Raw genomic sequence first — 71,776 nt, 5'->3', positions numbered from 1 at the left:
TCGTGTGAATGTTCCGTGTAGAGGCTTAGATTCGCTAAATTGGTGCAACGTGGTCCAGTATGTACTGCAGAGTACATACGTGTTCTCGCCAATAAACTATAAGTGTTATCAAACGTGACGGAAACAAGTGTGTTATCTAAAGATGAAATTAACTGTTTTAGGCGGCAGAACAGGTCGAGCATTTTTGGCTCTACTAACTAAAAAGCTCAAAGTCTAATTAATCATAAGGTAATAAGTTTAATTGATACTTATAGTCACAACCTTCATAAATCAAGGCACCAGTCCCTTCATACCTAGTCCAGGAGGATATTGCGGAATCAGTTTAATGTTCTATTGTTGTTATTTTATTATTATTATAATTATTGGAAGTCAATAACACTTTGTAAGTAACAGAACATTGGATACTACGGTTTATTCGTGCTATTAAAACACGACATCAAGCGGCAGTCTTGTGCTATTGACATTTGTAGGTTATTCAAGTAACTTTTTGAATTACGAAATATGAGTTGATAGCGTTCATCTTCCTAGCAGACATTTTTTCAGCACTAAACAATACGATATCTGGCTTTTAAGCTTCAAAGAAACAGGACAGCCATTTTGTATATAATAAATATAATCATAGTTATTACGCATACTATATAGCACCTTATAGACTACAAACTAGGTAGCCCTTTGCAGCCACTTTTGTTTGTCGCCTTAAAAATTACCTTTTTGACAAATACCCGAAATGGAGTACTGTTAAAATAAATCATAACGTTGAGACAAACGCGATCAATCCTAAACTATAGATATCGATAAGGTGTTACCGGCCAGTTTCATAAAATCCTTCTACATCGCTATTCACAACAACCAGTGGATGCTTAGTAAATTCTACTACTCGTAGACTTCAAGGGTAAAAAAGAGTCAAGTACATTGTTAGTATCGACGAAGACTCTTCTATAAATAATAATAAACGCTGTATAATAATAATAATATATAAATAATAAAATAGCTGTTGTTAAAATATGAAATAATACGGGAATAAATATAAGGATTAACAGCCCTACGATTTGACATATAATAACAATCCTATGATTTAAGAGCCATAAGATCCGAGCAGACAGAATCTAATTAATGGCTTTTAACACTACTTTCGTAAGAAAAAGCACCACTGAAAACGCCTAAAAGTGAGATGAAGTCAACGGAATCATAAAAAAAGTACTAGAGGCCTATTCAAAAAATCGAATGTGTCGATACTAACGAAGCAAATATAAAAGGAATTTAAAACAGTCTTCATGGGTATGCTTCCAACTGTAAATCTGTTTAAAATAATTTAAAATGAGGAATTTACTAAGACAATATAATCGTTCAATTCACTGACCGTCTTGTGCGGCTATGAATAGCGGACTATTTTTGGAGAAACAAATGGACTGCTTTTCAAATGGCTCCGTTGGAGATGGCGCGACATGAAGGGCCAACTTACAAATGGCAATGTATCGTGTGGCTCCAGCCCTTTCTTTTTAACTAATATTATACGTTGGTGCGTGGGGACAAAATGTTTAGTCCATTACGTTTTATGTGACGTATTTCAAAGACCTTACACACGATAACGAGAAAGGAGGTGTATAATATTTGTATCACATAATCATCGAGAGAGCAGCGGAATCTTGTCCGACAAGAAGATGAAATCAGGTGATACAACCGCAGCGGTCAGGACTTTCATATACGATCTCACTTATTGTAACGGCTTGCCTATGCGTTGGCAAAAAATAACGTTGCCACCAAAAATTTCGATTGCTGCAGTAACAGCCGCTGTCAAGGAATCCCGGTTTTCTAACACTGATCAAACGAACGGCTACTGCAATTACATTGTTCAGATCGGACATGAAGAGAATCACAGCCATAAAGGCTGATAAATAAAGCCGAGGGCTGACGCTGCCGCTATACCGACGTACAGTTGACATGTATGATGTCTCTGGTGGTAGTATCAAGAGCAACTGTCCTCGATGGATGACTACGTTGATGATGATCTCAGACCAAGGTATCGTCGCTGGCAACAACGGCATCGCCAGCAGCAGCAGTAGGGCAACGACGGCCGTATGCGTCACCGGCTGGCGGTGCAAATAGCTGCGATACTATGTGTAGATACATAACGAGCCGAGTGTGATCGCCGTCAATGTCCTCTTTTTCCCCTTAACACAGCCCAACACCACAACAGCAGCGGCGTCAACAAAACGACCATCCGACAGACCACAGGCAGGCCGCAGCTGTAGTTGCGGTGTTACTACTATAATACCCTATTCGGTGAACAACCATCAACTATCGCCACCATTAGCAGCCTCGTCATCACAAGGATGATTATGACGGTAGAGGCAGCGCGGGCGGACAATGAACGAATGTCGTAGTCGCTGCTGCTGTCGGTCCCCAAACGACTTGCGTTTCAAGACACGATATCCGCCATTGGGTGAACCTTACAGCACCACAGGCAACAGCGGCATCGTCGATGTTCTCGTCATCGCCATTACGTTCCCAGAGTGTGAAGGACGCCACTACAAGAAAAATATAGCAGCAACAGCTGCACGAACAACAACAATGCAGAATTCCAAGCAAAATCACGCGACGATGGAGTCTGACCGAAGAGTGTATTTACTGTAATCAGGGTTGTGTCGCCGCAGCGGTGTTGGTTTTTGAGTAAAATATCGGCTATCCGTATTGTTTCAGCCATGTGCCCGCGTTGCAGGCGCACAACTTGATAATTATTCTCTCATTAAAACCGCTGCTATTATTATCAGTCGAGCAACAAATCGACACCTTAATAAACTCATCTGCTATGTTAAGTCACAATACGTATGCGTGTTTGATGACGATACGTTAACTCTTTTCTATGGGCTCTTCTCTTCTTTTTCTATATTTGTTTGTCTATGCCTGTATCTCCTGCGTTTGCTTGTATTTCAGCAACTGTAGCGGCAAAACGACAGCCATTGCCAACGATCGCTGCTGCTGCCATACCGAAACTATGTATATGCGCGTGTGTGTATTTTATTTTGTCGCTTACTTCTCATCCTCGAGGCCTGCCCTTATCGCTCCTTCCCGCTGGCGCCACCAGCCGCCGGAAAGTTACCACGATGGGTCAAGTAATGCTGGTGACACCGACCGCTACCCACCATCTATACATCTGGTCAGCGAGCCAATGCCAGCCAGAAAACCAGTAAGCATCTAATGAAACGGTCAAACAAACTAAGTAACAACGCAAGCAGAGGGAAACCACTATATCGACTACGGGGCGCGTTCAGAAACCCGTTTGCCGCTACTGCTGCTTGCCACTTGTCCGCAGACGCTCTCTGTGGCTCGACGAAAACGGCAGTGAACCTCAGCAAGCAGCAAGCAACACCAGCGGTGGCCAATGATAGAAGGACCGACGGACACGCGTCTGCACATTGAGTCAGACAGCAGCAGCAGCAGCAGCAGAAGGCTTCCTGGCAGTCATATGATGGCTGGCTGACTGTCAGCCACTGTCGCGGCCGCTGCTTACAACACGCTACACTACACCGACCTACAATGGCCAGGCCACTTATTGCGGCCAATAACAGCGGCCATTGTGGCCACTATTATGAATTAGCAACAACCAGCAATCGTATCAATATGGACGGCCGCTCCCGACGTAGCCGTGTCCACAACCAGTGCGACTACTTGATGTCGCTATACACTACGTAGCCGCCTACAGTCGTTACCACCGCCATTGTTTCATTGTGGATGACTTTGGTGGCAAATGATTGGTCTGTGTCTCCATCGCTGGCACAATAATCAACTGTCAGCGATAAATACCCCACCACAAGAGTTCTCTTCTCCTTTGGCCAATATGTATGTATATGCTTAGAAACATGTATGAGAGCTGCACAGCCAGCAATGGCAGCATCCTACCATAGTGTGGATATTAACATACGTAAATAGACAGTACCAAACGAGGCTGATGGGTACAAAGCGTCATCTTCTGGTTAGATGAGCAGAGACCTCACACACCACTTGACCAGGCACCAATCCGAATCATCTCAACCACGCCGATAGGCATATAAACAGATGGACAGATAAACGGACTGATGGACAGACACTGGTCCAAAGCAGACCACTCGCGGGCGCCTTCGGAATCACCATTAAAAGCACACAGTCACATGAAGACACGCACTCAGGCAGTAGACCCACACCCAGACACACGCCCAGAAAGACCCCTGGCCTCACACACATACACGTTTATACGTTTCTTTTTAGGGAGATGTGCACAATCTTGGTAGCTGTATACTTAAAACTACTCAGAACATTGCAACCTTTCACACGAACACCGATTTTTGACACGGTCATACTGGTTTCTCGCTACTGCGTCGATGCACAATGAGAACTTAATGCTGACAGAGCATCGGACAGCAACCGGTACAAACGTGAGACCAAGTGTAGAATCAAGGGACAAGTCCGTCTGGAAATGCTCCGGTAGCAACTGATCTATTTATTGTCATAATAATAATAACTATTGTTAATACTATTATTACCATCCGCTGTCACTGAATCACGTGACTCCGGAAAAATCAAATCGATATAAGGATGATAGTGCCACATTGCCAGACCACTCCCTTCGCACGAAACCTAGCCCGTTGTGACCGACACGGGTCCTTTGCACTATGAGAGATACATAGCTGTAGACGGAACAGTCTTTATTTCTACATAAGGGTGCACGCATGTAGTCAGAAAACATCACAGCATTCGCACAATCATTAAGATTCGACAAACACTGGACTACGAATGAAGGCCTTTTCACATTTACCACTTTTGTTACTGCCTTCACACTGGCTACGAGGTTGTTCTATGAATTGATACAAGCATTGATGTTCATCAAACGACTGTATGACGAACGCCGTATGAAAAACGCGAGCTGGGCGGCGGCTGGGACTGAAACAACACAACCGACGAGAGCGATTAAACCAGTAGGTAATAAACACAAGCAGATCTGAACACTCCAAGAAGACAATCAAGCGCGACCCTTTCCATCAACTCATCAACACACGACGCGGTCACACACAATTATTAAGATACTAACATCCACACAATGCCTGGTCTTATTATTTGCCAGAATAAAAACTATTTTCTCTATCTTGCGCTACTGCAACATATTCACGGAGCTAATCGTATTGTTGTCGAGGCGCGGCAGGGGGAATTACATGTATGTACATAAAGCAATGCTGTATTTGTTGTTGTTGTCACCCATATTGTAAAGTTGTTACATTAACAGGAGGAACGAACACCACTTAAATTGTGTCGTAATAGTTGAGTAGGCGAAACAATGGGCGGTGGCATGCTTTATTCTTACGGCCATGTACCTTGTCATGGGCTGCGGCGTCTCCATTGGGCTGGCCAGGGGGGGCGTGCTCTCCTCCGTGACTTCCACTGGCAGAAGCAGCAATAGCAGCAGCAGCAGCTGCTGCATTGTTGTTGCTGTTACCGCCGCCACCTGCATGACTTACACTACCACTATGAGCGTTGTTGTTGTTGCTGCTGTTGTTGTTACTGCTGTTGTTGTTGCTGCTGCTGTTGTTATTTCCATTGTTGCTATTACTATCCGACGGTTGCAATTGCTGTTGGCCTTGTTGCTGTTGTTGTTGACCTCCTGACGTCGCCGCATTGGCATTAGCAGCGACAGCCGCATCAGGCTCATCGCGCTGAATCTGTTGTGTTGCCGTCGCAGAAACAGCAGCACCAGCAGTAGCGCCAGGCTGCTGAGCTTCGTGTGTTCCACCATCGTGCACTTTAACCGAGGTGATTTGGAACGAGGTTTTCTTTCGGGCGCCTGCAGCTCCTCCCGTCCCAGCCCCACCACCTCCACCAGCACCTCCGGGCGTCAATAGCCCGGAGGGAGCCGCGGCGCCAGGGCCCACTGGCGTGCCGGGCGTTGCTGCTGTCGTTGTCGTCGTTGTTCCGGAGTTCGTATTCGCTGCTGCTCCCGCCCCTCCTCCGACTGATTGAGACGATGAGGACGACGTTATTGTCGCGGTGACTGTGCTTGCTGCCGCTGCTGCCCCTCCTCCAACTGTTAACACCGTTCCAGAAGCAGCAGTTGCAGTTGTTCCGGCAGCGACAACACCACCCACAGGACCGTTGTTGTTGTTGTTACTGCTGCTGCTGCTGCTGTGGCTGGTCGCCACCGCATTGGCCACTCCGATACCTTCGGTAGAACCCACACTGTTCGAGGCAAAAACAGTAGTGCTGTTGCTGCTTATGTTGTTGTAAACGTGATGTGGATGCTGGTTGCACTGCTGCTGCTGCTGTTGATTTTGTTGACCGTGTTGTTGCTGTTGGGGATGGTGTTGAGGAAGCTGCTGCTGTTGCAACGGATAATGGTTGTGCTGATGATGGTTATGACTCGCAGCGCTGCTGTTATTGTTGTTCTGCAGGCTTGCAGTGCTTACTGCTGTTCCTGTCGTCGTTGCTAGGCCTGTGTGCGATTCTATGGACGACGCTGATATCGCTGCCGCTGCTACTGCTGCGCCCGCTAGCGCTACTACTGTTGTTGATGTTGACGTCGCGTGCCCTGCTGCTAGTACAGCGGGGCTGCCGCCACTGGGGGTGGGCGGTGTCGGCGAAGTCTGGCGCGCTGCCGCTAGTGCCAAGGAGGCGGAAGGGGCAGGGGGAGGGGCTGTTTGGCTGCCGGTCGAAGCAGGGGGCATTACCATACTGCGACAACGGATGGCCCCGAATACGAAGCCAACCTCTGAGTCGCGGGCCTTCGCTCGGTGCCGCCTTTGCCGCGGCCTCAATCACGCAAACATCGAAAACGCTCAGGGCAGACCTGCGGCGAAACATCTGATCCAACTCGCACCCTGGACGCGTCGCCGACGGCGCCACCATCGAGATCCACCGAACGCTGGCGGAGTAATACCGATCGCCGCGCGGCAATTCGAATATATTTTTGCCTTCTTTTCATTCCTAATTATCTGGCAGGCTAAATGGACTAACGAATGGAGGTGACTGGCTGGCAGGGCAGACGATTTTTCTATTCTATTACCGCAAACCATACCATGCTGTTTATGATCAAATTTATTTCTCTGACAGCGTTTTCTAGACTTATCTCTGTGTAGATAGCTTTGTTGCAAGCTGAGCAGTAGCAACTGCGGCAGCAGCAAGAAGGCAATACATGATGATTGACATAGAGGATGTCTGCTGAGAGTATTATTCTGTTGGAGAGTGGATATGAGGGCCCCGAAGAACTGGTTGGTCGACCACACGCGCTGGGTGTTACACTTGCCTACTGGCTATGCCGCAGTCGATGAGACACGAGAGTGTGAGCAAGGCGTAAAATCCCGTTGAGGAGCATACAACGCATAACGATATAGAAGCTTGGCGTAGAAGCAGTAGTCGGCAAGTAGGCGTCTGTCGTACCTGCCCCTTTAGAATATGATGAGACAACAAGAGCGGGCGATAGGAAAAGCGAATAAAGTTGACATAGACAACGCCGTCCAGACAGAAGGACAGATGGCGAACGCGTGCAGAACAGAGCTTGCAGTATCAAATGATAGGCGGTATACAACAGCTGTACGCATTTTTCCGTGTATGGTGTTTAAAGTGTATGCGTGTGTACGTGAGAGGAAGAAAGGGAGAAAGCTAATAAATACGCAGCAGAATTAATAAAGAGGAATGAAGGAAAATAAAAAAGGCTCTATTTTAGATAAAAGGCGACAAATAAAAATAATAAAGCGCATGTAGCAATGGGGAAGAAAAAATCGAAATGGAGATCTTTTGTTCCGTGAACTAGCATAACAGTTATGCGAATATGGCAAGCGATAGCTAATCATTTATTCTGTGTGATCAGGTTTTTGAATTGCCGCCCAACAACACCGGTTGTTGGATGCCCTTAACTATGGATCCAGCCGCCGGCTCGGAGCGGCAATCCGTACTAGTGAATCGCCCGCCATGGGTTAGATTCAAGGATCGGTTGCACTTCCTAACACCCGGGCTAAAAGGGAAAGAGGCAGTATCCCCTTGCTTCCAAGTAGCTCCTTCAGAAGTGTTTGTGACGGTAGGGGTATAGCGAAACCGCAATCGGCATCAGGCTCAAGGCTCTAAGCGCTGCTTTTGCTTCAGTTATCGTGGGACAAGCTAATGATAGATTGCAATAAATAGTTCACACCTTCATTCAGGAAACTGAGCATTTCCAGCTAAATAACGTTCCCAAATCTATAGTTGTAGAAAGTATATGGTTGTTGATAGTATCATATTTTTTGAGAAGCATGATTTTATATGAGATAAATTGTGCACAGATCCGGAGATCTATTTACAATTCTTCTCATATAAAATAATGCTTTAAAAACAGCTAATTAGTAGAGGATATATAACATATATCTAAGCTGATGTTTTTTTACAGATTTCTTTTTGACAGAGTATGTTACTGTCTTTTTTAAAATTTTAATTGTATTAGAAGGATACTGGTCGAAGTTGCCAGATTAAGAACGTTGACATATTTGCGTTGATCTACTCGTATCATAAACATGTGTAAAGATTTCTCCTATTTTTAGCAGTTTATCAATAGAAAACTTTTATGAAGAAAAGGAAAATTACACAAGATTATTGTGCTATATTGCATGCATAGTTTTTTTGCTAATTAATTACAATATTGGTTTATGGTCTTGAATCATTTAAGCTAATTCTCTTGACAGATTCTTTCTTTGGGATGTGGGCATGTGTCGTTTCTTTATCTATCCATAGCTCTTTTTGGCGCTTTCTTATTATTTCTTATAGTTTCCTGTAATTAGAGGAGCACAAGTTTATCGCCGGTATAGTTTCACACCGTGAACAGGTGTGGCCGTTGGTTGCATGGTTGCGTCATTATCTCGAACATAAAATAGGAACCTTGGAAAAATGTATTCTTAGTCGTTTCCAAACATTACTTGGACCTATAACTCTGAAGAATATAGGAAGTTATGTGCTCACCAGTCTAAACGTGGTCAAACTATGAGTGCGAAACATCACGAATGTCAGCAAAGTTCAGTTGAATAGGCTGACAGTATAAATTCTCGAATATTGAATAATCCACTCATGTCATCAGGTCGGCAGAAGTGGGTCTAATATTGAGCTGTACTAAGACAGGGTGCTTTTCACTTAGCTGACTTAATAATATTAGATTATGTAAAAGGCTAGACTTGTTTTAGGTTTCTCGAAATGGATTCTCAGAATGGTTGCCCGCTTTCTTATGCAGCGTTATTCCCTGACGCTGTAGAGCTCTTTATCCTAAACAAAACATTGATCACGAGAAAAATGGTCTACACTTCAAACCATCCAATTCTGGAGCATGATATGGCTTAATTTATATTTCTGGATGAAAAATCACTCAAGCATCAGCTAAAGCCTTTGCCTATATTTGATCAAAGTTAATTGGCAAATAACGAGATAACATGAGGTATAATGTATCGAAACAATTATTATTATTACCTACCTAAAAAAAAGAGAGTATTTTCTTTAAACAAATTCTCATCGGTAATATTGCACGTAAATTCGAAACCTTTATTTACCTTTTCGTTTTGATAGTTCATCGGAATATGCAATTCTTATGATAACTCGTTCATAGATCTGTTTACATAGAAGGACCGTGCGAAATTGCCACGAGCTAGTGAACAAAGTTTTTTGTATAGTATTTCTTGCTACCGAAATACAAACGATATTTAATGATTTATATGAATTAATGCCAATTGCATTAATAGAGTAAATCGTACTGGGGTTTACGGATCACTCTCGCCTTTGGCGTCTTAGCTGACTAAATACAATTTTTTCGCGAATCTATTTCATCATATTTTCACATAACATTGAAACATAAGAAAAACGGCGGTATAGAATAATTTCAAAAGTAGATTGTTATAGTTATAATATAAAATCCGTACAGGTTTGGAAATGAAGCGTATTATGATATTATTGATATGACTGCTACAGATGCTTCTACGTGTTACTACAGAAAGGCTGTAAGACAAAGGACAGCCCTTTTGAGTGTATTGAAGAAATTGAGAATTATTAGTCCTCTTAGGATGAATTGGATTTTAAATTAAGACTTGCGTACTAGTCACATTTCGTTTCATTTCCTCGAATTAGAAAACTAGATATTACGTTATTGCAGAGTATTTATTTTTTACCAGCTAAAAATTAAAATGTACTTAACAGAACGACAAGTTGTACATTCTGCATGTGCGCGCTGCACGGGGTATATGTTGTAATCCTGATAATCCAAGCTCTAATCAACGGAACCACACAGCTGGCCAAGTTATGTGTGTCCTGTAAAGGCTAAGTACTGTGGCTAAGGCCACAATAATCAAAAGCACGTGGTCAAACAGAACTCACGCTATTAAAAAGGTTTATCAGTATGTATATAGACTAAACTGTGAGAAGTTAGTGTAGTATCCCATCGTGATTACTTGTGTTAGTTGTATGAAGAAGCCATTTTTACTACTGAAATCAAAATGACTGCTGTCGCCCGGGTTGATCAACCGAAAACCCGCAAAGGATCGAAAATTTTGAAAGCAAGAGAACCGCAGGTTATTGAGAACCCCAAGAAGACATCATTTGTCAAGGGAAATAATATTAACCAGCGAACAACTCAAATCCTTAAAGATATTTATGCTCTGAAGAAAAGCGAATCCGTATTTTACCAGCAGAGAAATGACATCAAGCCGTTCGAGGATCCATCACCGCTTGAGAAGTTGATGGGTAAAAAAGATACGTCTTTATTCGCCTTCGGTAGCCACAACAAAAAAAGGCCACAAAATATCGTGCTTGGACGCACCTTCGACAGAATGATCATCGATCAGTTTGAATTTGGTGTGGAAAATTTCAAATCATTGCAGGAGTTTAAAGTTCCCAAGATCGGAGTTATGCTGAAACCTATTCTTGTGTTTTCTGGTGAATCTTGGCAGCACAGCAACGAGATGAAACGATTGAAGAATTTCTTTATTGACTTCTTCAAGGGCGAACCCCGCGACTACATCGCGGTGACTGGACTCGAACACGTAATCTCGTTCACTATACTGGATACTATCTCGATTCTATTAAGAAGCTATAAGGTGAGGAAAACCTTTCGATTAATTTATGCTAAATTCTGCACACATTTTTTTACAACATAGAATATCTTCGATAATATTTAAATCCCATTTAGTATTCCATTTTATAAGCAGAATTTACGTTCTCTCTCTCTCTCTATATATATATATATATATACATATATATATATATATATAATGAAACGTTTCATGCACGTTACTTTACAGGTGCAGTTGAAGAAGAGTGGACAGAAGTCACCGCGAGTCGAAATTGAAGAAATCGGCCCTCGAATGGACTTAAAGATTCGCCGAAATAAAATAGCATCCGACGACCTCTTTAAACAGGTCGGTATTCACGTGCTATTCGCAAACTTGTTAGGATTACGGTGTACAGGGCGTTCTGAAAATTATCCAGCGCTAAAAATGGAACAAGCAAAAAATTTCTACGATTTACCTTTAACAACCTAAAATTCTCAGCATGATGTTGGTGGGTTGATGGAGTTTTCGCCTTTAACGGGAAAGCGTTGCCATTTTGTGTCGATATGTACTGCACATATTTACAAAAAAAAAAGAAATAAAGGACCATATTGCATAAAAGGTCATTTTTAAAACTGTTCGATATTAGTTATTTACACATTGGATTGGATAGTTTTCTGAACACCCTGTCTCTTTGAACCTGACCGAATTTTGGTTTGCTATCTGAAAACAAATATGGCAATAATGGCGTACGGATCAAGCTAGCGTTTATCTATCTATAACAAATGCATAGTGTAGAAGCAACAGTTCTGCATTTATTCAAAAAACGTGGGTACTTTCGAACTTCTAGCCGAATTGATCAGTTAAGCTGTTTTCACTTAAGTTCAAATGACTTACGACTGCACGATCAATATATCCACTTTTAGGCTTTGCGGAGACCACGAGAACTGAAGGTAAAAAGAAAGAAAAATATGGAGCAGAACGACCTGGGGACATCGTTGGGAAGGGTCCATATGGAGAGGCAAGACTTCCAGAAGCTACAGACACGTAAAATGAAAGGGCTTAAAAGCAAAAAGGGCCAAGCAGTAACTGATAATGCGGTCGGTATCGCCGAAGAGAAAATGGATGCTGAAGAATCTTAAGGAATCGATACTGTAGGTGGGCTCTAAGCTAGAGATCTTGCTAGATTATGGCCAATCCGTGCATTATAATTATACAATTATATAATTACATGCCATATAAATAAATTTCAAACTTTACATTGACACCAAGGTTTTTTTTGCTTATATTATAGCGAAAAGATACATTTTCTAACTAAAAATTAGACAGCTTTTGAAAGCCTTAACTTCTCAGCACGAGGGCACCCTAATCGGTTTATTTATCTCAACGGTTCCAACTTCTTACCAACGTATCGCTTTATGAATCCATATCGGGTTCAGGGCTATGAGATTGACAAGCTGGCAGAATTCAAAGATTTTTTTGCCATCTTCTATTTGCTGCAATATACCGAAGCGATCGGTGGTAGCATTCAATACGTATCCTTCTTCATGAAAAAAATCAAAAAGCTTTTTAATTTTTTCTCCGAGCAATTTTTTGGTTCTCGATAGAATAGTTTAACTTGTATTTAGTTTGGGCTGCATAATTTTTTGGAATTTTCAGAATAAATTTTTTGTAAAATTTAGTGATCTAAGTGTAAGCAGTTAACTCGTGAGGATCTTTCGGTTTTAATAATACGCAATATTGTGCAAAGTCACGTAAAGTGCACCACGGACACGTTAGTGTTGTATTATTTTTCAAAGGATACTTGTCACGGAACTGATGAAGGTTAACGCCCTAAGAAAACTATGACGGTTAATATATCGTTTGGCAGGCGGTTGCATCAGTTAGCAAAAATTGACACAAAATTCATGAAACACATAGGTACACGAATTTTTTCTAAGTTCTAGCAAACGCAACTACAGCTTCTACTACAACAGCAATATTTAAAGGATAGACGAACGCTAGAAGAATACGTTATGTAACAGGGAGAGAATATTTCTAGCTAATAATGAAAAACGGTCATTATTAACTAGTAATATTTTTCATGGAGAGCTCTGAATCAACACTAAAATGCGAAGATCGATGCATCGAGATGTTAAGCTAAGTATTCCTCATGTATGTTAGGAAAATTGCTGTTGCGTAATGTATACGTAGTACAGGTCTATCTATCAACAGATTTATATGAATTTTATGTTTGCCTTTTATGTCCCACTTTTTCCTAAAAATAGGTAGTTTAGAATGGTAACGCTGTCTTAGCGAACACATCACTATATGTAATTATGTTATTGTGATTTAAATCTCAGAAATAAAAAGGCATAAGGAGGAACTGACTCTTCTGTCAAACCCTGGTCTCACTTTAAATATACATCTGTGAAATAGCGAGAGCGACATTACTAATATTATTATTATTGTCGTTGTTGGTATTATTATTATTAATAAATACTTTATCTGAGACTCCTCTAGGTTTTATTACTAGAAAATTTCAATTCAATTTTCATTATTATTTCGTCTTCTTTATTAGACTTGGTTTTTTCGAATTGTCTTAGCTTGTTATATAGGTCAGTGCCCCTACGACAAGTGTATAGTGATTAAGAAAATTGAATAATGACATCCTAGATAGACAATAGTTTGTTAAAATTATTTTCAAGCATATCCGTATTCTGCCTTGGTGCTTGTTCTTTTTTGTAGTCTTACGCCAAATTTACGCCTAAGATCTCATAAAAATTTCACTGAGGCGCTTAATAAATATTGGAGACGTCGGTTAGTAAACTATCAGATTAAACGCATAACTTCTGTAACGTATTTTTTCATATGCTAATGCCTAGACAGCCGTTATCTTCAGCCTCCTTTTTTGGCAAAATCCATTTTTTTTAAATGCTGTCATCAAATGGAAATACATTACGGGGCTTTTTTGCAACAACTATTCAGAATATTGCTATTGATCGGGTGCGCTAACACCCAACTTGGAATGATCGATCTTAACGCCTATAATAGTTTTACAAATGGTTTCTCATAGACGGTTCGAATCTTACCGCAGTAAATATCCTGTGCCCCTCAGGTCAAACACAAAGGAACTACACCATTTTTTAGGTATGAGCTAGTGAATTTTATTGAGGTTGCTGTAGAATTTTTATATTGGCGCAATCGTCCGATCGATATGGATCTTCTCATCAGCGAACAACCACAGAATCAAAAGTGCTTTCTTTATTTTCTCTGACTCATATTTGCGCTACCTTTTGATAGAACACTGTCTTCTTTATTGTCTGAACGCCTTATTTTTGCTCTGCTTTTTCATTTTATCGTAAACTGCCTTAGCTTTCCGTCTAGTATTTTTGCGTGCTGCGTATAATAGGTACCTGTTTCGTTTTTTGTGTTATTCTCAATCTCATTATGTTGAATGTTTACAAAGTCTTTCTTCACATCTTCTCATCATAATCACACGTATGCATTTACGCGGACTTAGACACCAGCCACATCATATTAATCATGTAAGAGGTGATGGATTGTTATATGGCTTATATAGGATAATGCTTGTTTATGGACTACAGTTGCTGTGTCGATTTGGAATATTCTTATCTCTCAATGCAAAGCTTATTGTGATGTGTGCAGTATTCGTTACGTCTCTTTCCAGCCCGGGTTTGAGGCTGACGGCTGAGACGAACGTTGGAGACTTATCAGTCAATATGCTTACTACTCCACCAAAACGCTTGCTTGTAGATTAGAACACCTTACAAATTGCTAGGACACATTTAGTGCCTGCACACATCACCACATCACGGCCGATTATTTCATTTTCATTATTTCTTTGCGTCGATACAATTGATTTCTGTTAAGTAATCAAGGTAATCACTTGTACGAATGCGGTTATATTACTGACGCCAGTATTCGGCTAACCATCAACTAAATAAAATGACACAATTTTGCAAAGTCTGTTCCTCAAAATTTTAACTCTTTTTTCTATCACATTTTGTTTTATTCAGATTGATGAGTTTATATGCTTCATTATTAGTATCATCATAATATAATTTAAATTACTATTCAGTCTTATGTTTATTTCTACTATGACCATAATCCGGGCGGCATCACACCATTATGATAATGTGTACATGTATAATGATTAACTCTTAATCGTCACCATCCTCTTTCGTCGTCTTTTTCACATCTCATTTTGCTTTTTATCATTATTATTATGCCTCTTGCTTGACATATCGTTCGTCTAGCAATTATTTGTTTCAGGTCTTATCTTGGTTAGAACTGAGGATAGCTGTATACAGGTTGATTTTTTTGTTTAGATAGTTTTTTGGTGTTTTTGTTTTCTTTTTCAGCCCCCAACCGCCGCTTGCTGGCGTCCCCCGTGGCACGTCGTAAGCTGGTACGTATGAATTTTGCGCCCGTTTACATCACTCCCTCACAGCGAGCTGTACGCGCAAGGGCAGCACGTAACATCACATACGTTTCACGGAAGAACGATAAGCGAAGCTAAGCATGAGTGGGATGTTATGACGTCGGTCGTGTTCGTTATTAACTTTCGTACGAATCTCTGGCTCATTCATGTTCCGGTGGTATATAAAGGTTGGATTGCAGTTAATAATATTGTTGCTTTTGACTGTCGCTATTATGACATCCTTTCGGCGCCATTTTCATTCATCGTCATCATTCATCACTTCTCCGATGGTGCTCTTCCTTTTCATGTTTTTTCTTTTACCTCATTCAATCATTCCTCATTGACAGTTACTCTTCTGACAATGACAATGAACATAGGAACGACGGTGGCGACTGCTTAAGCACGCTCACCACGGATACGACGCGCGAGCTGGATATCTTTCGGCATGATGGTTACACGTTTGGCGTGGATAGCGCATAAGTTGGTATCCTCAAACAAACCAACGAGATAGGCCTCCGAAGCCTCCTGAAGAGCACCAATGGCAGCGGACTGGAAACGTAGATCGGTCTTGAAATCCTGCGCAATTTCACGAACCAGACGCTGGAACGGCAGCTTACGGATCAGCAGCTCAGTCGATTTTTGATAACGACGAATTTCTCGAAGGGCGACAGTACCTAAAAACGAAAAAAAATTAACGAAAGCGAATTGATGAGAACGCATGCATATAAGTTCATGGTGTCCTTATAACATGAATGTTTTTGGAGCTATATATACAGCTATATATTTAGAGGCGCAAAGAAGTTTAGTACTTGAATGGAAGACAAAAATAGGTGTAACTAAAGCGGCGCTTCAGTCTATGATAGTTATCCAAGTGCTTACAGACCAGAAGCGGAAGTCATGCTAGTAATAGATACCAATTAAAGTATACGTCGAAATAAAACTTCGTCAAGTTGTCGTGCTGACTAGTACAGAGTTATGTTCATGTCTACCATCACTTATGCTTTGTCTCTATTTTTAAGTCAAGCGCGCTTGTCTGTAGAATCAAGCAATTTTTAAAACATTTTTTCGACAAAAAGTTAATTATTCCTATAAAATCCAACCTATGGTCTATACGATTTGGCTAAAGTTTGGACTTCAGATGCTAAATGAGAGCTTTAGAGTGACTGTATGATCTATTGTAGAGGATTTCATATCTCCTTCGATTCGAAATTCAGTTGTTCAGTGTCGCATTGTCCTCAACAAGTTCTGTTCCTAAAATAACTACTTTCTCAATGAGAGTTGAATTGTTAAGTAGTTCTTTACTAGGCCATGGTCAAAGGAACTGTGGCGGCCGGAACGTCCAATCATGTATTTCTATTCAAAAAACTTCCACCAGAGCGGACGATGAAACAAGAACAGTTATTTACGAGTATAGCAGAACAGCTGTTATTGCAGGTTGTTTATGTCATATAGCATAAAAGCTATTATTACAGGTTGCTTATGTCATATAGCATCCGCTATGGGTTTTCGATTTAGATAGTTCCAGAGTGCAACGACCCCTCCAACTAAATGCGTACTGCGAAATAACGGCACCCAGTACGCTACGATATTGTCTACGATTTGAAGGAGCACGTATATGATGCGAACAGCGGTCGGAGCTACAATAACCAAAACAAAACATTCACAATGGCGCGGCGATAGATGCAACAAAATTGGGAGAAAAACGAAGATGATGTTGGGAAAGGTGAAAACTACCAGGCTGATTTACAGTTAGCTACGAACTAAACGCAGCGGCAGATTCTTTCGCACGGGATGACTCGTGTAGCTCGAATCATAAGACTCTTCTAACGCTACCATTCCCATAGCCAGCCGCTAAGGCTCGAAATCAAAAGACGAGACAAACTCCCGTTGGCTCCGCTAACACCGTCAATGTCGGTCAGCGGCGTAGCAGTCGCATCATGTCTTGTGTCAGCAAACAGTATATACGTATGTGGTTACATATGTATGAGGAACCAGCTAACACGTTGCGAGGTTGCTACAATTCTCGTTGTGTTCGTACTCACCTGGCCGATATCTGTGGGGCTTCTTCACTCCCCCCGTAGACGGCGCCGACTTTCGAGCAGCCTTGGTGGCCAGCTGCTTACGAGGCGCCTTGCCTCCAGTTGATTTACGCGCGGTCTGCTTCGTACGGGCCATTGGAACGAGTTGTTGTGGTCGTAGTGATACGAGTAGTTAGGAACAACGCTTGCTTCGGGTTTTCGCTGCAAATCACAAATCACAGTGCGAACACACACGCACAAAACACAAGGTGACTATCAATTGACGAATATATTGAAAATGACGAACCGCACTTGCACTTAGCAGATTAATTAACGACGTTGTTTACTAACTTTTTAGACAGTATAGCAACCTTTGCTTGATTATTTCTCCTCTTTGAACAATTACTCGATATCTGATTGCTCTGAGTCTTCTACAAGACAAAATGTCAGATAGGGCTCTTAGCTTAAATGGAGCGGACGCTTTTTGCTAGCAGGCGTTACCGGCTAGGAATAGTTGCCAACGAACAACCTACTCCAATCTTCCACCGATCGCGTTGCTATTTCGCTAGCAGAGACAAAGCTGCTAGTTCTCTCTGATCCGAACGGCCAACTCTCTTTAAGGGTGAAACAAGTCTTCCAACACGCAAACATAGAATCCGAATTGCAACCACTAACGCTGCCGCGGCTGTTATTATTGTCACTGCTGATGCTGCTGCTGCTGTTATCATCTGGTTCCCTAAGCCGGACGCGGCGCGGGCACCGCAGCTGCCGACATCTTGGATGCAGATTCACTCCGGCTCTCCCGCTCCGAAATCGTCTTATGGCTCCCTCATCAGCGTACTACTACACTGACTCGCATAATTAATCCGCAGGCACCTTGACACACAGACCACTGTAATAGCCATAACATAGATACAACGTCGTAGCGCGGTGGACCGTAGCAGCTCAGATAACTATACACACACGCACGCACGCACGCAGAATAAGACCAAGACCAGCGGCCAACACAGACATCATCGGTCCAGTTCCCGCGTACTTTACATACACGTACGATACGACTGTGCCAAGTTGCCCCGTCGCGAAACAAGAGACTACAGCCGTTTTGAGTCTGCAGCTCAGTCGAGGCTTTGGCCCTGTGGAGTGGCCAATACCGATCATATCCGTCGAAATTCGGTGAAGGCCTTGGCCGTTGCCGTTGGCCGCTATACTTAATCTGTTTGGGTTTGGCTGTCCACAAGAGCCAACCATTCGCGAGGGCCGTTCCATTGCACACAACAACAACAACTGTAGAATCAGTATTGGCACGATCGATGGTGCAGGTGGAAAAGACGTAGCAGCTGCAGCCATTTACAGGAGTTGTGGGTCAGCAAGCTGTCGCCGCCGTCATCACGATCAAGACCATCACCAGCAGCAGGAGCATCAGCAATACGGACAATTAACTGAATGGGGCCAACAAACAGCTAGCTAGACGGCGGTAGTGTAGAAACAAGCAGTAGCAGCGTTAGCCTTTAGGGGTCGCATTTGTTGGTAGCGATTTTTCGAGAAACACGCACATTTTTCACCGATATTCGCACGTGTAAACGTGCATCGCACCGACAGAAGCGTTTTGCCGTAAAATACTCCACGTATTTCTCCATATTTTGACAGATTCCGAGGCAAAATCCTGAGAGCCTTACCTTTCAGCCGCACACCAACTCTCTTCGTTGGGCAATGAAGCGCTGCGCGCGCATAGGCGAGAAGGGGCGCCATCACGAGCCGCCGCTGAGGACGAACTCCCGCTGCTGTCAGCTAACAGTTAACGGTAGCGCGGGCTTTTCAAACAGTTAATCGACACTTGCTCCCGCATTGGCTGAGTAGCGACTTGAAATTGAATCGGACTTGTACATTTGTACTATAGAAAACTATAGCAAAGAACACACTACAAAAATTATAGTATACAAATTTCGTTTCACGAGACCCTTAGCATTTGTCAGTGAACTCCGCTTTAGGATATATTGTCGAGTGATTTTAGAACAAATGTTTTCTGCCAGCCGCTGTTTCATTCAAATCAATGAACTCGTACAAGCAAAAAAATGGTTTTTCTTAGATGAGCTGGTTTACTAAATACGCACCTGGTAATTTTAACAGCGCTGCACCAGTGTCTTCCAGTGCACAGTAATCTTCTATCGTTTTGCTATGGACACACACATACACGCACACTAACGTTCATAATACACACAGATCAACAGAGACGATGCATACGTCCACGAGACGATATGCATTTATGCCTAGAGAATCTTAGAATTCCTCCTTTCTGCGAGCAGTCCCTATCGTTGTCTCGTGCTAATAGGAGTAGTGGTTATGACCGTCGCACTGGCAAACGTTTGTTAGTTGTGTGTAGTACATGAACTCACTAACCGCGTGTCCTCTTCCACATAAACTTGTTGTATGTTTTCATTATCATTGGTCGCTCGGCTACGACGATTTTGTATTAGCAGCGACGGCAACAGCGGTAGCAGCAGCAGCAGCAGCAGCAGCGGCCGCCGCCGCTGTGGTGTTTTCTTTGGCGTCAGCGTCGTCGAAGATGCATGCAGGCAGACGGTCCTCAACGCGAGATTTAAACGGGCCCGCTATACCGAATAGCTGAAGGTGGCATGCGTTCATCTGATGCTTGTAAGGAGCTCTTAGCGAGCTTGCCCGATCCCGCGGCACGTAGTAGAGTGCCTGGTCAAAAGAATTGTGAGGTGCGGTGAAGTGAGAGTGCGGTAGCTGAGTGCACGCTGAGGACTGCTGTGTGTAGTCAGCGAAGGTGTAGTGCGTGGTAAAAGGATTTACTATGGAGTGTCTTTGCCGGATATAGGGTAAGTGGCCGCGTGGAAAGATAGGGAATAAACCTTTTGCGACTATTACTAGGTCTGCTAAACAAGCGGCTGTTTGTTCTAGCTGTTCCGCGCACCCCGCTTACTCTGCCGACTCTGTCCATACATAGAGAGTGGATGGACGAAGTCCGCTTGAAAAATGACCGAGCCTGTGCTTCTACGATCCACATGCTCATCTTTGGCCCGTCTATGGCTGTTTTTTTACATGAAAGGACATTAAAATTGTCTGTTTAGAGACTGAGTGCTTCGTCTTTACGACAAATCATTCGTGGCAGCAACCTACGGTGCACGCGGTACAAACAAAGCACGTCGCCTGCGGCGCGAGATCCAGCTACGTGGTGTGTGCGTGAGCTGGATGCGTGCAGTGATAGTGAAGTGCGCTTCTGTGTGATTGAAGGTCGAAACAGGTTAGCCAAAATGTTTCTTCGAACCTGTATGGGATGGCCGAAATCTTACTGTAAAATAATAAAAGCACGCAAAAAAAGCAGATGCTATTATTTCAAGGCCCTGCAGGTTTCCGGCTGACAGAATTTTTAGGAGCCTCTATGAATCTCTGAACGGGGTCACGGTATCATTGACCGTCGACCCGCCCCTTACTATAGTGAGAGGCCGTATCTGTGAAAATGATCGAAACATCATGGTGTACTCGCATAACCATTAATAAGTTACTGAATTGACACTTACTATCGTCTAGAAGTCCTAGAAAAAATGATCAGGTCAAAATGTGTGCCATTACTTTTACCACCGCCTGGCTATAAATTGCTGGTGGTCCTATCGTTGGGCATCGTCCGTGGAGTGCTGGTTTGAGACTCGGGCTAAAAAAATGCACTAACAGCCATCCTCAGAATTTGATATTTTCGGTAGCGTCTATTATTACTTACTTTCATATACGATAACGTTTATTTTATTATATTTAAATGCGTCGCATACTACTAGTCTGACACTGAAGGCCATGGCCTTCAAAACTGAAGCTATAATCGGTGCTGTTCGCAAATAATTGTTTAGCTTTACTTGGAATACGAGCCTGTCCGGATACGAATCTAATAATTTCTTTATTTAATACTGATAGCCACATTGATGGTAAGATTGAAAATGACAGTGAGAATAAGGCTTGCTGCGGTTGGCCTATTGGAATGACTGCCTTCCTCTCATTATTCAGGAGGATGAGCGGGCTGTCTGCCTGCCTTAGTTACTTGGCTGTGATCAGTTGTGTGCTTGCCTCGTGCTAGTGGGTTTCAGCTCGTAGTGTCGGTTTGTTTGTTCTTTCCATTTGTCTGTCGCTGTCTCTATTTCCTTTATGTGCATAGTTCATGTGCTTTTTGGACCGGGAGCTGTGGTGCACAGTTTCTCTTCGAGCGTACGCTAAACAGCTGAGATCAAGTCCGCTTGAGATCTGGTCGCGCTGACCAAACTTGCTCTCTCATTGACCCGCCTAGCAGCTCTTTTTTCCTCTCATTCTTAGAAGCTAACTGCTCGTGTATCTCCTTTCTACTAGCTGCTACTGCAGCAGGTAAGACTATCTTTACGGCGATCGCCGCTGTCCTCACTGATCTGACTTCTGCCGCTGCTGCAGCCGCTGCCACCACGGCGCGATGTCTGTCTGGTCACGTAGGCCAAAGCAGGAGGGCCAGCACTGCGACCATCAGATCTCCTTGACGCGACAGGCGTCGGGTGCCGGGCGCGCGCGCGTTTACTGGCCCGTTCGGTTAGCTGTTAGTAGGTCGGCAGTCTGATTCGGTTAAGACTGCTGTAGCCGCTGTTGAATTTAGTTTCTGGTCAATTTTCGATGGCTCAAAATTGGATAGAGCGAACGGACCATGCGAGTGAATAAAAGCATACACGGCTAGCTCAGGCAGAACTTGGTTGTTGACGAATGGACGCAAGGACACACAGGCAGATAGACCAGTAAGAAATGGGCGACGACTTACAACGACAATGACGGCGTGAGCAATTTTTCTGTGCTCCTTCTTGGCAATCTTAACAAAAATACAAACAGATGCCACCAATTATATTTGCCTTTAGTATCGCCATTCGATAAGTCCAGCATTGTATACATATAAAGCACTGGCGGAAGATACGACTCATGCATACATTTAGCTGTTTGCAACGAACAATAAGGAATGACGGCGAAGAACAGAAGCTTGAAAAAGTGTTTGAAAAAAGCTCGTAATTAGAAGGCAAGTGAAAACTAATATTAGTGCTGCGCTGGTGAGTTTTGTATTTAGGAATGATAAATGTGTTTCGGCGGGTTTTTTGTAAGTTGATAAATGTAACTACAAACCTTTTTCTGCCGAGTGGGAAACATTCAATTTATTGCCTGCTGAGTTGACGAAGAGCCGATAGGATTCGAGTCGTACATGGAGTTGACTGGTAAGCCAATATAACAGTTGTTGATTAAAAAAAAGTCTTTATTAATTGCATTCTGTTGATAAACTGGATACACAAATAGAAAAAAATTAGCCTACAGAGTGTTACGGTGGTACGAAGCTCGTACGCTGGTTAAGCGTCTATAGGCTGCTTCGATCTACTACACTTTATTGTGTATAATTACTATTCGTATTAAAATTCTGGTTACAACAAATAGCTAGTCGAACGGCGAATAAATTCTTCGTGCGTGCTACTGTAATAGTTGACGACAAATTATGAAGTAGTGTGTCAGTTTAGTGCTAACCACCTTCACTAAAGCATCGATTATATACCACAGTTTACTTCGTCTACGCAGCTGTGTGGGGTGCGATCTTACATTAGGTACGTGTGTTTACATACACAAAACTATTGCGGGATAGATCAAGCGCCACTGAGTGAAGCCATCAATTACTTCGGTGTCTTCTTTCTTCTACTTAGCGGCCTTTAAATGCCTCAATCATAACGATCATATCCGGACGTATAGTTTAATGCTAAACGGACATTATTATTATTATCGGGTAATTATTTTTTTAACACTCATTTTAACAGACGAAATACTTAATGAAAATCAAGTCGTCTTTCTTATCGTCCATTGCGCGCATTAGTACGTTTGACTCAAGGTAGATGTCGCACTTACTAACTAATCTCTAACAACTCATTAAGTGTTTGCGTAAGATTAGCAAAAACGGCTTACGTAGGAATATATGGGTGAAGAAGCCTTTTAGGACACCTCATTCTCATCTAGTGTACGGCCCATGGGCAATCGCGGATTACGCTCAAGTTAAATCTATGGTCGAAATTGCTTTTGATATATGTGTAGGCATGCTTGTGGTGGCGGGACGATTTGTAAATCACGACACCACTTGATATTATTTCATACGCCCTAAATGATACGCTTATGTTATGATATCACAATTCTGCCAGTTGGTTTCAAAGCTGCTGTCTTTTCTGCGGTGATCATAATGACAATGTGATTCTCTTTCAAATGGTGACATATTAGAAAGGAGGTCGATATTGGAAGATGGTTCTTCATGTTTCTCCGTGTTTCCAGAGTGTGTACAAAGGAAAAACAACTGAACAGAAAGAAGAGTACACTCGGACTAGAAGGTATCGCCGTCATCCAAATGGTTTGGCCTTGTTATTGGGTGGAAATGGATAACCGAAGAAATAGTTTGAAACTTGGTAATTACATCATATTAGCGGCATTCATTTCGAGGACGTTACTCGTACTCGTACACGCATGGTCATTATGGTGAAAAACCTTACCAGCTAATCTATAAACATAGTAACCATTTGTATTGTATTACTCTGCATAGGCTCTCTCATTTTATTAATGAAAGTAATAACCTCACGCCTCGTATTTTTTTTTGAAGACTGAAAAAATAATGTGCATTTGTTTGCTTCTCGGTAGAATAAGGAGTTTGTGTGGCAACAACTGTGGCGCATTTAATCTGATTCGTTCGAAATAATCCCAGGCTATCTTAATTATTTGGACTTATAGAGCATGTAAATACGTGTTATTCTATCATATAAGTGACGTAAGAAATGAATTAGAAAAAGCTACATCGATATTATTGATTTTGAATGAAAATTTAATCTAAATACAATTATAACGAATTTCACGAATGAGAAATGCTGGAGAAAGAAGCTGCTGGCAAGAAAATGACAAAATAGGTGACAACAATCAACGTTGTCACTAATTATTTAGCTTGGTTGTTTCTATTAGCTCATCAATGACTTTGCGAGACTGTACAATAACGTGTTTGATCGCCTGGACGTGTTGCTTAGCTTGCAATTAACTTACTGCGTTGGGTCATTCTTCAGAGATCAAGCAAAATACGAAGAAAAAAACCTGTGTAAAAGCAGCTATTCTTTCTGGTCGGCTCGCGTATAGCTATGCTATAATTGTATTTATTTAGATGATGTCCAAAGATTAAATGCTTTCCGCGCACAGAGGCAGTTATCACACTGCACAGCTGTCAAAATGGATGAGAAAAATTGCTATCTAATTAATGGCGAAGGATCAGGCGTCGATCAACATTCGACTAGTATCTACTACGTTCACCACCGATATGAATGGTCGTATTTATTGCTAGGAGCCCTTGTGGACAACAAGAACAAGATTCGTAATGAATGGCGTGTGCCAGCTTCTCCGAGACCGGTTCGCGCTGACCGGTAGTCATCAGTATACTAAGGCGAAGCATTCCCGTAATCATTTTGATAGCCAAATATTTGCCAATGTGAGTCACGAAAGCACATGGTCATTTACGTAGGGATTTTGTTGCGTGTAATACTAGGCCTGAAATATTAATAAATATCTATTATTGCATAAAGCATGCGGTTAATTGAACTGTCATATTTAACTGGCTGTGGCATATTGTTTTTTTTTTAATATAAAAATATACTTCGGAGCACGTAGCCTTGAGATAGGCCAGTGTTAGAGCTTGTTGAGCGTAAGCTTGTTGAAGTTCATCTTAAAATGCAATAAAACCAAAATCAATTATTTGAAAATCCCTTCGATAACATTTTTTGAGTGCAGGCATAGCTTACACACATATATACAACGCCGAAATTTGCTGTGCATTTGGCAGCAGTATTTGATTAGTTGTCACAAATATGCTAACTCAACATAAATGTAGTTATTATTATATGTGCTACTTGTTCCAATTGTGTAGGTTCATTGTTGAGCATACCTTAAAAATCGTTTTTATATTTGCCAAAAAACACCTTCATTTTTTCCTGTCCACTTGAAATGGTATTACTAGCAACCGGTTTACTATATCGGGTTAATCAGGATAAATAGCTTAAGCAACCCCTGCTTTAGAGCTTCGGTTCTATACAGAGGCCAACCAAGAAAATGGATTTGGTATACGGCCTAACAGCGCACGAATTGTGCTGGATTCGCCCGAATTGATCATAATTAGTATGCAGATATCATACAGTAAGAGAGCAAAGAATATCTTAAACTTGGCCCTACCGCGTTCACTTTCGAATGATCGGAATTCAAACGTTGGCCTACGATAAGTTTCAGAACGAGCCAATGAATGTGTGAAATTATTATAGCAATGCACTATAATAGAACTGTTTCGGACAGCCTTAAGAGAGGATTGAATTTACTCAATCGCTAGAATTGGACACAAACATTATTAAAATTAAATTATGGGGACTAATGTTTTTTATTCCAAATAAGAGATCCAGATTATCCAATAAACGAATAAAATGCATATTACGTAATGTTATGAAGAAGCAAATGGAAAAATGCTTGCGGATACGACGTCATATATAAGAGTATCCGCGTTCCCAGCTGCTGCTTGGACGCTATCACACTGCTCCGGATTAAGTCATAAGTAAAGGTAAAGAACATCTGCTATCTTATCCAACAATAATGTGTAGCTAGAGAGAGAGCGCAAGCAGAATATGTCTGGTGTAGCCGCGCGTTGCAGGCTAACATGACCACGAACGCTAATTTCCAGTACACAATCGAGAAGATGAGAGCAAATGTCGCACTGTTTACTAGGGACTTTCTAAGGACGAAGTGCCCCTTGTTTAGAGCGAACGCGGGATTTAGTCGTTTCAAATCATGGTTCCCCCTGTAACAAAACGACGCATTTTCCTAACTCTGTCGAAGTTTATTCCATTGACTTCGGCTTCTCGTGCTAGGGTGTTTGGCCAATACATGAATACATGGAAATGTACGGTAAGATACTGAAGTAAGTCCGAGCTTGGTCGTAGAGACGTTTTCTCTAGATTTGAATATATGTTGTCATTTTTTGTTTGATTTCTCTTTTTTTACGGTTTGCTACGAACCCCGAAGTAGATATGTACCTTCGTCTCAAAATTACATTTGTTTATGTTTATTGATTAAGTTATTGTACCACTCGTGTCCGAGTCCCATATGAGGATGGGGTACAGTGGACGTATGGGCACCTTTTGCATTTGTATTTCATGGTTTTATGGGGCTAACGAGGAAAAACAATTTCAGTGTTTTGCGCTAAGTATTTCAGTCCGTGTAGCTCCGAAAACTTGGTCTCAAACGAGGCGGCGCCAGACTTTGATTCAATTGAATACTCATAAACCCTGAGCTTATGATATTGCTTTCGTTTCGCTCATTAAACTCATTTGATGCAGTTATCTATTGAACTTGTTTTATATTTAAGCTTAAAACCCTAAGAGATTCTCAATATTTTCTGAAGAGAAAGATAATTAAATGTCGACAGATGTTTCAACGGCCTGCTGCATCTGAGCCGACTCGCAGCGCGCTGATGGTCCAAGCCGAAAATCTCACCGTAATCACGTAATGCGGCCAAACTCCGGAGAGTCGTCTTATGTTCGCTCGACCGTTTTTCTCAAAGTCATGCGCGAATTAAGCAATTTCAGGTCGGCTACGCTAAGATGAGTTACGCAGAGGGTTGTTCCCTACATTAAAACATTGATATAAGCGGAAATCGCCAACTGTCCTGCTATATGCAATACGGTATTCCTTACGCCTTCACTGCGCGTAAAGTAGAGAAGAGGATGTGCACGTTCATTGAAGCAATATTTCAGCTGCTACGATCTTACCCAGCACGTTTTGTATGGTTACCTATGTCGACGAGTATGTGTAACCTCACGGACTATTCACAACTGAAACCTTGCTATTAAGCGAGTACACTACATAGTAAGAACGGTCACCGCACGCGAATGCATGCGGTCGCACAATTTCTGGTCATGCACGTGGAGACTGGCCCTGACCGGGTCTTCCAATCGAAATCGCTTTAGAGTTAAGTCCTTTATTCGTTTAACGTGTGGTGTGCATTTTTACATGTATGGTATTCATTATAGCATCCTATTTCTTGTCCTCATGGATAACTTGTGTTTGTCCTCGTGTGATGTTCTTTCAACTGAGCGCCGAAACGGATTAATCGATGTGTAATGTAAGCGACTACTACTACTATGATTGCTGTTACCTATTATTGTTGTTAGACGTTGGATTTTCATCATCCACTTTAAAAGATTTTCCTTTTACCCCTGATATTCATTCTTTTCTTTAGGCATTCTCATGCTACGGAGTGCCAGGACAAAGTAGGAAAAGCAAGGGCAAGAGAGGGATAGGCAAGCGCAAGGGTCATTAATTGTAATGAATTACTACTACAGTAGTTCTACGATTGGACGGAAAGCTTAAGGTAGCCTTTGTGCATCACTGGGGCTACCATGAATCACATTGGGCTGGCAACCGTGAAATTGCAACGAGACAGTTACTCTTTCGATACGATGATACGCAGTAGCGGTGGTCTTAACTTCTCGTCCTACTACTTCCCCTTTTTTGCGTACTCCTCTGCTCAGAGTACGTTTGGCGTGCTCAGTCACGCTTGACAGTGGTTAACGTAGGGAACGTTATACAATTCCTGCTCTTCTCTATATATAGGCGTCGACAGCTATGGAAAAATAGCATTGGCTCCTCATTGAAGCTCTTTGGTACTGCTTCGCTGCGATGTCTAAGTTAAGTGATTTGAGAAGAGGAAAGTACCGAGAGCACTGCGACAGGAGGATGGTGTGACTACGGTAAAACCGATGATAGCGGCGGTAGGGCGACGAGAGCGGCAGCAGAGACTCCGGCGCCGCCTAAAGGGAAACGCCTGTCTTGATCTCCAGCATTGGACACATTGAATGCATTCATTTCTGAATGCCAAAGCGGACTGTGAAGGAGTTTATGACAGCGTAAATTTGGAGGGTACATTTGGGGATAGCTATAGTGTGGGGTGGTTGTTTGCTGGAGTTTACCATGGATGCATGCAGTAACGCAGAAGCGACACGCAACATCAATCTTCTCTTGAGTCTCATTCCGCTTACCGGGTGCATTGTACATACCGTAGATAGTTAGGGATGAACAAAGCCCAATCAATTGGCCGGCTGATTCATATCGCCAGAGTTAGCTTTCCATTGCACAACTTCACAGTCAAAGAATGGGCCGATGTTGCAAATAGTACGATGTACATATTTCGGTTGGGTGCCACTACATGTGTATGTGAATACGCAAAGGTCAATCGAACGTAAGATGCTACCTGATTACGTGTTTGCTGGTGAAATATATCAACTTGCCGTCTCTGTGCACAAGTTAATAGAACAGGGTACAAAAATAGAAGTTGCTTTTGTCTTTACGGTATTTGCTTGTGTTCAATGTCTATGTGGCAATGGTTTCGGGTAGAGACACCGCCCAGATCTCTAGTTACCGCTCTTATTTTTATGGCTTTAGACACTCACCAGCTATTATGAACGCTGTCATTTGTAAATTTTTCAGCTAGCTTGCTATAGAATCATCTTTCTATTTGTTATCCACGTTCCCGTGGCGTGAGTCCTCTTCAGACCTGGTGGCCAACTGTATGGCCGATGTATTTCGCGAAAAGTAATGCCCTTTGCTCGTGGTTCTGTACCCGTCTGAAAAGATGTTCATTTGCTCGTATCTATGTAGAAGCCGTAGAAAAAGGCAAACTAGCTAAAAATGTTTCCTGTCATTTCCCTCGTCGCCTTCAGGGGGCTAACAGACATCTTCTCTCATCTTGCAGTGCTTGCTATATCTCGTGTTATTCGGTTTCCGTGTGCTGGATGCCGCATGTACCTCTTGCTAGGCTGTGACAGCGTCGAGGCGCTCCAGCAGTAACGTTAGCACCATTCTCTTTTGCCTAGTACTTTTTTTTGTTTGTGACGTTTTCCAACTGGCTTGCTGTATAGGTCTCTAAAGTCATGCAGCGATTTGGTCCTTTGTTGTATTAAGATTAAGGTACATCTAAACGGGTGCAGAGGTAGCGCGGTTCCTTCCAAGAGATGCATCGCATCATAGCAGCAGTATCAACGTCATCATAGTCATCATTACCATGTTCAATACTTCTTTTTTTAGGACAAAAGGTTTGATGTAATTGCTATTACTATTCCAGCTTCTAGCTGCAAAATATATCCTTATATCTAGCACAGCTGCCCTAACGGCGAGGATGCCATGCAATGACTTCCGTCACTGATCGTAAATTTCTGCAATCGATTGCGAGCGGCTTATCACCTAAAAGCGGAAATTCGAATATGCTAAATCATCTGCTTCACGCTAGTGAAGACAACTGGCGATGGAACGAGCTGAAAACCTTTGTCATGACATCCGTTGTATGCAGATACATGCACTTAATTGTTTCATTTTTTTTCGTTTCTTACCTTCTTTGCCTCCTTTCTTATCGCCTTAATCGCTCGTTGCTTTTTGGGGACAAAACTGCGTAACGGAGTACAGAAAAAACTAAGCACCGAGAAAAAATTAAATGAAGCTTGTTGGATTTACTGTGTAAGCTATAACAGACCTACGATACTGATGGTGACAGCAGATGCAGTCACATATACGGCTGTTCTAGACCTCAGCTTGCTTCAACCACTAATAGAGAACGACGCAAAGGATTCTTTTGTTTGTCTCGTATTTCGCCGACTTCCTCATCGTTTACTTCCAAGTAATTTGCTTTTGGAACCCCTAGCTCAACATTTTCGACAGCTGTACCCCTTCTTGATTTTGTTCGTTGTATCTTTCAGCCCTCGGTTTCGCGCAGCCTTTTTCTTTCTTTCCTCTGAGTTCTTCGATGCACGAAATTGTTATCAGATTGCTACCCTCTCTCGGCGTAGCGTTCTCTTTAGCTTTCATAACTTCTCTCAATCTGTCCCTCGTTTCACTCTCAGTGGCTGTCCTTTCCGTAGCCCCTACCATTGATTCGGATGGGAAAGATGCAGACAAAGCGAGTGGAGATGTGCGCAGCTACCCAAATACTCCTGCAAAAGCACTTTTTTTGTAGGACTGAATACTTTTAGCATTGTACACCCGACGAACAAGTGCGGTAAGGTATCGGAACATAGATGTCGCATTAGCATCAAAAAAGTTGCTCGATAGAAGTGGAAACATGCTTACTTGCCATTTACCTATTATGAGAAAAAATGTATTACTACATTGAGTTTCTCCGCCTTGGGTGGCCCTACATAATTAGTAGCATTAAACGTTGTCAAAAGGCGCCGGTCTTGTTAGTAAAGTAATTCATAATGTAAGTTCTGCAATGTTATTTATAGATGTTCACAGGACTTATGCAGTGTGTGAGCACGGATGGACTCTTATGTACTGTATAAAAAGAAGGTTAGTAAGTGTACGGACTAGTATCAGGGTCAGCTTAGCAACTTAGTCACATTCGCACATTATACATCTGGTCTTTATTTTTATTTTGAGCTATGTACTATCAGCACGAATGCCACGTATCTTCATGACGGTTACTTGAGAGTATTAAATCATAAAGTGATTTTCTTTCACCTTTGAACTGCTATAAAACACTTAACTTTCATCATCGAACTACTTCTCATCCTCACTCTGTGCGTAGCGGCATCTTTGCCGAAATCTTGTACACCATTGGCGCCGTCGACACTACCAACGTTATGACTACTATATCGAGCACCTGTCGCTTCCCTCGTAGCCTTCACCTCAACGAGTATTGTCAGTTGCCGGTGGTGTGCATTATGTACCGAAAGTAATTTGTTACGCCTTGAGTTCATGTTACCCCAAGAACATCTCTATAAGCTCTTACTTTGTGCTTTTTCCGTTGAGCCGCGGCGCTTCACTAAGTTGCGACTCCCTGATTCTCTGCTGAGTTGGTCCCTGTGTGCATCTCAAATCATTTCACGACTTTCTTGCCCTCCTCTGCTCTTTCGGTTTTTTTACCGCTGCTGTCTGCCGGTAGTACTACTGAAAATGACCTCGTCCGATACTGCTGCTTGCCAGCTTCTTGACAAATCTTAAGCTCTTAGGGTCTGGTCGGCGCGTCCCTCGGCTATACCATAACCCTCAACATAGGCAAGGAAGCCGGAAAAATGGCGTGGGAGACCGTCGATGACCTCAAGCTTAACATCTCGTTGACAAATCTTGCTCCTTGACCCGGCTCCCACCTCATTTCCGATGTCGTGTCATTGTGTCTTGTCATATTATTTCGCTTTGTCTTCTTTAGTCCCACGAGAAAGGCGGGCTGTGTCACCGACGTATTCGTTGTGTGCCTATATGATCCTGTGCTTACAAGTTCTGAGATAAACTTGCCGATTGTGCTCAACGGCGCCCCAGAAATGGTGGAGTGGACGGGGAGTTGGGTTTAGTTAACTTTGCTTTCCGATGGCCCTTCCCTTCGTCCTTCGCTGGGCGAGGCGATCGTAAGGGGGATGGCGATGGCCAGGCCGAAAACGAATTTCTCTAAGCGATCGAGTCAAAAATCCGAGGAACACGCTTTAGGAGGCTCTTCGTTGACGGCGCGTTTGAGAAAAAAACCTTCAAAAAAAACGAACGACTACATACAATGCAGTCATCACTGAGGAGGGTTTGCTTCTGCCGAAACTAGCCGCGGTGTGGGTTTGCAGTTCGGCTGGCACTTAACTGGAACATTCGATAAAAGATGAGGACAGCAGAAATTAAATGGTTTCTTCGATTTCTTTACCTATCGACGTCGATTACTCAAAGTAACAAAGCTAAAAAAACGACTCTGGTGTGAAATCGGGTCGTTATATGGAAACCGTATCCCTCGAAAATAATGAAGAAGCTCATACATGGGAACGAACAGTGAAACAGATTTAGGGAAACACAAATATATATATATATATATATATATATATATATATAACTCTTGTACGACCGTGCTTTGATGTTTTTCGATAATTAGTGATATACAAGAGCGGATTTTCAATTAAAACATAAACATGCAATAGGTAGCCAGACGTTCTTTTTTCAGACATCATCTACAGTCATTATATAAGTGCGTTCGAAATTTGCAAGTTTATTGCCGAGTTTCTGGTGATGTACTTGCCCCATATTTAAGAAAATTATTATCATTTATTGTACTGTGTACTGGCACACATTCAGATTTATGGGTTTAAACGTTATCAGTTATCAACATGCTTCGTCTCTTTCATACGTACGCCGGTTACTTCCTCCAGCCATTTGGCCCTTGGGTATCCACTATATCGTGGTGTTCCTTATTGTTTTGTGTGCCGATCACGCCCCCCATGTAATTACTAAGATTGCTTCCATCGGGACTAGACGAGAGCCAAAAAACATTTTTTTTTAAATAGAGAAAGAAGAGTGATCCTAAACGAATTACAGCTGAACGGAGTTACCATACAGTCGTACTTAATACATACAGGTGAATGTGAGTGTTCGATAAACACACGTATTTAAGGCAATCTGCTCAGCAGGGTCCTACGAACAACAATTGAACAGCGGGACCCCCCTAGTTGTTGGATGCGAGCAAGATTATTAGATTTGCTCCCATTCATCGCCGGAAATGAGGGTGGAACGGTAACTATGTGCGTGCGTCTAACAAAGAATCTAGCTCTGAAGGAACAATTTTCGGCTCAGTGAATCATAGAGCAGCGTAGTACGAGGCGGTTCTCTTTCGAAAGTATCTGGTCCATGTTCTGATTCTATAACTTGATATCTAAGGAACTTCTTGCGTTTGACCGGGAATAAGATGCTTCCAGAACTACTTTTCCAGCATATTTACAGTAGCAAGATCTACGCGTGAACAAACGTTACATGGGAAATACTGGGGTATAAATTTAAACTGGTGTTGGTGACAAGAAATGAATTGCACATATTCAGTTAAGTTTTAAGATGTCACTTAGTGTGCGCAAATATTCAGCCGTGGCTCCCAACAGAAGACAAAACTTCTAGTATACCAGGGCAGATGTACACATATATTTATTTGAGCTTATCCTCTTTATTCTTTTCCTATGAGATCAAGCAAAGAAAATGCGGTAAAGGTATATCGGTTTTCTCTAGAGCGGTAAACGGGATATAAAAACAGGTTAGTTGTGTCCTACTGGCAGGAATCTCTTGCAAGGGGGCTTTTTGGCGGGGGCAGACTTGGACGAGAAAAGGAGGCATACCTAGATATTACTATCTATAAACTTAGTCTCTCCTCGTGGTCTTATGCCATCGTACGCGGCCTGCCTTTCGTTTTTCTCCCTAGTAGAAATCACCTGTTCATGAGCTTTGAGCGTTGTTTTTTCTAGACGGCGATTACTTCAAAGGAGAAAGAAAAGCCTGAGGACGAGCGGCAAAAAAAGAAGTTGGTAAATATAGGAGAAAAACGAGGAGACTTAACTTGTAAAGTTTCATGAAGCCCCTACGGCTATTCCTGGGGCCAAACCACTGCAATCGCCGGAAAACGGAGTTTCGCGCAGTAAAATAATGACAAAAAGGCACTGATAGGAGTAAACATTGAGGAAAGAGAAAAGAAGACGTAAAAATAAGTGAAGGAGAAATGTGAAAGGACAAACTCCTAGAGGGTTTAGTCCGATTTTGTGGGGCCATTTCCTTGTCAGTGGCCTGGTCGATTGTGACGGTGCGTCCATTTTGTTTTCTGTTCTGTTTTGCACTAGCACTGCCAGTATCACACAGCACCAGCAGTGACAATTCACGATAGAACTGACTGCTCTGTTGCTTCCATTGCGAATTTCACAGAGGGCTGACATGCGGCTTCATTATTGGTTAAGTTGATGCAGCCGTTGCCCCGTAGCCATCGTCGCTACTGGTGAAAAAGCTTCGTCTCTGAAGTCAAACTGAAAAAAGAAGAATAGAGAAATGCTTCTCCTTGCTACACAACCACCCGCAATTTCTGTTTCTCTGAAAGGAACAGTAGCAACAGCAGAAGGGGAAGCCGACGACGACGAAAAAAGAAGAGTTTGTATTTTTCAGTTGCCTTTATAGCCTCTCCGCTGCTGAAGTTGTCGGCGCCTCTGGCTTTCCCTGTCGCGTTGGGAAAGAGGGGACATACAAAGAAGGGAGTCTGGGACTGGCGCTTGTACCAAGGCCTCGAACCTGGTGGTTTTCGATTCAAACGAACATTTTGCTTGAGATTCAGCAGTCGCGGTAGAAACTGCAGCGTTCGTGGAGGTTGGCATCAGTTCGGTTCTTGATGCTACAGCTGCTTTTCCGCGTACGGCAGTTATACAGTGCCGATGTTGTGGCAACTGTAGCCAGCCGTCGCTGGGCTTATGGTACTCCTGCTGATGCAACCCTGCTGGCGGTCCTGTGTTGCCGATGGCGCGAGCACCTCTGGATGGAGGGCGGACGCGGGCCCTGCTAAAGGCAGGGGTCACAAGCAAGGAGGCGGAAGAAGCAGTTGAAGGCGAAAAAAGGCTGGCAATCCGTTGAGAGCTGATAGAGGACCAAAGGCCGTCCGGAAGCAGCACAGAGGGAGGACCGTCGCATGGCTTTAAAGCGATAGGTGCGTAGATAGCGCGTAGGGCAAATTTAAAATTGGAATTCAGTTTTTAGAAAGAAGAGTGACAAGCAGCGCCAGATAAAGAAACCAAGGGAATTAAGAGGCAGAGATAGAGATGGAAGATGCAAAAGCTAGATGACGATGATGATGAGAGACGACAGAAGGTTAAGTGAACGGTCGCTGTAATGGTGACGACAACGAACTGGCTCTGGCACCCTCAGCGGTTTCAGCGAAACTGCTTCATATTGACTCAAAGCAACGTGAAGCGTTGCGGACTGTCGCTGAGTGGGTTCTGCAATGAATCTATGCTATGTCTGTGACCCTGCTTGTCGGTATAGCATGTGGCTTTACGATTGGACGTGAGATATGACTGCAGTGAAAAGGTCAGAGCGAAATGAATGGAACATCTTACGGGGGAATTGTGGGTTATGGAGGTGAAGCTGTTCCTATCTTTCTGACATGGTTAGCTTAGTCAGGCAAAAGAACGAGCTAGGCCAGCAGCACTATTACTTACGTATCGTTAAGAAGGACTCCGGTGACAAGGTACTAGAGTGAAGAAAGGGGTCGGAGGGACAACGGAAATAAAACGGCTATGGCTGCTGCCGAAATGACGGTGAAGGGTTGCAAACGCCGAATAAAGGATCATCTGACTCAGTTGTTTTTGCTAACGATGATAGACTGCCAGACAGAGGTGACTAAAGCACGACTTTGGCTTCATGCTATCGATTTGCTTCGTTTTCCCCTTATTTCGCCTAAAGATGTTCCGGCCGCCACAGACTTATACGCGCTGGTCTACGTCTTTTTCCCACAGATGAGCTAACCTACTATACGTTGAATGGACGACGATGGAACCAATGAGTATCTTTATGACAAGAAACGTCGATATGTTATTCGTATGTTACTATACCATTGGAAGTTGCCGCACACGTCCGATCCCTGCTTGCTTGGACAAACTCAGAAGCTATACAGACATACTTAAGAACCTCATAAAACTTCGATTGTGCGTAGTATGTGGGTCTTCGTTATAGTGATGTATTTGGACACTAAATTCGGGGACGCATGAGGCTGCCTAGTTTCGAAACCAAATGTAGTAAGCACGCTGCGTTTCGTGTTGAACAAAACTAATTCTTTGAAGCAAAGCTTAACAGTAATAACACAGGACGTAAAACTTGAAATATGAATTGGTCACAGCATTCAATGGCGCGGTTTCGAAGCAATGAAAGTGATTAAGCTGTTCATTGATGGCTGAAGAATATTCATGATATGTTATTTTCTGCGCGGGTGCAGTCAACATTGCAGTAGCCGAGAGGAAGCATTAACTAGATTTAATATAGGTCTCAGAAAACTGAAATGATTGTGCGATGTTTATGACCTTAGAGGCTCTATGCTACTCGTTTTTTGGAAAGATTTGATTTCCTTTGAAAATTTTCATCGTATTGCACTTTCTCGCCCATGCAATGAGGCCCAACAAAAAGGTCCTTCACGCTGTCCAACTTTTAGCTAGCAAAAAGCGACATCATCGACTGCTACCTTCTGGTTACATCCTCTCCCGTCACTCGTACAGGTGTCGCTACTTACTGCCGGTAGACAAAGCTGTTGCAACAATGTAAACGTTCCTCACATTGCGACTTCATGGCAGTCTAACAGCTAATTTCAGTAATCGGGATAGTTGTCCCCATCGCACATGCTTTCTCTGCTGGAACCCAGCGCTGCCCTAAAATAGTTTATTATACTACTATCACTACTCACTATAGAAGTTTGTGCTTGCAGCGGTAAGCTACAACAGAAGCGCTGCCAGTGGTACGGGATCGGCGGCAGTGGTCGATATTATTGCCGCCCAGACATTGGCTGTCATTATGAACAATGCTTACGCTTGTAGAGGCGGTAGTGCCGCTTCGAGCCGACCGTGCGTTCACTCGCCCGTTTGCTCTTAAAATTCGATTGCAGAATTTGTTCGTCGTCGTCGTTGTCCTTGTCATTGTTTCCTGTGATCTCGACTATAGAATCCTGCTCCTTTTGCTGCTGCTGTTGTGGCTTCTTCTGAGTTGACGCTCTCTTTCATTCCCGATTAGTGAGTAGCGATGTGTTCGGTGGGGGGTGTACGTGGCCCTGGCGGTCGTTATCACCAAGTCGAACTGCCCCTACAGGGCCGGCAGACAAACGAAATAGAATTTATTTTTCTTGGAGAATCGAAATGACAAGGAATCCTTGAGTCACTTATGCTTTACAACGAAACGGCCAAACAGTGAGGCATACAATTACTACTGCCGGATGTCCAACGTAACGTGCTATAATCGTGTCACCGGACACAGCCATATCGGAAGAAGCAGAAATTAACAGATTTTGTTAGGAATGGGTGAGCGAATGGCATCGGCCATGAGGCCGACGACAGTAATTGCAGCCACTCCAGTTGAACAAAATTAAATGCAAGTAAAAATCCACAATGTTACGTTTATAGATTTACGTTTTGGTAGATGTTGAGGGGCGATTTAGAGTGCTGCTTGTTCTGCAACGCGCGTACCCGGGATCTCTTTCGTCATAGTGGGGGGAAGTCGGCATTATTTCCGTGGTCCATTCAACCTTTGCTACCCTTTCACGTAGTTGACTGTGTATTGCAACGGCCGTATTTCGCCGCCGGCATTCAGTGTCACGTAACCACGCGCGATGCCTTGCAAGTGTCAGTAGTGACAAAGATGATGTCTATAGCGTCTGTTGCTGGCAATTGTAACGGTAGCGCACGAAGCCACGGTTGAGAAAAGTCACCCAGCGAACAGGAGAATAAGTGAAGATGAAGCCTTCATGCAAAAAAAACTTCGTTAGCGCACTTCATACATTTGTTGTTCCGTGGGGTAGCTTTTTCTCGATTTTGATCAATTTGTATATGGTTGTGCTGCTGGTGCCAGACAAAAAGAACTGGATGCTTATTTGACTGAGGTCAGCGAAAACGACCTGAATCTTTCTACAACCTCATCCTTACCCGTTCTTGTCAGAGATTGGCAAAGTTACCTGAGAAAAACAAAGTACGCGAACACGGCTCCCCGTACACCTGCAATTCGCAACTTACAAAAGCATTATTATTACAAGAATAAACACGAGTTTGTATTGTATCACCTCGTGTTATGGTTTGCGTTATAGAGTGAAAATAATTTGTATTGACTAGACAAATAAACTTTTCAAGATTCGTAGTGAGTTGTTGATATTCTGTTATGGTTTCATTCAGTTGTGGACTAAAGTAAATGAGCTTCCTAGATACCCTGACCTCGTCTCGGTGATGGCATGGTGGGTTACGTGTTTCCTTGCTAAACTTGAAGGTCATCTGAAGGAAGGACTTGAAGAAGTCATCTGGGTTTGAACTCGGGCGCGAGCGCACGTCGTTTCGTGGCTGGAGCCAAGGTGCCTAATGGCAGTATTGGACGAAAAATTCGAAACATTTAAAGACACCCTGAATTCAACGTGGTGCGAAAACCGAAAGCACGCGAAAAATTACAAATTACTTGTAGGCAAGAAAATGAAAGACAATATAATTTAGTCAAAATTCAATTAATTCGTCGTTCCTGTAAGATCCGATGTTTGAAGGTGAACCTACAAACAACATATGGGCCAACAATGTAATCGCTCACGATTTCCCATCTTTCACGTCCTTCCCCTTCGTAGGTGTAGCGGATGTATATTTATATTCTTGAAAGCATCTCTCAAGATGAATTTTGCTCCATTGTGCCTATAGTGAGGCTGCTATTTTTTTGCACACTCAATTTTAACCCGCACAAAACGTCTCATCGTTACATATAAGAGCTAAGGGTATCGCGGCTAGGGAAGACAAGTTCCAGAAGCGTTCAATCAACAAAAGTTCATAGTTTGGGTCATGTGTATTGTGGACCATTTTTAAAGGCGAAATTGTTTATTTTCAGCTCAGATGATTGTTTCATTAGAATTAGGATTCTGGCAAAAAAACAGATCTGGTTCATTATTTTGTTAGAATCATCCGATATAATCCTGGTTTGCTTATTATTAAATGAAACTGCTTTGATTATGAAGTACGGTGTGGGATTTGTTCTCACTTAATCAGCAAATATTGATTCCGGCCATTTTACAGCATCTGAAACACTTCGATCAACAGTGCATATTAGATAGATGAGATTAAGCAAGGCTCATTATATAGAATAGTATATTGTTTTTGTGGTCTCACTGTGTTCGAAGTTAAAAACCTGCCGAATCACAGAATGATTCACTCAGCATAAGCTTACCAACGTTTCCTATACTGACCAATAACACCCTCGCTCTCCTTCTCTCTACCTATTGCCCGCTTGGTTTCCATTACGCAATAAGCCAGTTCCTGCAAGAATATAGTCGTATTACTACTGCGACAGTGCACATTGTACATTTGTTTGACGCCAATGGATAAATTGATGTCGGTAGTAGAGTAGATAAGAGATACAATATATCATACGCAGTGAAACTTCGATTCAGCTGCTCACAATTTGCGAGTGGCTTTTTAAGGTGACGTTGGATAAGATTGTATTAAAGATGTTACTTTCGCTTGCCTACATCCATTGGAGAGCTCGCAAAGCGGGAAACAGCAAACATTTGGTGGCACAGGGAGACGAACAGGGCAAAAAGTACTGAACAGCTAGATCCCAGAAGCTTCAGCCAGTTGGCCACGACAAGATGGGTCGTTGTGAGACTACGAGCCGAATGGACGAGGAGGACGAGCGACCCGACTAGCTTACACGGTGACGCCGTGCTAAGGAAGTGACGAGTTAGTTTAACCGGTTGGCCGTTCGCAGTTTATCGGCAGATTTCGGCAGTTGGGTGTGCGGTCAGTGGCTTTCAATCGAGCCGGCCCCATGATCGCCCACGTCTGGGCGAAGAAGTAGCAAGAACTAGAAATAGCAGTACAGAAGCTGCAGAAATACTTCTGTCTTGCGAAAGCAGACAGAGCCGGATCAACATCAACGGCTAAAACATAGTGGGATTCGACTGGATGAACTTTGTGTAGGGAAAGTGTTTCGACAATCTGTTTTATGACTTTAGTAAAACAATACGTTGTGTCTCATTATTGGCTTTCTATATATATCTATCGACGTAAGTCGGGCAAATTCGCCCAGCCAGAACGGGTCACCCCATTAAAAATTTAGACATCCTTCACTTTCGAATTGGATGGAACTTGTGCGTTACGCTGTCTATATACTTAACTGCGTACGAAGAGAAAGTTCCCGCACAGCGTTTGTGCCTTGAGAAATTGGTGAAAACACTAGGAAAAATACCGCTCGGACTAATCTTAGAACAGAGCTCCTGGCTCATCGAGGCTGAAAGCATTTAACTAAGTCATCGAATTAAGTTTTTCATTGACTGGTTATTATTGTTAGTCTGATACTAATCGTAAACAGGGTAATCTGTGCACACTGATTTGCTATGTTTTCTGCGCATCGGACCCAGTGTCATCGGAACCGGTAACCCAGTACAGTTTCAACCCTCTTAACAGGCGCAGCAACAAGAGCACCTGCAGTAAGAACAACAACAACAATCATAAAAAGCAATGGATAAATCAATTGGGCAGGCGAAACAATGAGCTGAGACATACGAAAGTGTTCTTTACGAGAGGTCTTTTCGCGTCTCGTGCTTTTTCTTTATTTTTTCTTTCTGCCCTTGAAAGACATAAAACTCTCGTTTGAAGTTCTCAATCTGGCTATCGCGCTGGCAGCAGAGAGGCAATTCCACATGACAGCACCACGAGATGGTAATAGTGACAATTATTTAATAACAAATCAATGGCGTTAGTTTGACCACATCGAGATTGACAGTCTTGATTCCTCAGCCGTTTTGTCCCTGTCTTATCTTATGTTGTCCAATTTAATAGGTTGGACAACGCAGAGTTACCATTGTCGGCGCGCTTTTCAAACAAAAAAACAAGGGCGTATTGCTTTGGAGGATTTCCACCGTAGGGACATCCATTGGAGCTGACCACGCTTTTGACAATGGTAAATTTGTTTTAGGATAGCAGAGACGAAAAAGCCATGCAGTAACATGTAGAAATATTAAATGGTAACGACACTCAAGGTAAGGGTCCGACCGGCCTCTTCGTGTATAGACTCTCGACACTGATCACTGACAACTTCTAGTCCAGGCACCAACGCCTATTACGTCTTTATGGAAAGACGGATGATAGTAGGCCAAACGCAATTTTTCGAGGTGTGGTGTAACGGCTTGCACTTCTCAGTTCTACTGTTTCGCCTTCTCAGGGTTAAAAAAAACTGAAACACTAGAAGTCTTTCCGGATCCATGCACCAAGCATTGTAACAGCAAGTTAGTAACAGTCCGCGGGTCATTTTCATGATATCCTTTGACGATAGAGATGTATGTCCCCGTAATAGTATAGTGGATAACCTAGGTAATCTGTTTGCCTGCTGAACTTACAAACGCGTGGTGGTCTAAGTTCAAATCCGGACACAGACACATTTAGTCTCGCATTAAAAGAAACCAACCGTGTGATGTAATACTTAAGTGCCGGACGTGGAACAAAAAAAAAAGTAAAAATATATATATATATATATATGGGCGCAACCCGCTAATTTTAGCCCATGTCCGTTTTCATGTCACACTTGTTTGCTTATCAGAATTTGTACAGGAAATGTACATTTTTACACTTGATGATATTGAAGCGCGGAAGATGTTTCTGGCCGCTTTGCAGATGCTGGTGCGGGTTTTTTTTCACATGGATGAAAAATGTGGCTTAAGTCGCTGCCGCCAGCATACTACCAACCAAATTAACGTTGCACTCTGTGAGAAAACATAAACTTTCTCTTCTAGAGGGGAAAAGGTGCTTGGTCGTTCGACTTCGTCATGGCAATTTAATACAACAAAAATTAACGGCTATTGTGGATACAGGAATTTCAATTTTTAGTCCTAGCGTTTAGGTCAACTTCAGTAGTTTTTTTAGACTTTTTGTGCCTCTTTAAATTTTGGACCGTTCTTGGTTTTTGCATACTTCGAACTTTTGGCCTGTTATCAGTTCAAAATTGTATTCCATTGGAATTTTTTCATATGTAACGTATGTAGGACCAACACTTTAGTAGGTTTATACCTAGCAACGTTGCCCTACACACGATTACTGTTAGAAAGGTTACTGCAAATTAAAGAAGGGCTATCTTAAAAATTATTATTCAGTTCCGAATGGAAACAACAATCACGCCATTAATAGTCGTATTGAATAAACATGACTGTCAGGAACGTCACTTCTAGACAAGTTTATTGAAATACATTTTTATTAAGACACAGTCTTAAAAACGCGGAAGATAGCCCTATTTTTGTGTCGTATCCTATGTATATGTACGTGCGCCTCCTCGTAAGCGTCCGTGTACAAACAAAAATTGCATATGGAAGCAGCAGACCGAAGATTATTGAGTGACACATAGTGTGTGTAGTGTAATGGTAAGACGAGAACGTTGTATGGCGTTAGCGTGCCATCGCAAATGACCCTTCGCCCGCCATCACGGCGTTTATGGTTACCGCGACCAGGTATGGTTGGCTTACACGCACGAGGGGCTAAGCGCCCACTTCAATGAGTTGGCCGCTGATGGGCAGCCGTTTGTATGCTATATTATTGCTGGGGCTTCTGCTGATAGTAATGCTGGCTTTCATGCCGGTGGCGACGCAGGTGTCGGGATGGCGGCCGCAGCTGCGTGTCCTGTAAGTTGTACAAAAGATGCGCGGTGCGATACGGTCTGTCCCTGTGTATTTGCCGGCCTAGCGGCCAATCGTCGGTTGACCAGTTGCCGCTGTGTCAAGCCATGCTTGCCTTTGTCATGTTACCTGTGTGGCATGCCTCCTCTCCCCGTGTAAGATCCCCTCCGTTCGTTCTCTTTAAACGGCTGACCGCCCCTTCATTAAATGTCGGGTCTGGCTGTCCGGAGCACTAACAGACTAGGTAACAACGAACAGATTTAGTGCTGCTATTGGTGCTATCCGCGGGCATCTGAACTGCCCAGTGGACCAACTGGACCAGACCAGGCAACGTCGTTCACCTCAGCTCCGAGTTACTGTATACGGGTCTTTTACGCTAAGCTAACCACCAGTAACAAACCGTTGCCACACGACATATATAAGGCGTCCGTCCAACGAGAAACACGCAGCGATACTACACTGGCTGATTGCCCTGGGATTCGATCATCGGCCGGTGCCCACCGGATCGAAAATGATGGTGTTACGTATTTGCATTAGCGAAGGCTTCCTTCGATCTACCGTGCCCGGTAGAACACTTTCAAGTCAACGAAAGACTCATAGGGTCGGCGAACGCAAACCAAGACGAAATATCCGAAACTAACCAGGTTTTTCCTTTATCTGAATGTTACCACAGTGTCGACTACTAAAGTGACTCGCTTCAACGGTCCGCTGTGTTGTACTTCATTTCAATGTAGGATACAGTGTACGGGAGGGTGAAAGGGTAGCTGCAAGAGTGCGAACGGACAGCAATCCAAAGTATCCAATGAAGGAAAGCTCAGACAAAGAGTCGCGACCCAGTAACAAACAAAGAGAAACATGCGTAAGTAGAAGCGCGCCAATTCTAGAACATTCGTACGCTGTAAATATTAGCGATACGTGCAGTGCTGGAAGCTGACCAGGCTATGCTGGTCTTCCGCTAGTGCGTCTGCAGACGCTAAATTGGTGAAACTGTTACTTTAATATGTCGAAATTTGGTTTTCTATTTCTGTCGTGCAGATTATTTTATTTTGTGTACACGCTGATGCCGCGCTTCTGCGATTATTATCATTATTCGATTTGTGATCGTACGTCTTCCAGATGTGACTCTGCTTCGAGCTGCTTGACCGAACGGTGGCTTGGCTGCCGGCTGGATTAGCCTGGAGATTCCTGGAGCGGGGAGTGGACGACATCGTCGTCCCGTGAAGGCGACGAGCGGTCCAGAGAAGAATGAAGATCTGTTTGGGCCGCGGCCGAAAAACTTTGGCGACCGCCTTGTCGCTTTTAGCGGCCTTGGGGTTCGCCAGTAGCGGCGGCGGCGCCGCCTCTGCTGCAAGTACGGCCGTAGCGCAACAGAGCAATACAAATAGTAATAATAACAACAACAATGTCCACAACGAAGAAGAACCTGGTACGTAAAATTCATCTAGATTTCGATTTTCTGTCAATTTCATATATCCGTTCATACTGGACTGCTGTCCCTGGCTTTTGAACGGGACATGAGTCAGAAGGGGCTCCTTGGATATTGGAGATCGGGGTGGTTTACACCCTGCGTACCGAAACTGTACAGCGGAATGTAGCTGAACTATAATTGTAGGTAGGTATTGGCCGCTCAGTGTCGTTCTATGCAAAGCTCGGCATCCTTATGTGACAGTGTTCGATTTTCGAGGAATTGGAAATATCCTTGGAACCATTAAAGTAAATAAATTACGAGCAGTTTTAGCCAATGTTTTTATCAAATTATGAACGGCAATTGAGCTTCTCTTTGCTAGAGCCACGGGAATTGATGTATCGAACAACGTAACTAATAACAACTTAAATAATTCTTAGTGATTTTTTTTTGTTATACTTTTTTGTGTTATACAAAATGCTGCTAAGTTATAGAACACATTTTGTTTCTGTATAGTATAGACACGAGCATAAGTATGTTACTGTTGATTCTTTGTTTACATTTTTGGTGTTTCACCGGTTTCCTTTGAACAATGTGCTAGAATAAAATGTAAATCATCATCTGATAGCCGCTGTCTATCGTATGATCTTGAATTTCTCATGATCGGCAATAACGTGGAGGTGTGTAATTTTTTATTAGATAAGTATTTCACATTTCGCAAGCTTTGTTTTGTCGGCACCCCTAAATTGCTTCTTTGTTACTTGACCACCAAGTAAGATCCTGTTACCTATAGTGATATTATGAATGACTGCTATATCTGTACGGGTGTTGTGCTCCCTTTTTCTTGGTTTTTCTGCTACAAAAATAGGGCACGTTTCAATTATTCCGGACTACGTGCATCATTTATAGAATACTCGTGCATCGCGATCATATTTTCATATTGTACGCGTACCTACATGGCCGTATATTGACATTATCAATACAATGAAATCGTAAAGCAAGGGCGGAATGCACGTTTTATCGCTTTGTTTTTTTAAAGCAAAGTGTATTGCTTCACCTTAGCTTTTTCCTCGTTTCCTTATTGCCTTTAAATATCTGTATGACGTTTCTTTTACTTTTCATTGACAACAAATAGCAATATTGCCAAACGGCTAACAATTGTTCAGCGTCCGAGGCGCGCTCCTTCTTTGAAACGTGTGCGGAATGGTGACACACAGGAAAGGTGTACATTCTGATGCGTGTGAGCAGAGAAATTGGTCGTTGCGTCTCTCGCTTAAGCTTAGGAAAAGATCAGGGACGACCGAGAGCTGCTGATAGGCGGGGATGCCCAAAGCAGTATTTGAAGAGTCGATTGCTCTTGCGGCAAAAAGGATAATTGGGACACAGCAACCGCTGGGTGTGGCTTCTACCTTTTGGCTCCGCTGAGCTGTTCCACACAGGCCTCATATCAGGGGTTTGGAGAAAAACTTAAGGTAATTTCGACTTCGGGATCGCGGGGGTGGGTTCGTTGGTTTAATGGCGCGCTAAAGATCGGATAGGGCTCCTTTTAGAAGGTTAAAACGAGGCATTTACTTAGCAGTAGCAGTTGCAATCAGGGTAGTACCGCCGCAAGGGAACGGCGCGGATGCAGTAAGAACTATGCCGAAAACCGGACCAAGTGGTCCCCGAAGAAAGCGAATTTACGCGGGTGCGGCACGCATGAGACGAAATTCGAATTTATAAATCTAAATGACTTCGTGGAAGACTTTCTTTTCGGCGACGATGGGCCAGTGCCATGGATGTTGCCACGGCTGGCGCTACCAATACGGCGGCCGCCGCAATTTCTACTGGGCCGTGAAATAAACGAGCTTCACTCAAGGTGCTTCTGCTTCTGTTAACAAGATGGGGAACATGATCCGTGGTTTGACATGGCAAAAGCTTGACAAATTATATGCGCTAGTTAGCCTGTTTGGTCACCATTTTCGAATCGTTTTGAGTAATGAGATGGAACACGCCGTCGAGGAGTCAAGAGACTACTTTTACTGTCGTATATTCAATGGGAAATAAACTATATAACAAGACTATCCGTGTTGGGCCAAAAAGAACACTGGACACGGAAGTATCATTGGGTAATGGTTCCTCACTTAAACTAATTTCTTATTGATGGGGGCCCCTGCGGGCGCTCTCGTAACATTTGCACACGCAATCTATCTTTGCTGCGTTGATCTTCAGCATGATTTGTTTCCCACCGTCATTTTCTACTGTCCAAACACTAAACATTGGCTATATTTGAATTGGCGGCGGGCTTTGTTAAGTTGATATTCATATTTTTCATTGTTTACGCACGATGGCATTATGTGTGATCAACGAAATAATATACAACGATTATGAAAGTAATTCGTTGATTAAATAGTTTGAGAGGGAGTACAACATGATGGATAATAGAGGTGCAAGTTTTTCGATTTCTATAGAAATATATTTTGCCACCGTGCCGATCCTGGCATTTGCCAGTCCTGCGAATTCGATCACGCCTCCTATAATCAGGCAAAAAGCAAAGGCGCGTTAGCGAAAAGCACATGTTATTTACATGACAGCTCAAGCATGCGCAGGAACAAACCTGATCTGAATACGCGTACGTGTACGTCGAGGTATTTCTCTGATTAAAGAAATATGTTTGACTTGTGTTTAACCGGCCGTATTCTTTAATGGCCAGCGATATTTTGACGCGTCTAATACAGTAGATGGACGAATCGAAATGACCTTGGTACGTCCTTATCAGCTACAGGAGAACAGTGATGTTACTAAGACGCAGATATACACTAATGTGCATGGCTGGCGTGAGCTTTTTGTATTGTTGACCGTTTATACAGAGTAAATAATTAGATGTGAAAACGCTGATTCCTTTAGGTAAAATGCCATTGACCCGCACTTTTGCTGTTTGTCTAAATACACAAAGATTTTTACGAAGATCGAGGGACTGAAGAAAGTTTCCATATGTGGATGCAAGATACGATTCGTTCAAATAATCGGGTACAGGCGTCGCTGATCTGGGACTTGATCATACAACGTTTCAGAAAGTTCACTACCATTAATCAACACAAAACAAAAGCTCTGATTACATAGATTTGCTCCTCTTATTAAACTGTCGTCTGCTCACTTGACCTAAACACTTTTTGGGCTTTTTTTTTTAACTTCAAGGGATTTTTAAACTTCAAGAGTAACAGCATATAGAGTGTGTGGTTCTTCGTTAAAAAAAAATGTATGATATAATCTATAATTTGGTATGGCTAGTTGTTATTATGACTCCTTGAAAGATTTTTATACCAAAGCGGCCAGCCTTTGAGGGTTGCTCGTTAACTCGTATTACTAAGTTGTCAGTCAGGCCTCCGTCTTCTAGGTATATCTGTCGTTTGTCCCGTATTAGGCGTGAACGCTCGAGCCCACAAGGCTAAAGCTGGTGGACTCTGAGCAGACGTCTGATATTTGTTCCCTGTGCCCTTGATGTAACCGGGCAATGCGAGCACCGACTTCAATGGCCTGTACTGATTTACTCGAGTGCTTCCATATGTTACATTACAGGAGAATAGAAAGAGATCCACACAGGGATTTTCCTAATATGTGTGGGGCTGAATCTAGTTCTAGCTTGTTTATAAAACTTAGCTTAACACGAGGCAATTGTGAGCGATGTTTATATCCGAATTTAAAAAAGGGACTGGCCTATTCGAGTTATGATTGTACGGCGCTTGGATCACTATAAAGTGTTTCCGTATTACGGAAAGCTGGCCTTTCCTCGTTTGTATTTCGTTTCTAATCACTACGACAGGGCCAGTTTCCTTTGTTCAGCATTTGTAGCCTGAGAGTAATAAACACAACCGAGACTTTTGATCCAGCTTTCTTCTATTTAGATTCATGGAACAACTCGCATAAGTCATTGTCACAAGTACCTTTTTGTCTTACATTCGGACGTACAGCGAACTTCACGTTTGATTTTCTACTTTGGCGCATTAAACACTGTGTTGAACACGCATAGTAACTGCGAGTGAACACTTGGTGCGACCCCCGAACGGGTACCCAGTTTCTAGTTCTCGGGCTACATTTTTATGTGATACTTTTAATGAACTATGAATAAAGCTTTCTGGCCAGCGTCCAAAGATGCTGTCTGCCAAGTCGGCACAAGACTCGTTTGTTCCATGTCTAGTTATGAGGTGTTATGCGTTTTCGGCCTTCTTTTTTTGCTGTGACTAGTTCAGCTTTATAGTCACAAGCCGAATGAAAAATATATCTGGTGATATTTTATATATTAGCTTTTCCCGTTTCCTTAAATATACTTCCGTTGCTTTCCTGGAACTCGCTCGGAAGTTCTTGTTACGTGTCAACGTTAAGTTAAAAGAATTCTTCGTTTGCACTCCTACATAACTATTCCCAAAGGAGTAATTAATTTTTATTTAAATAAATATCCTTATTATCGTTGGGAAAATGACTAAAAGCATATTTTTGCATAATTTACTTAGTATAAAAGAATGACGAAGAGAATGATTTGTTCTTTCTAGATTTCATATTTCTACCCGTGCCAAGCATGCAATTTAATTTGCATTTTGTCGTGTACTATTTTGACGATAGAGAGATTCTAGGGTTATACATACTAACGAGTGCACGTGCCTCTATAAGTTAATAATTTACCCATGGTCACGCAGGTTGAAGTCTAATGATTCCTTAATCGCTGTTAGCTACTCTTGCCATATATCTCTCCTTTGTCTGGTTCACGTCACAGTGGCCCTTGAGAACACTCGTGATATGCCCATCGTTCGACACCCGATTAGCTTTATGGACCCAGCACAGCCATACTTCTATTGGCAATTGCCATGTAATGCCCCGTCATGGAATGTTCTTTTGTCTAGGGACCGAGGCGTCTAAGACTGACACTTTATTAAAAGGCTCTTCCAAAAGCTACCGACAGTGAAATTGAGCATCAGCAGGGCTTGCTGCGGCGGCAATAGTACCAGCGGCGCTGAGTGCAATAATCAGAAGAATTGTTGTTTAATTAAAAAAAAATAATAATAATTTAAAGAACCTGTATGATGATCTTTAATCGTGATATACTTGCCTACTTTGTGTTATGACTCGCTCTGTCTCTTTTTGCCACGAAATGGCTACAGACTCAATGATCCTTCGACGTTCATCTTGCCCCTTTTTCGACGCACGCCTGAAATTGGTGGGCACTTCTAACGGCTCGCGTCCCGCCGCTGTCGAAGCCTTCGATGACTTTGATGTATCTAAGCTGGTACGTATCTGAACAGCCTCTGTGAGACGGGATGGATGCGCACTTGATATCTGTGCTTTTGATTTGTATGGCACAACAAGAAAGGATGGTGCTACGTTTTTCTTTCGTCTATTATGGTATCTCTTCCGTTTCAGATAATTTCCTTCTATGCTTCTACGTACCCATAAAGTCCGTTTCGTATTCAACGCAGCGTATGGATAGCAGACTGTTTACTTCTCTTTCTACCGCTGCTGTTGCTACTGCAAGTCAGGCTGTCTGCAATTACCAGAAGCCCATTCAGCACTCTGCCTTATACCACATCTTTCGTTAGTCCAATTTGGGGTAACGATCCATCTAACTATGTAACTTTTGAGTATTGCCGGGAACATACGTTAGCCTGGAAGGAAGCTTTAAGAACGCATTTGTCCTGCCGTGCAAATCGAGTGTTAGAAAATGCAATAGGAATCATTCAGTCTGGAAATTAGCCCTGCATGATCATTCGACGCTTGCTGAGTCGAGTCGGTGGTATGTGGTTCAATGCATGGTACATTGAGCCGTAAATTGCGGATCGTAATAGTTGACAATTTCCTTCTTTCGTATGTAAGCGATGGACACTGTTATACGTGCAAGAGTTATTTGGGTAGAATCAAGGTAGCTGGCCTCACCATATAAAAGATCCTGTACAATGGCCGTACGTGCCAGCTCGGCTATAGTATATGGATTTATTCCCAGCATCTCTCAGCATCGGCCCTGCGTTTTAATAATCACCACGAACGAGTATCCAGCTTAGCTGCCTCCTGCAGCCGAATGGGATATTATATGGCCGTCTGCCTATATTTTCTAGGGTAATGATGTGACTGTAGCTCAGTATATGAATGACTGCGCCCGCTCGTTCATAAGTACAGACATATACCCCTAGATCCCCCAGTCCCTCCCAATGTGATGAATATGACAAGCTTTCCAATCAAACATAGTTTGTAACAAACGGCTTTGATGCTGGCTCACTTACTCGCTCGTTCAACAACCAGTTGCTTCTATTGCAACCGGCTTCCTGCAAAAAACACATATAGAACAACAAAGCGAAGCTGCACATGCTGTGCTTTTGGTGACAAAGGAAAAGGCAGGGGCTGCAGGGTAGTCTCCTTCCCGCTCCCCTGTTCGTAGTCTTCTTCCTACTCCTGCATCTCTTCTGTCATATTTTAGGCCGGTACAGCGGCGGCGTGGTTATCCCGCGACGCAAGCAGAAAGAAAGAGGGGCTACAGTGACGCAGCTGCCGCTCGTGGCGGTGGAAATACGCTTATGGCACGTGAGGATAGCTGACTGTGTCGGTAAGTTAGCAGGAAGCGAGTGTGGCTGTAACCAGGAGGCTCTTACGGCAACATAAGAGCAAATTCAAGAAAATAGCTCTGGTCTGCTCCAGTTAGTGTCAGCTTCCTTTTTGAGCAGTCGATGTTGATTATGATACCGCTAATGATGATACTAATGACAACGACGATGCGGTACTCCTTCAAAAAAGCCAGTTTGGTTTCATTGCCACCGCCGTCATTATGCACTGTGTGGCGCCAGGGCATCGTCATCAAGCCGAGTTGGACCAAACTCCTAAGCTCTCCTGGTCCCGTCTCCTTCTTCTCGGCTAGTTCCTTCGGTGACGCTTTGTCGGTAGAATCACCAAGCCGCGTCTATAGCACCCAACTCGTGCGCATTTCTATTGACGGAGGCAAGCCAGCAGTTTCCATGGCCGTAGTGGTACGGCGGACGGTGTTTATAGGCCGCGCTAGTGGAGCCTGCTTTAGACCTGAAACAAAGAAGGCGTTACTTGGATGTACATTTATGTGGATGGACAGTGAGACTTACAGGAGTTGTTGGTGAACGTTGGCTGTCCTGCAATGGATAAGGAATTGGCAGTTTTGAGAGAACATTCACGCTGACTAAAAAGAGTAGGGTTCTCGGGTGTCTGACCAACCCGTTCCTGTGATTAGTGCACGCACACTGAGGGAAGCCCGTCAATTACACCAATGCGGTGGCAGAAACAGCAGCTGTGGTCTTAGCTCGCATCACGCAGTACCGGGAGAGGACGAGGCTGTGAGCTCTTAAAAGGCGCAGGCAGGGGGGCAAGCTCTAATGCCACTTCCCTAATGTTGTTGTTAGACATGTTGGTGAGAAATAGCAGGGCCCACATGGTATAAATAGGATTGCTGCTATTCCAGAAACAAAAGTTTATAGTCACAGAGAGGGCAGTTGTGAGAATACATGTTTTGCTATTGCCGCACGCGTAGTCGACTCATCATCGGGCGGAAATGTGGGCCTGCGCGGAGCAGAACTTGGAGATTGTGCAGTACTAGTAATTTTGGGCTATGCTTGCACGGAAATGGCAAACCCTTTGCTGGGTACTTACACGAGCATCTTACAACTGTTTGATGCGAATCGCATTGTATGGGTTGTATGGGGCCTTAGATACGCTTCTCTAGGACATAACGTTATCCGATAAGGATTTTTGAGTATTGTTTCTAAATTCTATAAGAGCATCTAGGGCGGGACCGTGTGCTTGTTCACAATATTTATATATATATTAATATTCACAATATTACATTCAATACTTCATTTATCAACAATAACGACGGAGCTCTATATATGTACAATCGTATAATTTGGGGGTTCAATACTCGTCAGAACAATGGATACAAAACTAAGGAAGCTGCAACATGTGCTTCCATGATCGTTATGACGATCGCTAAAAAGTGCTTCATTCAGTAAAATTACAGTAAAATTCTATGGAGAATGTGTTCCACATCCTGTTCTCCTTAAACCAATCATAGATGAGAGTGTATGGTATCTCTGCACACACCGAGCCGATAAACAGGTAGCTCTACCGAACTTCTACAGGCGATCGAAACGTGTGTGGTGCGTTTACTCGAAAAACAGTATTATAAGGCTGCGTAATTTGTCGCCACTTGCTATCTAACGTTAGTATTTTGCTGTTATAGATATCGAAAAATACCCAAGTGTCATTTAACTAATACTTCACAGCTTCGGACGATTAACTACTTCGAACGTATTTTGGACAGCGGTCACAATTAATAACATATGAATGGTACCTTGACGTTAGACAAGTCCGTCGTAACGCTCAAGATGAATTGACGGTGCGCCGTTGCAATAGAAATACAATAAAAGTGGCGAGAAATGGAAAATTCATTAGCTCCGTCGTGCACGTACCTAATGGCTGAAAGTGGCGTGGTGCATTTATTCCACAACGTCAATGGCTGCAAAATCTAAACTGTAATGTAGCTGAACGAAAGTATGGAAGCACTCTAATATAAAGAATGGCTACTCCGATACAGCAAGAACACGACGATGATACGGTATCACGGTGCATCCGATCCTCTGCGTTTCAAGTCCGGTATCAACGTTAGGCATTCTATTAGAAGGTTGGTTCCCAGCACGAAACGAACCGTGCGTGCATGCCCGGATTCGAACCTGAACCACAGCGTGCTTAAGCTATCGCGAGAACGTAATGCATTCACCCCGACTAACTTCAACAAGCGAAAAAAAATAAGGTGAGCCTTGGCGGCGTCAAAAACGTAGTTATCCTAAAAACACGATTTGAACGTTGCATTATTTTCCTGTTCCATGCACCAGGTTGAAATGTCGATTAAACATCGTTGCGGATGTTTCGTTGTTACTCGAATGAATCATGCAAACGACGAGAAGATGACACGCCTTACACTCGGATAGGCGAAACTTCCGGGTTCAAACGCCTTACCTACGGTAAATTTTTATATATATAAGCAGATCATACCGAGCATGTTGCCTTCTAGGGCAATCCCGACAGTCAACAATTGAGCAGCATTCAAACTGGCGTAAAACTCGGAGCGATATATAGGTTAACAAGAAGCTTTACGCTGTAAGAGTTTTCTTCCTGTATAGAGCAAGACATGCCGTGTTACTCCATAAATGAGTTGCACGAGCGTAATAAAGCTGATCAGTGAGATAGAAAGACAAGTTCGTCCATGGTAAAGCTTTCGACTTATTCAAGAATCAATGTCGCCAGCGGTCTCTCTTCTCTCCCTGGTTATATAATACTAAATAACGACAAAAAAGACATACCCTAACAAGTGTATGCTTTTATAACTATGACAGCCAACATTACCTCACCCACGTGCAAGATACGCCGGAGCGAACAAGTTTATTCGAGTACAATGTGCAATGTGTGTGTATAATTTAGTAACAATCGAAAACTTAGCCTAAACCTAACGTAAGTTACCAGGTAAATCTGGTGGGAAAACGTTTTCAGTGTTTTTCACTCGATCTCTTTTGTAGCAAATTTGAGGTTTCGGAGTATCTAATCTAGAATATTCCGTCTATGCACCATCGTCTTGTTTTTGGCACGTATCTGAAGCGAAATATCAGACATATGATGGCCATTTGCGATGCAAAAAGGCTATCTAAGCTCTTAACCGGCCATGAGCACTGCTAAGCTGGCGCCGCGCTAAAAAGATAGAACGGTCTCACCGTCTGCTCCGTGCGCACATGTATTAATTGACGTAGAATATATAATGATCTATCTGCGGGCTTCCTGATATATAATTTCCTTGCTTATAATGACGTACATGGAGGACGACAGGGTAATATTCCGTTAAAGGTAGCCTTACAAGCAGCACGACATGTGGACGCGGTTTCTTCGGTTGTCTGGAGCAGGAACTGGGCTGTGTGTGGTCTCTCTTTCTTTCTATCTCATTTTACCCGAGAGGTCTTAACCGCTAGGTTCTGCCGAAATCCCAACCAGCCGAAGAGGCTGAGCTGTCTTTCGTACGTCTCGTTAAAACTTGGTCCTAGATCAGAGAACGGCCAACAGGCTAGTGATCCAGGCCTGCAAGCAGTCAGAATCGTACAAGACGTTAGGAATCTTTCTGCTTGTGTGTGCGGAACTTCTTCTCATGTTTTTGTCTATCGGGCAACACGGCATTCATATTTGGTTCGGGGAAACCCCGGTCCGCCTTCGCACGTCCATCTCGAGAAATAATCGTCTGCCTGTGTATGCTTGTTTTCCCATATGTTGTATGAGACGATGTCACCATGACAATAATAGTGAGCGGGACCAATCTAAAGTTTGAAACTGTCTTCCTCCTAAACTTCCTTCTCTATTCCTGTAACATTCCCGCAGGGTCTCGGTGCGCATAGCTATCCTTATAGCTGTTTTTTTTAAAAAGCAAGCGGGCGTATGTGCTGGCAGCGAGTTTGTAAACTGATCCATGGTTTTCAATGGCCCAATACCGTCTACCAGTATTTTGAACGAACACTGACGCCGTCAATTCTGTATATTGTCGTCTAAAGGCATTAGGTTTATATGGAGTAGTGGATGTGATCCGTCTAAGAAGAGGGTTGCAGAAAGTCTTCCTATAAATAGGCGCATCTTCACAAATACACACACACCATAGATCTACGCGCAATGTGTAGAAGTAGCCGGTATAAGAAGTGGTCTCTTTTTTTTTTCTTTTTATTTTTTGTTTGTGAAGATGCCAAGGAAAAAAGAGCAGGCTAGGCGCGCCCGTTTTCAGGGATCAGATCGGAACGTTCTAGGAAAGGAATTGGTCATAGCCACTGGACGGGCGGGCGAACAGATGGTTGGCGGATAACAAGGCTAGATGGGATAAATGGCAAAGCCAGCAGCAAGCGACGGAGCATGCTGCAGTGTCAGACTATTACCCCGCTGCTGGTAATAGAAGCTGCTGAGAGTGCGCTCCCGATTGTGATTACTTCATGGGGTCAGCCGAATTAGATGCACTCACCCCACGTTGGGGGGAGCGGGGGTAAGCCATTTTCGTCTCCGACTGGCTTAGACTGACATTGCTGTGTGCTCGGGTATTGGTGCGAGTGCAAAACTTGTGGAGGCGGACAGGGAGGCGCTTGAGCGCGTAGGGCTGTGCCCTTGGTTAGACAGGGAGTGCAAGTCAATGGTTGGGGTGAGATGTAGAGAAAAGGAAAACAACTAAGGGCAACCGTCGTTGCAGCCGCCACTGCAGAAGGGTCCGGAGACTATGGGTGTTGATGTAAAAAGTGAAAAGTCTGATCGACAAGGAGCAGTAGCAATCGAGCCACGCTAGAGATGGCGGGGCCAGGGAATGAGGAACTAGGAAAACCGTCGCGCATAAAGGGAGAAAGCCACCGTGATCGTTGAAACTCTCTTCGTGGCCTGAGCTACTGACAGGAAAAGGCCGACAGCTGAGTTAAATTTCTGTGCTACTTACAGTGGCTTCCGGTTACACCGTGTCAAAAAATTTTGAACTTTTAGATCAACCAATCGATCGGTTGATCGATTTACGAAAACAAATCGTAAGAGGGCTAACGAATTGACTAAATTCTAACGTTACGTGGCTCGCCCAATGCTATCGAAGAAAAAGCCCGGGAAACTAAAGCGATGAGTGAGACATGGCCTGTTTTAATTGCTACAGCCGTATGCCAAATTCACCTGACCAGTTTAAAAAGCAACGACGTTCATGAGCAAATCTTTCGTGTCAGTGTCACGCACATCTATTTCAAACGTAAGCTTCGCAAGCTTACAAGTACGCGCCGCACTAAGTACTTTCTCGGAGTTAGGTTTTTACATTGTTATGTGGGGCACTTTTATTTTGGAAAAGTTTATTGTTAATGGTACAGAAGCTCCGCTTTGACCATACTGTTCAGTTTTGCTTGCTCAAGGTCGAAATTGGTAAGCGAGGAAGCTATGGTTATGATATTTTTACGCATTTCTTCTATTGCCGCTGTTATAACTATCAATCAAGCCTGAGTCTGTAAGAGCATTATTACTGTGTGTTGCTGCTGCTGCTAAGAAACGATACTGAAAACATAATTCACTTTTATAATAAGGCCATAAGCTTTTTCCAACTATTCTAAGACCTCTCTTATAACCTAGGCCAGCATATGCATCATCTATTGGAACGGCGGCAGCCTCATGCACCTTTTTAGCTTTGGTTAAAGTTTTACAACTGTTGCCGCGACAGCTTGGTTGACATATTGGTTGACGTGAGCAATGGCTCTCTGTCATTCGGTAATGTTGTAGTACAATATATAAGACGGATCCGCAGTCTCCTGTATTGAAGGAAATTAAGAAGACTACTTTACCATGACGACCGTCAGCCATTATCTACATTGTGATAATACAGTCTATGACTGATGGATGATGATGGTGCCTATATGCGAAAACGCTATGAAAGGGCAACGGAGTCATTGAGTGGGGGGAGAATATGTCCAGAGATATCAGTCATTTCTTTGTTTGTATTTTCCTTCAGTTCTCTTTAGCTGCCATACTATTATAAGTATGCAATCATTTTGCTAAATGCGCCCTGTATTCGCCTAGTTCGCGGACCTGTGCCAGGTCGCGAAGTGCCTACGTGACCAACCTGTTTGGCGCTGTTAGTGGTCGTGACCGCACATTGGTTAGCCATGCCAGATGGTGGAGTGTAAAGACTGCGATAGAGGCACGGTAAAACTCTTGTGGACATTTTCAAGATGGGCTATCGGCGGCCCGTGCGGCGTGCGAGTTAACAACGCGACGTGATTCCCTTAGATAGACTCATGTGAACCTTTTAACAGCTAAGTGTAGATGGGTAGGAAAGGGCAAATGCGTCGGTTTAACGCTCGACAAATGTCAAAAAGCCGACCGTCAACTGATAGTTTGATGTTTTTGCGCGGAGCCGGCAAATGGGTCGTCGTTATTTAGGATTTTAGCTAGGATACAATAGAGGAAACAACGAGGAAAGGGTGCCGGCTTGTATTCTTCGCTGACGTTTTTGGCTGGGGTTGCGAATCCGGAGCAGGTTCAACGAGAGACTACGCTCGAATGGAAAAAGTGTCAACAACAGTAACGTCCCTAAACGTAATAGAGACTGCAGGGAAGCTGTATTAACGGTATGAGGGATACCCGTTACGACGTCACTAAAGACGCGATGACGATCGCACAAAGGACCAGTTGACCAACACGAACTTTCACTGCTATATATATAGATGTTGTTGGAGAAGAGTTATAAAAACTATAGATAATTAGATCGATTAATATGCTGATTAATGTAAACTTGTTGGTCATAGCGTGTCGTTCCTTTCTTGTGAGACAAGCGGCATTATATTGCCTACACGACTGTCGAATCAGATTGGGTATACTTTCATTGTTGAAATCCTGCGTTATAAATCTGAGTTCAAAGCAAATGAAAAGCTTAATAATAATCCGCAGCACAGCTCAGCCTCAATAAAATCTATATATATGAATATATGCCCATAACTGCTTAGCCTGTAATCAATGATATTTTGTATCAGCGAAAATGGAAGGCAGGCGTTAAACAACTTTATCGTTCTTGACTTTCACCTTCTATTTTCCCCCGGGATTCTGCTGTCTTGCAATCTTTCAGCATTTCTAATCGCGGGCGTTTCATCGGGTCTGATTCGTTTGTCGACTGATGGCGAGACCGTACGATATCCGATTGGCGGCGGAGGGAAACTTGGTGATCCAGAGGTCGCGAAGATCTTTAATTCGACATCGGGCTCGGTAATTACTGTCGATACGGTCTACAAAGACGATGGCCTCTGGGTGTACTGGAGTACGCTGCGTAGCATACAGAAGGGCCGGTTGGGTATGCATGCTAACCAACCGGTCATCACCGATGCGCAAGTGCTTGTAAATAGTTACCTCGAATCAGTTGAGGGGTTGCGGATCGACTGGATCAATGACAATCTCTATTGGGTTGAATCGAAAAAGCGCCACATTGAAGTGGCCCGACTAGATGGCTCGATGCGAGCTTCGCTGCTTGGACCCCTTGGTAAGCCTCGTGGACTAGCTCTTGACCCGCGTTCAGACGTACTGTTCTGGTCAGATTGGAATGACAGACAACCGTGCATTGAACGCAACTCGCTCGCCGGCAAAAAGCGACGCGTAATTGTCAACGTCACAGACTACAAAGGCGGGCTCCCCAATGGTCTTACATTAGATCTCGCCACTAAGCGCGTATTCTGGATCGACGCGCTCTCGAAAGCGGTAAGCTTAAAAAAAGCGATAAGGCAGATAAGTTGAATTGTTGTAATTTTGATGATATGTACAGTTACGGTCGTGGTCGTACTGTGAGTCCCATTGTTATAACAATACATACACTTTATACAAATATATACGTTTTTTCATACTTTTCTATTTTTGTAGATTCATTCGACGACCTACGAGGGAACAGAGCACAACATGGTTTTATCGATCGAAGCTCTCGCTGTACGCCCATTTTCAATTGATATCCTGCATAGACCTACGGACGAGCAGGTTATAATTTGGACGGATTTCAGCACGTACAAAGCGTTTCGAGGCTCAAAAGAAATCTTCTCATCACGAACGGATCGTATATTTCATGCTACGGTCGTCCATCGTAGCAAGAAGCCTAACGGTTGGTATGATTTTAACTAGAATAGAATTAACTCTAATCTATGTATATATAATAACCAATATATAATTTATTAGTTCAATGTTGCCCTAGTATGACAAATGACTACACGGCGGATATCGCTCTAGTTCCGGAGAAATTTGGGAGATTAAGTGTTGCATGTAAAAAGACCCGAATAATCGTGGGTCATTGTACACAAATCTCATATGAATATACGTCGCTGCGAACGAATGTAGGGTAGGGACTATTATCGCTTAGAATAAACTCGCGAGCGAAATCCGGTAAGAGACCTTGATCACAGTACAAGAAATTATCTTTTAGCGAAGCATCGGGACGAAGTAATTTCCCAATAAAATGAGCATCGAAATGGCACGCCATATGCAATCATTCTTTTGGTCAGGCTAATTAGACAAGTTTCGGCCGATGGCTTCGCAAAACGATCTGCCCCTAGCCACATCGCTGACTGGAACTTTGAATTGGTTCTTTCTGACACCCTGACAGACTAGCGAGATTGATCAAGTCCTATTGGTCTATCAGAGTATCGTTACCTAAGAAACGTCACGAATTGTATTCTATAGCCTTTTTCCATGTATCAGCTACGCAAAACCTTAATGAATACGTTGTTGTTTTTTATCGGTGATTGTCATTAACGACCATCGCAGATGTGGTAAAAGGTCCATGCCGCAAGAACAATGGCGACTGCAGTCACCTTTGTTCGACTTCGTGCCTCTGTCCGTACGGCACGATCCACGACCCGTCGAACGCAAGGTCGTGCGTGCCACACAAGGACACCTTCCTCTATGCGACGGACACGAAACAACCGGGATTGCGCGTCTATCTATCCGATACAAAACTGCACAAATTTGTGTTTCCCCCGCTTCGTCTGAACATGTCTAACACTCAAGTCGCATTCGACGCTAGCCATGACAGGCTGTACTGGTTCGAAAACAGCGTCGTAATGGTGCACTACTACAAAAACGAGTCGACGGAACGTTTTCTCAATTTTGGCGCGCGATACCGCATAAAGGCGCTAGCCATTGAACGTCATACGATCTTCGTCGGCTTCACCGTACCTGTGAACGGCATTCCACGCCACGAGGTGGTAGCCTGCAACATGCTCACGAAGAACTGCGCGAATGTCGCTGGCGACCGCGGTGGCCAGGTTGTATCATTAGCTGTGGACCGCGACAAGTTATTTTGGCTTGAGCGAGACCGCTACGCGTACGAATCTGATCGTATCTCTGTTAAGCAATCGCTAATCAATGGCTCGAATGAAATGCTATTGCATACTATGTACATTGACAGGAACCATCAGCCAAAGAGTAAGTAATCGTCGACATGATATTGGTGACGCTTCCTATTTAGTTTTTTTCACTTATACAAAACATATTTTGCCTAAAACTTTGGTCTGGTGAAAGCTTGCATTTGCTGCCGGGACATTCAACAATGAGAATAAGCGGAAAAATTATACATACTAACGGTATCTTCGAACTTGTTCATTTTTGCACCGACTTCAGGGCTGAAAATAATGGAAGATCAGGTGTGCTTTACTGAGGTAGCCAACTCTACCATATTCTGCGTTAAACAGAATGTTCTATATGTGGCCAACAGCAGTTTCCATCTCAGCCAACGTACCACCCTGGGTGATGACCGTGAAAGTGTGGAGATTGCTGTAACAAATGACCGGAAATCACTTTCTTACGCGAAGAAATTTTTAATCTACCTCGCTGGGGAGACGGAACCACGAAACGTTACCGATCAAGTTGTGGCGATGGACTACTTTTCTAAGGAAAGTCATGGTTCTTACCGAGGAGGTCGTTTTGAAGATTGCGGATGTCCCCATGGCGTGTGTCTGGGAGGCCGCTGCGTCCCGTCGGGAGGTTCGGATACCCTACTCTACTTTCTTCAGTCGCACAAGGTAGCCGCCTTTCCACTGACGCAGAACCTCTCACTCGCCCCCATGGTCATCCATTCCGAGCTCGGAGATCGCAATATTGGTGAGTAGTGGTTCTGTCGGAGTTCTCGCCGGAAGTGTCCTCGAAAAGCTTACACACTACCTCGTTTAATTTAGCTAATTATTCAGTGCTATTTCTAGCTGTTTTAGAGTGTCGGTATTTATTAAGAACGTGAGTAAAAACGTAATCTTTTCTCATAACATCGTTTCAGATGCCCTTCATGTTGCAAACAATGGACGTGTGTACGTGACGATAGGGCCCGATCTTCATGAATCACGTTTAGATGGGCTTGGCCTGAAGCAGCTTCTACGAATGCAACCTCCTGTAGTCGGGAAAGTGAGCGCAATCGCCTCGGACCTGCTCTCGGGTCGATTGTACTTCGCCACCTGTTGCGCTGTATATTCGACACGTTTAGATGGTACTGACCTCCAGGTGGTAATAAATGGTACCTACCGCATTATGGGGCTAGCGGTGCACCCGGTTAAAAAATTGCTCTTCTGGAGCGAGTCGGGAGGATATTCGCCCAAGATCGAACGCATCAATCTGAAGGACCCGCGGAATAGTCGGCGCACCATAGTCAACGACGATCTTATCCGACTAAATGGCATTACGGTCGACGGCGACCATGTGTATTGGTGTGATAGCGGGACCGGCATGATTGGACGCTCGGATCTCGAGGGTCGACATCGTGCCATCGTCGTGCAAAGGTCGGGCAACTGGCATCTCTCGCCTGTGGCAGTAGCTGTTTATCACTCGGTGGTGTTTTGGATAGACAGCACGTACTCTGGAGGAGCACTGATGTTTCTTCAGCGGGGCAGGAGGCCAGCACCTTCGACCTGGAGTCGCTATCTGGGCCCCAATGTGTCGCACCTACAGCTTTACGATAAGAGCATTCTACAGGGTTACAACAACAGTGCGGCGCTCGATGGTGGCAGCCGTGAACGGATGAGCGTCTTTGATCCGGTGATCTCATGTCAGGGGTTCTGTCTGAACGGGGGCTCATGCGAACTGCCCCCGAACGACGCGCCACTGGTCATTGGAGTCGGCCCGCAGTGTTTATGTCAGGCTAACTACACGGGAAATCGTTGCCAGTACCTTGCTTCGTATCTATTCGATCAGCCCGTATTGCACCGCGACGAAGGAAGTAAGCTTTTCGCTGAGACTAATGTAGATCATTAACATCAATAGTATGAACCCAATTCATTCACAAGACTCATCATGGAAAATACGAGTACTGGCCTAAAAAGGTACAACATACGGGTGTGCTTCTGGCCGTTCATGTTTTCATTCGATCATTCCTAACCTATTTCGTGATTCTCGTATCCTCTTTGTTCGTTGCTTCTGTCTTTCTGGACGGCTGTCGATAATAGTGGACTTGAAGGTGATTCTTTTACCCCTTTCGGTGGGCGTAGTGCTCATTCCAATTCTCTGCCTCATTTCGTGGTGGCGTACACGACGTGTGTGGCGTGACGCAATGCAGTCGCGGTGTTCGCTGTCTTCTAATAGGGACAATCACAACCTTGAGGCACTTCCCATCGATGCCCAGTACGAGACGTCTTTCGCCCAGGACGCGGACAATATCGTGAGTGTCAAACAGCAAAGACTTGTATAATGAATCCACTCTATGTGGCGTTATTTCATTTTACGAGGCGTCTACATACATCACAAATCTCTTGCCGCTGATGCCACCGCAATTCACAGTTAGCTCACAACTCCCTTTGTCGGTATCACCTGACCATCGTTTACAAAAATGACAGACCTAATATCTTCTTCTAAGCTTGGATTGCCCGATGAAGACTGTCGTTTTATAGTGACCACAGAGTGTCCTAATGTCTTCAATGGATTGAACAGACCGTGTTGAGTTTCATTTTACTGGCGCAAAATTTCCCCTTCGTACAATTCCAAATTAAATAATTAAGAGTGTTGCATTACAGGAACGGAGGGACGGGAAGGACCTCCGTTTTTAGAGATCAGCCATTCGGCAAATCGAGTTGTTGTGTGGACATGATTGTAACCAGTTAAAATTAATTATTACCCGTACGGACGACAACGAAGATTTAGATGCAATCAACATCACATATTTAATCTGCGAAGCGAGGATTTTGACCACAATGCCCAATTGAACTAGCCAGCTTGGAAATTTTGCTTTCTCAAAGAAAGACCTTTGATATTTACCTCAATTCGAGGCGCTCCTACTTGCGTGGCCTGCCACGGAATTGATTTGCTAGCATAATCGTATAGTCGGCCTCAAAGCGATATAATAAAGAGCACATTCCTCAGCACAAACGTTGTACGAGGTTTCTGTAATGCGTTAACGCGTGATCAGTTCCTATTCCGTTCGTTCTGTGACTGTTATTATGGATAGTATAAGCGGCAGTATTTTAACGTTCAATAGGGCGCAAAATGGCGGCTTGCTCTCTGGGCGGAGACTAATCCGCTAAAAACACTGGGACACGATGTATGTAACTCACCTCCTATTAGATTACTAGTAAATGGTGAGACGTCACGATCGCTAATTGCTTTGCAAAATATATGCCTATAGTAAATAATTTGAGCATCGCAAAAATAAGTGTACGATAATTAACATCCGTTATTCATTCATCTTTCTACTCATCTCTGTTTGCACGCTGCACAGAGCTGGGACGGTAAGTTAGGCTGTAGTTAGATTGTTCATATGGCGCCATCTTTCCTCATGTACACATGAGCCATTCTTTCAACTTATCGTTGTTTCAACTACAAACAGAGCATCTGCATGTTTGCCTAACATCGTTGCTTAGCATTGTCGTGCCATAGTAGTTAGCACATTACCCCCCAAATATTGAGCCTTTGCTTTTGAAATACGTTCTCAAGAACCGAATTCTCACCACAGGAAAGGGCATTAAGCCTAATAAACAGCTATATCTTGCCATACGCGCCCCTTAACGTTTCCGTATTCTAATCGATGGATAATTGATACGTTATTTGTCATGAAATGCGCTCGGGATTCGCTTGCAGTTGTTGATGCCGATTAGCTGTCGATACAAGGCAAAATGTATCTACCCCTACTGCCTGACACGGTGCTCAGTTCAGGGCGGCGCCCGATGTGTGATGGACATTTTGCGTCGTGATGGCGCGGATGGTGACATCTTCTGAGCGGTGAAAGCGTACTTTTGCAACAGCGAAGGAGGCAGCAACAGAGATACGACAGAACGTATCGCAGAACTAACAGCAGCAGTAGGAAAAAAAACAACGAACTCAATGCAAAACAACATGGAGGTGACTTGTATAGAATCGGAGAAACGATCGAGTTTGTTGTAAAGCAGCTTTTGTCAGCGTCAAAGCGAGCTAACGAAGAATGAAGGCCGACACATTCATACACTGATTGACTGATTGTACCAACGGCGGCGATAGAGCGAAAAAGCTCAGCTGAGACAAGACAAGGTCAAGTAAAACACTAACGACGAAAAACAACCCGCTCTTTCTCTGATCAATCTCATATATATATATATTAATTAGTAATGATCCGTTGTCCAGATGCCCAGTCTCTATGTACAATATGTTCTGCGTCTGTGGTACACCTTCCCGAAGTGCAGAAGTGTTTGGCATGGCTGAAAGCGGAGCATTATATATACTATATATATATATAGTAAATAAGTAAGTAATCAGAGAAATGAAAGATTTCAAGGTTAACGGAAAACAATGAGAAAAATATGATGAGAAACTGGTGAAGTAGATAAAAAACCTTGTGAATAATAGTAATAAGCTCATTATTAGTGGAGTTATATGGCTAGCTGATATTGACAATTGAGTTTCTGAGACTGGAGGACATGCGCGGCTGAGGACAAGTCAAGGAAAGGTAAGGCGCTGAGTGGACTGATCATGTAGCTAGCTATGATGATCCTTCATGATAACAACGGTATATATTACAGATGATGGTAGCTATTGAATGAATGAGAACTGCGGAAGGAGAAACGATCAATGAATGTAATCATGGTGAACGAATGAATAACTGATCATGTAGTATCCTTGGAAAGTTGATAGGGGCAGGCCAGGGAGTAGGGGCACAAGGCAGAGTACAGAGCTTAATAACTGAAGTGGTGTTGTTCCGTGGCGATGAGTGGTCGCCTGACGACCCACATGTAAAAAGACAAAAATAGAATCCAGATTCCTTATATCCCTTTACCAGAATTACCTAATTAAAGTAAAATGAAATCCAATAGTTTTATCTTTACTATTCGCATTCCTGTACCACTGTGTACCTGCATCTACTCGGGTACGCGAGACGGAGCTTGTACTCACGTCTTTCGGTATATATTATTCTACTGCACGCTAAAAAGTCTGCTTATACGACTAGTAAACTGAGCAAGATGTGAAACGGCCAAAGCATTTTCCATATTTCTTTTTTGGTGAATTGTGCTATCAGCTAGTGGCCGAACCGTCAACAACGTACAACCCATAAAGGATCTGGCTTACTGCCTACTATTTTTACTGTTATTGTTACTACTACTACTTTCGGTCACCTCCGACAGAAAAATTACGGAAGACAAAAGGCCCGGTCGGCCGTTTGTTGCCCATCCTGGGCGTCAGCAAGGAAGGAAGGAAGGAAGAAAGATAGGGAAGGCAACCTTAATGATCATACCTTAATATTCCCTGACGGAGTCAATATCACGGGCCGGATGCTCCTCCCGTACCGTCCCCTATCGTCACAAGCTTCCTGCCGCTGTTCGGTGGCGGCGAACATTTGTAATCCCCTTCCGGATAAAGGCTTGTGCCGAGGCATTCGATGTCGGACGGAAACAGTTACTTGCGAAACAAATTCAGATGATGATCCTTAAAGAATAATTTATAAGGCAGACACGACTCGAGTAATTCTCGATGTTGTGAGGGGTTCAGCTTTTAGTAAAAAGTAATGGTAATGTCAACGATGTTAAGAATAATAGTAACACTGCTACTTGATGTAGATAGTTCAGATAGATAAGAGCTGGTCAACGGATATACATATATATATACATATATAAGTATTAACGGTGAAACAATTTTCGAATCATATGTGGAGCACGCTGCCATAATATTGATTCGTGTATTCATTAATCGATACCGATTTAATGCTTGAAGTCGACCATATTTCAAACGAAGCAGTCGCCTTTAATATCAGACGCGTCACGCTTCCTAGATATTGGTGGCGGGATTGATTCGAACAGTGGCTGCTTTAAGCGGACAAGTGGCTGATCAGTACTGAAACGTCACTATATACAATTCAATGACGAAAAAAGCACTGACAGAATTAACGCGAGGTCAGAACAAATGGCAACATCCGCACCGACAACTCGGCTGAAGTGTAGAAGTGCAATGATAACCAATACTGATGATCTATTGGGTGCGTCAGTGACCAAGTCGTATGATGTGCTCAGCAAAGCAGAACGATGATGATGATGATGATGATATATACAAAAATAAATATTATATATCTAAATATAAATACAGAATGACTGCCGCACGGGTCAAGCTGGGAAAGTGAAGACTAAGCCAAATTTATCATGATATAGAAGACAAATAAAATAGCCCTATCAATAGTGCTAATTATATGAAGAATAGTGATGATACCAACAAAAAAATACGCGCATTAGGCGAACTGTAAATTAGAGCGAGAGTAAGGAGGTCGAATTGGGCACGCGCCAAAGAAACAGAAAGAAAGAAAAACGAAGTTCTTACGACACGATGATTATGATAATGATGGTGATGACTATGATGATAAATTTTGAAATAATGACAACCCTAATATTAATTATAATAAAGCCATACCAAAAGGCCTGATCGAGGCCAGTGGATATGGCATGTAAATGTGAAAGAGGAAGTAAAAACAATAATGAGTCAAATAGCACGATTTTAGAGGAACAGATCGTTCTGCTAACGTGAATTACTTTTATTAGGTTCTATTTTAATTATAGTTTTAATTGAGAAAGTTATGGCGGTGTATAATCGAGGTTACGGTGGAGCTTCGTTTTGTGAACTATATCTCTTTTTTTAGATTTGTTTTCGTTACAGCTTCTATCGTTGCTAGGGAGTTGAATACCGAATTTTAATGAATAGAGATAATTAAGCTTATCCAAAACAATAAACAATATTTAGATACGCATATTTGCGTACATTCGCTCTTCCGAATTTGAGATTGCAGTCGAAGGGACTGTTATCGATAATTATAATAACAGTAATTATAACGTAACCGATAATCAAACGACGACTAGAAACAAAAACAACTTTTTCTGTTATAAATATATCATGCACGAGCGATGCGATGCGAAGCTGTACTTCTATTCCAAATGTATTTATAGTGTACGAATTTTACCCTTGTTTCCAAAGAGAATCCTTTCTGCGTCCCCTTCGGTTCATCGATGAACACTGTTTAGAAGGCGAGCTTGATGCGAGACAAAATTAAAAAGCTTATTATTATAGATATATCGAGCAAAAAGTGATACACGCTATTGTCGACGGAGAGTTACCCCAATCATTTGTCGGTACACAGCACAAAGAAAGAACATGATTTGCCATTACTTCCATTATGACGACAACAACAAAAACAGCTATTATTACTGTAATCAGAAATGGCAAAACAAGTTATGGAGAAAAACTTCCAATAATTATACAAACCAGTCAAGCATTATATAAAAGTTCTCCGCACGGTCACAAGCGGCATTAAGGCAGGTAGAGATAAATAAAAAGCAACTTGCTGACTGTGTACTTATTACAGACGGAGCGGCCTATGCGCGATGAGATGTGACCTAATCTAGCGTGGTGACTATGATATCCTACCTATGTATGTATAATATATGATTGTTGGCAGGTGTTTCATCTCACCGACACTCATTCTGAGAAGGAATAGTGGCTTTAAGGAAAGATGAAACGTCTACCCCCAAACCAAACACCCCTCCCCTCTTTATAAATAATCCGCCAACTGGATATGCAGCGGATACGTATATTTATAAAGAGACCACAACAGTGCCTGAAATTAAGCGGCCCGTGATTTGCTTCCCGTTAAATCGGTCAACGAAAAGAAAGACGACGAAACAAGCAGCGAAAAGAAATCACCGCCCGCTCAATTTCGCCTGTGAACAGACTTTTTCAACGGCAAAAAAACCATTAACAACAACAACAACAACAACAACAACAACGACAACAACAACAACAACAACAACAACAACAACAACAACAACAACAACAACTACAACAACAACAACAACAACAAGTTGCTTGACCAACTAGAAGGATGCTTGATAAGGACAGTTGGAACACAAGCTAATATGGGAATCTGTACGGTACGGCCATTTAGGCCATGGTATCAGTCAAAATAACTTTTCCATCAAAGGCCACTCGACAACTATAATTATTGTTGTCATTGGATGAGTTAATTCAGGCTAAATTTGCGAGATAGACAAATAAAAAAACAATCCGTATCGAACGAGCAAGACTTCATAACGATAAGTTGCCCAAAAGAAGCAGCCACCATTCAGGCCGAAGGAATACCACCGATTTTGTTCCTCGAAGTGTCTTACGCTATTTTTCAAATTTAGCTCTGAGTCTGAATATATTGATGACGTCAGCTGCGATAAACATGATGACAATGCTCTGGTACGCTGCGCGATACGCGGAAAAAATGTTGATTTAGCACTTCATAGGCTATTAACGATCGCCTCTAAGTGCGGGAAATGGTACAGAAGAGCATAGGGACCCATAAAGATCGCAGAATGGGTTATAGTACGATAGGTAAAAATTTTAAATGCCGGAAGGTAAATAAGATGCGATCGTAGATAAAGTGAATGTGGCTATAAGTTGGATTAAAATAGGACGACAAACAACGAGTAGTGGGGTAGGAAAAGGTTAGGTAAAACGAAACTGAAGGACGACAATTCGAAATTGGTGGTAATAAAATTGACGTGGAGATGCATGGAAGCAAAAGGAGCTTGTAATGTAATTAGGTGGTAACGACTAAGCATATGTCAAAAGTGCGAGAGGAACGAAACAGATGGACGATTGAGGCAAAGGACGCTGGCTTAATTAAACTGATATAGTTGCCTGTACAGCGCAGTAAAGTGGATAGATTTCTTATCAAGAAGATGAATCAAATAAACGTACTAGATCAGATATTGACCGCGAGAAGGAAAGAAGAGAATATTAAAAAAAAAAAAGAAAAAAAAAACAAATAATAAAACAAAATGATGTTGTAAAAATGCCTTTGTGTTTATTACATAAAGCGCACCAGAAAGAGAGCTAGAACCATACAAACGCCTACTGTTTTATCTCTCTTCGATTTTTGTATTGTATTCAGTTGAGTTCTTTTCATTGTTTGTATTTATCGGGCGCAAGGAAATTTCGAGACGCTCTTCTTTTATCTGTCAAAGCGAGTTGGCTTCGTAATTTTCTACACACATTTTTTTTTTACAACAAAGCACTTAACGTATATATATACGTTTAGGAATTCAAACTTAAGATACTTTTTACTATAACGTATTAAATTAGTGCGACCGTGATTGGTAAACGCGATTTAGATCGTGTTTTTCTAAACAGAGATGCAAGCGACTATAACTTTCGTCATATTTTTTAGTGCTCATGATAATAAACACCGGTTCTGATGTTACATGAAGTGCCTTTTCGACCAGTTCATCTGTGATCTGGTGCCTCTAACGGCATGAACTTTAGTTTATAATTTCTACTTGCCATCGAAATTCTGACTACGCAAAATTTATCAAATTACAAGATACAATTAATTTATTCTCTCACAAATCAGGGAACGCATCGAAAAATACATTGTCTGCTTTCTATAATATTTATTTTATTTACTCCTGAATAAAAAAAAGCAGACTAGATATCTACACATTTAGGAGTTTTTGATAAAATTCAGCCAGCAGCGATCAGACCTGTTTTATATTCGGGACGACTGAAATATACTGTTCTATTGCCAAACATGCGTATGGAAATTTGCACGGTAACTTACTGAGCTCAACCAAATTATTTCAGTGATCAACATCTGGAGGCATATTATTCGGTAGTCTACGAGCCAGTACGAGTCAATAAATTTTCTGCAAATTATCACTACTTAAAATATCAGGCTAGTTTTAAAAAACTTTGAAAAATACTTTCCTTGACCAGTAAGCGATTAGCATACTCCACAAATCTAAATGTGTAAGTAAGTAAATAAGATCCTGCGACTTTCCCGCTTTTGGCAAGTGGTCGTTTTATATTGTTAATCAAGTTTCAATCAAAGCTCACATTATTATCGTTCGAACGGGAATCGGTCGCATTCTTCAAGCTCTGAACTCACTTGATATATAGTAGGCAGTCGTCTATTAAGTAGTGGCTCTTCAAACTCTTACATTGCGTTGTTGTCCTTTTAGCTTTTGTTGGGTACTTTGTTGGGTTGTTTAGGTTAGGTTAGGTGTTAGGTTAGGTTAGGTTAGCTGTTAGGTTAGGTTAGCTTAAGCTAGGTTAGGTTAGGTTAGCTGTTAGGTTAGGTTAGGTTAGGCTAGGTTAGCTGTTAGGTTAGGTTAGCTGTTAGGTTAGGTTAGGTTAGTGTTAGGTTAAGGTTAGGTTAGGTTAGTGTTAGGTTAGGTTAGTGTTAGGTTAGGTTAGGTTAGGTTAGGTTAGGTTAGGTTAGTTAGCTGTTAGGTTAGGTTAGGTTAGCTTAGGTTAGGTTAGGTTAGCTTAGCTGTTAGGTTAGGTTAGGTTAGCTTAGCTGTTAGGTTAGGTTAGGTTAGGTTAGCGGTTAGGTTAGGTTAGCTGTTAGGTCAGCTGTTAAGTTAGGTTAGGTTAGCCTTTGTTGAGTACTTAATTTTTCAGAAACAGGCTCTTCAAAAATCAATTTGAAGTCTTTAGATATGTAGGAAGATTACCATACAATAGAATATACCCTCAAAAAGAACTGGCAAGAGAGGCGCAACAGTACAGCTATGATCATCTGGGGTGTGCAGCTGTTGAGACGTTAATGTAGTTTTTCATGCTGGGCCAAACGCTTAGAAATGTTTTTAATTATTTTGAAAACAACGAGTGGTATTATAGATGATATAGTTTGACGATCATAATGGACATCATGAGTGCAGATCGGTTTCCATTGAGAAAAAACTAATTTCATAGATAGAGCCTTATACGTAAGTCTATCATTGAAAGTAGTGTCGTCAACCTAATTGCGGTAATGTGCTAATTCAAGAATATCTTTACGCGTTTTTTTGATACTTTGCAGATTCCTAGATAGAGTGCCTAACATGAAATTAGGTCCATAATGCCCTTTTTGAGTTTTAGTACACGTAGCGTTATCGTCTCCTTCTGATCACTCAGTAAATAGAGTGGTAAAAGTAATCTTTCACATACACAAACCTATGCGATCTTAAGAATCATGACGATGTCTGTAATCGTTAGAACTGATTCAAAGATAATCCATCGTTTCGAATCAATCAAGATATACTATACTTTACTTCCATTCGCCAAACTAGTGTCAGTATCGCCACTGAGCAATCTAGACAAAAGATTCTGTTTTGATCGGCAGTTGTTTGTCATTCGAAGAAAAAGTCCAATCAGAGAAAGTTTCGATGAACTTGTTCCGTTTAGTACGAATCTTCAAAACACTTCGCCACCGCACGTATTTATGACGGATTCACACCACTCGCTTACATGTTATAATATTTTATTGTGTCGTTCTTCACTGTGGCTCAACTTTCAACAGGTGGTGAACGTTAAAGTTACCAGTTACCCAATGCTACCTTAAATCACTGTTATTTATCCTCAAAAGAAAGTACCGCAGTTTTTGCTTTTTGCAATGCTGGAAAAGTATATTTTATTTTGAAGCACACAGAAACTTTTTTGTGGGGTAAAATTTGACCAAAAGAATAAAATATTTCATCATCATCATCGTCGTCAATTAATAATATATATATATATATATATATATATATATATATATATATATATATATATATATATACGTAGCGTTAAGTTCCTTGGGGGCATCATTATTCAGTCCGTTTGTCGCGTTCAGCAATGTTTGTCTATTTGTGGTTATTGTCGTTCAGCTCTTTCTCTCTCTCTCTCTCTTGCTTCTCTTTCTCGCGATGTTTACGAATAACGATGTTTACTTATTTGTGGTTGCGG

The 71,776-nt window shown here is 42.8% G+C and overlaps 4 protein-coding genes and 1 long non-coding RNA gene across 12 annotated transcripts in view; 2 read left to right on the top strand and 3 right to left on the bottom strand.

Annotated features, from left to right (window-relative positions):
* LOC111250698 (uncharacterized) overlaps window positions 1-6,915 on the bottom strand; it is a 21,626-nt gene extending 14,711 nt beyond the window's left edge. Inside the window, exon 1 of the mRNA XM_022806314.2 lies at window positions 5,346-6,915. Within this exon, the coding sequence (XP_022662049.1) occupies window positions 5,346-6,695 (1,350 nt within the window). The 5' untranslated portion in view covers window positions 6,696-6,915. The remainder of the gene's footprint in view (window positions 1-5,345) is intronic.
* Window positions 6,916-10,252: 3,337 nt separating this feature from the next.
* Window positions 10,253-12,280, top strand: Non3 (Ribosome production factor 2-like protein Non3). Its single transcript, XM_022809269.2, has 3 exons — window positions 10,253-11,063; window positions 11,268-11,384; window positions 11,942-12,280. Exons 1-3 carry the CDS (start codon window positions 10,464-10,466, stop codon window positions 12,155-12,157), a joined length of 933 nt encoding a protein of 310 aa, XP_022665004.1. The 5' UTR covers window positions 10,253-10,463; the 3' UTR covers window positions 12,158-12,280.
* Window positions 12,281-14,136: 1,856 nt separating this feature from the next.
* Window positions 14,137-19,749, bottom strand: LOC111252006 (histone H3.3A). Of its 2 annotated transcripts, none has more exons than XM_022809270.2 (3): window positions 19,568-19,749; window positions 17,481-17,678; window positions 14,137-16,112 (listed from the first exon to the last, which is right to left on the bottom strand). In XM_022809270.2, exons 2-3 carry the CDS (start codon window positions 17,611-17,613, stop codon window positions 15,835-15,837), a joined length of 411 nt encoding a protein of 136 aa, XP_022665005.1. In that variant the 5' UTR covers window positions 17,614-17,678; window positions 19,568-19,749; the 3' UTR covers window positions 14,137-15,834. The 2 variants fall into 2 exon arrangements, with proteins under 2 accessions (XP_022665005.1, XP_086845828.1); XM_086989702.1 differs by lacking the exon at window positions 19,568-19,749 and adding an exon at window positions 19,133-19,291.
* A 284-nt stretch (window positions 19,750-20,033) lies between these two features.
* Window positions 20,034-68,865, top strand: LOC111252004 (low-density lipoprotein receptor-related protein-like). Of its 7 annotated transcripts, none has more exons than XM_086989699.1 (10): window positions 20,044-20,296; window positions 43,386-43,510; window positions 43,768-44,077; window positions 57,696-58,318; window positions 58,478-58,709; window positions 59,369-60,028; window positions 60,224-60,703; window positions 60,873-61,805; window positions 62,032-62,243; window positions 63,656-68,865. In XM_086989699.1, exons 3-10 carry the CDS (start codon window positions 43,897-43,899, stop codon window positions 63,791-63,793), a joined length of 3,459 nt encoding a protein of 1,152 aa, XP_086845825.1. In that variant the 5' UTR covers window positions 20,044-20,296; window positions 43,386-43,510; window positions 43,768-43,896; the 3' UTR covers window positions 63,794-68,865. The 7 variants fall into 7 exon arrangements, with proteins under 7 accessions (XP_086845826.1, XP_086845825.1, XP_022664996.1 ...); XM_022809261.2 differs by having other exon boundaries at window positions 43,325-43,510; XM_022809263.2 differs by lacking the exon at window positions 43,386-43,510.
* On the bottom strand, window positions 30,865-39,396 carry LOC147755667 (uncharacterized). The gene is made up of 4 exons (XR_015328034.1): window positions 37,978-39,396; window positions 37,436-37,766; window positions 36,843-37,112; window positions 30,865-32,123 (listed from the first exon to the last, which is right to left on the bottom strand). It is a non-coding gene; the product is annotated as an uncharacterized LOC147755667 (long non-coding RNA).
* Window positions 68,866-71,776: the final 2,911 nt, after the last annotated feature.

This window comes from Varroa destructor, unplaced genomic scaffold (assembly GCF_002443255.2).
Source record: "Varroa destructor unplaced genomic scaffold, Vdes_3.0 BEIS01000005.1, whole genome shotgun sequence".
Lineage (NCBI taxonomy): Eukaryota > Metazoa > Arthropoda > Arachnida > Mesostigmata > Varroidae > Varroa > Varroa destructor.
This window is presented reverse-complemented; position numbering and strand designations above follow the sequence as displayed.

Excerpts from the sequence above, each read along its gene's own strand:
- LOC111252006 (XM_022809270.2), bottom strand. The coding sequence starts at position 17,613 with ATGGCCCGTACGAAGCAGACCGCGCGTAAATCAACTGGAGGCAAGGCG. Across the intron at positions 16,113-17,480 it reads GCCCCACAGATATCGGCCAG|GTACTGTCGCCCTTCGAGAA; the intron begins GTGAGTACGAAC and ends TTTCGTTTTTAG.
- LOC111252004 (XM_022809263.2), top strand. The coding sequence starts at position 43,897 with ATGAAGATCTGTTTGGGCCGCGGCCGAAAAACTTTGGCGACCGCCTTG. Across the intron at positions 60,029-60,223 it reads CAGGAACCATCAGCCAAAGA|GGCTGAAAATAATGGAAGAT; the intron begins GTAAGTAATCGT and ends CACCGACTTCAG. Across the intron at positions 61,806-62,031 it reads ATTGCACCGCGACGAAGGAA|TGGACTTGAAGGTGATTCTT; the intron begins GTAAGCTTTTCG and ends TGTCGATAATAG.
- Non3 (XM_022809269.2), top strand. The coding sequence starts at position 10,464 with ATGACTGCTGTCGCCCGGGTTGATCAACCGAAAACCCGCAAAGGATCG. Across the intron at positions 11,064-11,267 it reads TTCTATTAAGAAGCTATAAG|GTGCAGTTGAAGAAGAGTGG; the intron begins GTGAGGAAAACC and ends GTTACTTTACAG. Across the intron at positions 11,385-11,941 it reads CCGACGACCTCTTTAAACAG|GCTTTGCGGAGACCACGAGA; the intron begins GTCGGTATTCAC and ends ATCCACTTTTAG.